Source organism: Scardinius erythrophthalmus (genome assembly GCF_964197995.2).
Source record: "Scardinius erythrophthalmus genome assembly, chromosome: 24".
NCBI classification, from domain to species: Eukaryota; Metazoa; Chordata; class Actinopteri; order Cypriniformes; family Leuciscidae; genus Scardinius; species Scardinius erythrophthalmus.
Genome location: NC_138244.1, coordinates 32,123,719 through 32,194,821, shown reverse-complemented (window position 1 = coordinate 32,194,821; position 71,103 = coordinate 32,123,719). Strand labels below are relative to the sequence as shown.

Below are 71,103 nucleotides of genomic sequence, written 5' to 3'. Positions count from 1 at the left end.
GCAATAACACAGCACCAGATATCGACTCAGAGTAGAGTAATAGCGCAGAGTAAAGCCCAGCGGACCGCGGGCTGGACCGGAGCCGCTCTCAGACACTTGTCCCGGTCGCCCTCAGTGTGTGGTGAGTGTCAGAAGGACATTACTGTGTTTATTTATTAATAACAGCTCGACAACACTTCTGCCGTGCAGATATTACCGTGTCTCTGCTCTACAGTTCAGTACAGTGACGGATCAGATGATAACACTGCGCACTGGATGACTGACATACTCATAATAAACAGTTACTTACTGAACAAGTCTAAGAAAACATAAGATTTTAATCTTCTGTCAAATATGTTGCCAAAACAAATCACTGATTTGATCTTACATTAACGAGTGTCATGATTTGATGCACTTGTTATTGTTATTATGGCTAATAGAAATGTGCAGAGCTGAGATTGATCTGCCGTCACGTGATCAACACAGGTCACATGGGCTGCAAGTTTAATATATGCATATTCTCTTATTCAAATTCAAATGCAGAGATTGTAAACATTCTGGCAATCATTTCAAATCACAGATAATAATAATAATAATTTCAGTGTAGAAAATCATTGTAGTTTATTTGTGCAGTGTGTGTGTGTGTGTCCGGGATTCGCTCTCCTGTAGTGATGAGCACACACACACAGCATTAATATCTCGGCTCATCTGATCATCTGATCATGTCCTGAGGTTTAATCATTAATCAGATGATTGTGACATTGATCAATATTTGCTGTTGCAGAAGTGTGTGATCGCTCTCTCTGGGCCGTCACACTTATAATGTCATTTTGGAAGTTTTTGATGCCCTTTTTCACGATAATGTTGATCCGAATCCACCGTAAAACAGGAAGCAGAACACGTGTGGCTCAGGTAAAGCCGGCCGTGTGGAGAACAGATCTCCTTCATGATCATGTGCTTCATGCCTCATAACTGATGTGCGGATGGACATTCTCATTAATCTCATTAAAAACTTAAAACTACTTCATTTATATTTACTATACATTTTAAACACTCGGTCACTGATCGGTCCATTCGTGAAGTTTCCTCAAGTCACCTTTATTATACAGCACAGACTCACAGCAGCTTTACAGAGATAACAGGAACATAGTGAACGTGTGTTTGCAGAAGAAACTAGCGTCACAGTCCAGCTTGAGAGAGATGCTAATGGTCCTGTCCGGTTCAATTCATTATGCTAAGCTATGCTAAAAGTGAGACCCCCAGACCCGGAGATCGGCTGAATGGATTCAAAAACGGTACAACTCAGCTGTGTAACTCTGGGGGAGCTGTAAAATGAGCCTATTTCCAAAAAAAGTGGAGTATCCCTTTAAGTCCGTTCAGTGATGCTTCATTTCTGTTGTAAAAAAAAAAGATATATATATATATATCTGGAGAAAACCGTGATGTCATCGTCCAGCTCAGCTCTCATATCTCCTCTTTGATGAATGTTTCACCGGCGAGCCTCTGGTTGTGATGTGATGTTGTGTTGATGTGTGTGTTGTGTGTGTCCAGCAGGGGTCTGTTGTGTTGATGTGTGTGTTGTGTTGTGTGTGTCCAGCAGGGGTCTGTTGTGTTGATGTGTGTGTTGTGTTGTGTGTGTCCAGCAGGGGTCTGTTGTGTTGATGTGTGTGTCCAGCAGGGGTCTGTTGTGTTGATGTGTGTGTTCTGTTGTGTGTGTCCAGCAGGGGTCTGTTGTGTTGATGTGTGTGTTGTGTTGATGTGTGTGTCCAGCAGGGGTCTGTTGTGTTGATGTGTGTGTTGTGTTGTGTGTGTCCAGCAGGGGTCTGTTGTGTTGATGTGTGTGTTGTGTTGTGTGTGTCCAGCAGGGGTCTGTTGTGTTGATGTGTGTGTTCTGTTGTGTGTGTCCAGCAGGGGTCTGTTGTGTTGATGTGTGTGTTGTGTTGTGTGTGTCCAGCAGGGGTCTGTTGTGTTGATGTGTGTGTTGTGTTGTGTGTGTCCAGCAGGGGTCTGTTGTGTTGATGTGTGTGTCCAGCAGGGGTCTGTTGTGTTGATGTGTGTGTTCTGTTGTGTGTGTCCAGCAGGGGTCTGTTGTGTTGATGTGTGTGTTGTGTTGATGTGTGTGTCCAGCAGGGGTCTGTTGTGTTGATGTGTGTGTTGTGTTGTGTGTGTCCAGCAGGGGTCTGTTGTGTTGATGTGTGTGTTGTGTTGTGTGTGTCCAGCAGGGGTCTGTTGTGTTGATGTGTGTCTTCTGTTGTGTGTGTCCAGCAGGGGTCTGTTGTGTTGATGTGTGTGTTGTGTTGTGTGTGTCCAGCAGGGGTCTGTTGTGTTGATGTGTGTGTTGTGTTGTGTGTGTCCAGCAGGGGTCTGTTGTGTTGATGTGTGTGTCCAGCAGGGGTCTGTTGTGTTGATGTGTGTGTTCTGTTGTGTGTGTCCAGCAGGGGTCTGTTGTGTTGATGTGTGTGTTGTGTTGATGTGTGTGTCCAGCAGGGGTCTGTTGTGTTGATGTGTGTGTTGTGTTGTGTGTGTCCAGCAGGGGTCTGTTGTGTTGATGTGTGTGTTGTGTTGTGTGTGTCCAGCAGGGGTCTGTTGTGTTGATGTGTGTGTTCTGTTGTGTGTGTCCAGCAGGGGTCTGTTGTGTTGATGTGTGTGTTGTGTTGTGTGTGTCCAGCAGGGGTCTGTTGTGTTGATGTGTGTGTTGTGTTGTGTGTGTCCAGCAGGGGTCTGTTGTGTTGATGTGTGTGTTGTGTTGTGTGTGTCCAGCAGGGGTCTGTTGAGTTGATGTGTGTGTTGTGTGCGTCCAGCAGGGGTCTGTTGAGTTGATGTGTGTGTTGTGTTGTGTGTGTCCAGCAGGGGTCTGTTGTGTTGATGTGTGTGTTGTGTTGTGTGTGTCCAGCAGGGGTCTGTTGTGTTGATGTGTGTGTTGTGTGCGTCCAGCAGGGGTCTGTTGAGTTGATGTGTGTGTTGTGTTGTGTGTGTCCAGCAGGGGTCTGTTGTGTTGATGTGTGTGTTGTGTTGTGTGTGTCCAGCAGGGGTCTGTTGTGTTGATGTGTGTGTTGTGTGCGTCCAGCAGGGGTCTGTTGAGTTGATGTGTGTGTTGTGTTGTGTGTGTCCAGCAGGGGTCTGTTGTGTTGATGTGTGTGTTGTGTTGTGTGTGTCCAGCAGGGGTCTGTTGAGTTGATGTGTGTGTTGTGTTGTGTGTGTCCAGCAGGGGTCTGTTGTGTTGATGTGTGTGTTGTGTTGTGTGTGTCCAGCAGGGGTCTGTTGAGTTGATGTGTGTGTTGTGTGCGTCCAGCAGGGGTCTGTTGTGTTGATGTGTGTGTTGTGTGTGTCCAGCAGGGGTCTGTTGTGTTGATGTGTGTGTTGTGTTGTGTGTGTCCAGCAGGGGTCTGTTGTGTTGATGTGTGTGTTGTGTGTGTCCAGCAGGGGTCTGTTGTGTTGATGTGTGTGTTGTGTGTGTCCAGCAGGGGTCTGTTGTGTTGATGTGTGTGTTGTGTTGTGTGTGTCCAGCAGGGGTCTGTTGTGTTGATGTGTGTGTTGTGTTGTGTGTGTCCAGCAGGGGTCTGTTGTGTTGATGTGTGTGTTGTGTTGTGTGTGTCCAGCAGGGGTCTGTTGTGTTGATGTGTGTGTTGTGTGTGTCCAGCAGGGGTCTGTTGTGTTGATGTGTGTGTTGTGTGTGTCCAGCAGGGGTCTGTTGTGTTGATGTGTGTGTTGTGTTGTGTGTGTCCAGCAGGGGTCTGTTGTGTTGATGTGTGTGTTGTGTGTGTCCAGCAGGGGTCTGTTGTGTTGATGTGTGTGTTGTGTGTGTCCAGCAGGGGTCTGTTGTGTTGATGTGTGTGTTGTGTTGTGTGTGTCCAGCAGGGGTCTGTTGTGTTGATGTGTGTGTGTGTCCAGCAGGGGTCTGTTGAGTTGATGTGTGTGTTGTGTTGTGTGTGTCCAGCAGGGGTCTGTTGTGTTGATGTGTGTGTTGTGTTGTGTGTGTCCAGCAGGGGTCTGTTGAGTTGATGTGTGTGTTGTGTTGTGTGTGTCCAGCAGGGGTCTGTTGTGTTGATGTGTGTGTGTGTCCAGCAGGGGTCTGTTGTGTTGATGTGTGTGTTGTGTTGTGTGTGTCCAGCAGGGGTCTGTTGTGTTGATGTGTGTGTTGTGTTGTGTGTGTCCAGCAGGGGTCTGTTGTGTTGATGTGTGTGTGTGTCCAGCAGGGGTCTGTTGTGTTGATGTGTGTGTTGTGTTGTGTGTGTCCAGCAGGGGTCTGTTGTGTTGATGTGTGTGTCCAGCAGGGGTCTGTTGTGTTGATGTGTGTGTTGTGTTGTGTGTGTCCAGCAGGGGTCTGTTGTGTTGATGTGTGTGTTGTGTTGTGTGTGTCCAGCAGGGGTCTGTTGTGTTGATGTGTGTGTTGATGTGTGTGTGTGTCCAGCAGGGGTCTGTTGTGTTGATGTGTGTGTTGATGTGTGTGTGTGTCCAGCAGAACACACACTGATTTACAGAACACACACACTGATTTACAGAACACACACACACACACTGATTTACAGAACACACACACTGATTTACAGAACACACACACTGATTTACAGAACACACACACTGATTTACAGAACACACACACACACACTGATTTACAGAACACACACAAAAATTCCATACTGTACGTTTAAAACACTAAAGTGTGTATGCAGTCCATAAAATCAGTCCTCATGACATCACAGAACACACACGCCCATGCAGAGTCAGCTGGTGTTGGTGATGACATCACCGACGAGCACGCACTCTCAGCCAATCAGCAATCAGCGGGCAGACGCGAAGTAACACCATAAGTTGTAGCTGTGTGTTCAAGTGAGCGCTAATGCCAGAGTGACGTACTGTACAGCTGAATCTACAGTGAAGAGTGAGATAGTGAGCAACTCTACAAACGTGGAGGGAGACGACCCGATGGTGACCTCTGAGAGGAGAGCACAGTGTGGACGACTCCTGTCCATGGTCATGTGCACACACACCGTCCAGACTGCGCTCGACCCTGAGGGCTGAACCCACGAGGAGTCCGTTTCGACGGCTAAACTCTGCTGTGTGTGCTTCCGACGGTGAGTAGTGCACACCTGTGGGTGGCCTCAGCTTGTGTCCTTACATTACTTTTACTTTTATACTTTAAAGCTGCACTGTGTAGGATTTTCTCCCATCTAGTGGTGAAATTGTTTATGACAACTGAATATTACTCTCTAGCCCCTCCCCTTCCCAGGGCGGTTACCTCCTGCGGTGGCCGTATGACTTCAGCCGTGAGTAATCTCCCTCTCGCATTCGTCTCGGTGCCGCTGAGTGTAAAACGCTAAAGGCGAAGCTTGAATTTCCAGGTTTGTCCCTCTTTGGCTACTGTATTTTCAAGATGGAGGCGCAACATGGCTGCCACCACTCGAGCGACTCGCGCGTATGTATTCTGAATGGCAGATTCTACGCTTACGAGAATACTTTATTAGTTGGTAGAAGTAATTACACATTAATGAGCACATATCATTTTGAAAGAACAAAGTGTTTTTTGCTAAGAATCAACTTTAAAAAAATAACACAGTGTAGCTTTAAGTAGTTTTGAAACCAGTACTTTTACACTTTTACTCCAGTAAAAGCTTGAGGTGATGCTTCAGAAGTCTTTTTAAACCCTAGTATCTAGACTTCTACCTGAGTAATGAGTGTGAATACTTTTGACACATCTGGTAATGACATGCACGCGGCTGTCGATGATGTCACATATCCCCCCCCCCCCCACCCCCGTGACGTCACGCCTCCCCCCGTGATGTCACGCCTCGTACCTTCTTGACTTTGGCTTGCTCGGTCTTCGAGTCTTTCTCCGCCTTCTTCGCCAGTCGCTCCAGCTGTTTAGAGGTGAACTGATGAAGATGAAGATCAGACATGAGCCTTCATCACTGAGAGAGAGAGAGAGACACACACACACACACACACACACACACACACACACACACACACTCACTCACTCACTCACTCACCTTCAGCTGGAAGAGTGTGTCTGTGTGGGAGAAACACAATCATCATCATCAGAACAACATGAAACGCCCTACAGCTTTACACCAGTGATAAACAAGTCACACAACTTCACTATGAACAATCATCTAGTCACACATTAATCACTGTCACACCGCATATCTGCTCATGTTTATTATTAGACAGTATAATACAGAATCATGATTCATTCGAGAGTTTAAAAGATTCCGTAATAACACGATGTGTGTGACAGCCTTCGAGCGAGAGTCTTCCTACCGTCCATGTTGATGTTGACTGGGCTTTAATGAAGATCGATAGATTATTAGATGTTTCTCCGCTCGATGAGTTTGTTTATGAGTCTGCGCTCGAGCTCTCTCTCTCTTCCGGGTTCAGCTGCGCGGCGTCATCGTGACGTCATGCGCTTCCTCTTCTTCTGGGGTTTATCGGCGGCCTGGACGTCGCGTTACCGCCATCTTCTGGAGTGACTGAGTCACTACTGCCACATCGCAGTACATTCTTTACTCATTTCCCTGTTATTTCTAATCTGTCCTTTTCTTTCACCGAGTCATTTCTCTCGGCTTCACAGCTTCTCATAGACTCATTAAAGCTAAAATGCTGAATGTATCCAGGAAACACGTCATTATAGAGGAGAGATGGGAGGAAGGGGAAGTTATTTTGATTAACGTGAATTTAAATCAATTCTCTATGGTGTAGTGCTGAAAGAGCAAGCGCAGTGATGTGAATTCAGTGTTTCTGTGTGGTGTCGTTGTTGATCCTCCAGTCCAGCAGGGAGCGCGCATGCGCATGTGCTGCACCGCTCCACGCATGCGCAGCTCGAGAGAGACGCACTGACAGTCGGTCTGAGGAAGAAGGGCACAGGGAAGATGGCGGCGTCCATGAGACTCGGGCGCAGGGGCGTCTTCATGGCTCTCAGAGCAATAACACAGCACCAGATATCGACTCAGAGTAGAGTAATAGCGCAGAGTAAAGCCCAGCGGACCGCGGGCTGGACCGGAGCCGCTCTCAGACACTTGTCCCGGTCGCCCTCAGTGTGTGGTGAGTGTCAGAAGGACATTACTGTGTTTATTTATTAATAACAGCTCGACAACACTTCTGCCGTGCAGATATTACCGTGTCTCTGCTCTACAGTTCAGTACAGTGACGGATCAGATGATAACACTGCGCACTGGATGACTGACATACTCATAATAAACAGTTACTTACTGAACAAGTCTAAGAAAACATAAGATTTTAATCTTCTGTCAAATATGTTGCCAAAACAAATCACTGATTTGATCTTACATTAACGAGTGTCATGATTTGATGCACTTGTTATTGTTATTATGGCTAATAGAAATGTGCAGAGCTGAGATTGATCTGCCGTCACGTGATCAACACAGGTCACATGGGCTGCAAGTTTAATATATGCATATTCTCTTATTCAAATTCAAATGCAGAGATTGTAAACATTCTGGCAATCATTTCAAATCACAGATAATAATAATAATAATTTCAGTGTAGAAAATCATTGTAGTTTATTTGTGCAGTGTGTGTGTGTGTGTGTCCGGGATTCGCTCTCCTGTAGTGATGAGCACACACACACAGCATTAATATCTCGGCTCATCTGATCATCTGATCATGTCCTGAGGTTTAATCATTAATCAGATGATTGTGACATTGATCAATATTTGCTGTTGCAGAAGTGTGTGATCGCTCTCTCTGGGCCGTCACACTTATAATGTCATTTTGGAAGTTTTTGATGCCCTTTTTCACGATAATGTTGATCCGAATCCACCGTAAAACAGGAAGCAGAACACGTGTGGCTCAGGTAAAGCCGGCCGTGTGGAGAACAGATCTCCTTCATGATCATGTGCTTCATGCCTCATAACTGATGTGCGGATGGACATTCTCATTAATCTCATTAAAAACTTAAAACTACTTCATTTATATTTACTATACATTTTAAACACTCGGTCACTGATCGGTCCATTCGTGAAGTTTCCTCAAGTCACCTTTATTATACAGCACAGACTCACAGCAGCTTTACAGAGATAACAGGAACATAGTGAACGTGTGTTTGCAGAAGAAACTAGCGTCACAGTCCAGCTTGAGAGAGATGCTAATGGTCCTGTCCGGTTCAATTCATTATGCTAAGCTATGCTAAAAGTGAGACCCCCAGACCCGGAGATCGGCTGAATGGATTCAAAAACGGTACAACTCAGCTGTGTAACTCTGGGGGAGCTGTAAAATGAGCCTATTTCCAAAAAAAGTGGAGTATCCCTTTAAGTCCGTTCAGTGATGCTTCATTTCTGTTGTAAAAAAAAAAGATATATATATATATATCTGGAGAAAACCGTGATGTCATCGTCCAGCTCAGCTCTCATATCTCCTCTTTGATGAATGTTTCACCGGCGAGCCTCTGGTTGTGATGTGATGTTGTGTTGATGTGTGTGTTGTGTGTGTCCAGCAGGGGTCTGTTGTGTTGATGTGTGTGTTGTGTTGTGTGTGTCCAGCAGGGGTCTGTTGTGTTGATGTGTGTGTTGTGTTGTGTGTGTCCAGCAGGGGTCTGTTGTGTTGATGTGTGTGTCCAGCAGGGGTCTGTTGTGTTGATGTGTGTGTTCTGTTGTGTGTGTCCAGCAGGGGTCTGTTGTGTTGATGTGTGTGTTGTGTTGATGTGTGTGTCCAGCAGGGGTCTGTTGTGTTGATGTGTGTGTTGTGTTGTGTGTGTCCAGCAGGGGTCTGTTGTGTTGATGTGTGTGTTGTGTTGTGTGTGTCCAGCAGGGGTCTGTTGTGTTGATGTGTGTGTTCTGTTGTGTGTGTCCAGCAGGGGTCTGTTGTGTTGATGTGTGTGTTGTGTTGTGTGTGTCCAGCAGGGGTCTGTTGTGTTGATGTGTGTGTTGTGTTGTGTGTGTCCAGCAGGGGTCTGTTGTGTTGATGTGTGTGTCCAGCAGGGGTCTGTTGTGTTGATGTGTGTGTTCTGTTGTGTGTGTCCAGCAGGGGTCTGTTGTGTTGATGTGTGTGTTGTGTTGATGTGTGTGTCCAGCAGGGGTCTGTTGTGTTGATGTGTGTGTTGTGTTGTGTGTGTCCAGCAGGGGTCTGTTGTGTTGATGTGTGTGTTCTGTTGTGTGTGTCCAGCAGGGGTCTGTTGTGTTGATGTGTGTGTTGTGTTGATGTGTGTGTCCAGCAGGGGTCTGTTGTGTTGATGTGTGTGTTGTGTTGTGTGTGTCCAGCAGGGGTCTGTTGTGTTGATGTGTGTGTTGTGTTGTGTGTGTCCAGCAGGGGTCTGTTGTGTTGATGTGTGTGTTCTGTTGTGTGTGTCCAGCAGGGGTCTGTTGTGTTGATGTGTGTGTTGTGTTGTGTGTGTCCAGCAGGGGTCTGTTGTGTTGATGTGTGTGTTGTGTTGTGTGTGTCCAGCAGGGGTCTGTTGTGTTGATGTGTGTGTTGTGTTGTGTGTGTCCAGCAGGGGTCTGTTGAGTTGATGTGTGTGTTGTGTGCGTCCAGCAGGGGTCTGTTGAGTTGATGTGTGTGTTGTGTTGTGTGTGTCCAGCAGGGGTCTGTTGTGTTGATGTGTGTGTTGTGTTGTGTGTGTCCAGCAGGGGTCTGTTGTGTTGATGTGTGTGTTGTGTGCGTCCAGCAGGGGTCTGTTGAGTTGATGTGTGTGTTGTGTTGTGTGTGTCCAGCAGGGGTCTGTTGTGTTGATGTGTGTGTTGTGTTGTGTGTGTCCAGCAGGGGTCTGTTGTGTTGATGTGTGTGTTGTGTGCGTCCAGCAGGGGTCTGTTGAGTTGATGTGTGTGTTGTGTTGTGTGTGTCCAGCAGGGGTCTGTTGTGTTGATGTGTGTGTTGTGTTGTGTGTGTCCAGCAGGGGTCTGTTGAGTTGATGTGTGTGTTGTGTTGTGTGTGTCCAGCAGGGGTCTGTTGTGTTGATGTGTGTGTTGTGTTGTGTGTGTCCAGCAGGGGTCTGTTGAGTTGATGTGTGTGTTGTGTGCGTCCAGCAGGGGTCTGTTGTGTTGATGTGTGTGTTGTGTGTGTCCAGCAGGGGTCTGTTGTGTTGATGTGTGTGTTGTGTTGTGTGTGTCCAGCAGGGGTCTGTTGTGTTGATGTGTGTGTTGTGTGTGTCCAGCAGGGGTCTGTTGTGTTGATGTGTGTGTTGTGTGTGTCCAGCAGGGGTCTGTTGTGTTGATGTGTGTGTTGTGTTGTGTGTGTCCAGCAGGGGTCTGTTGTGTTGATGTGTGTGTTGTGTTGTGTGTGTCCAGCAGGGGTCTGTTGTGTTGATGTGTGTGTTGTGTTGTGTGTGTCCAGCAGGGGTCTGTTGTGTTGATGTGTGTGTTGTGTGTGTCCAGCAGGGGTCTGTTGTGTTGATGTGTGTGTTGTGTGTGTCCAGCAGGGGTCTGTTGTGTTGATGTGTGTGTTGTGTTGTGTGTGTCCAGCAGGGGTCTGTTGTGTTGATGTGTGTGTTGTGTGTGTCCAGCAGGGGTCTGTTGTGTTGATGTGTGTGTTGTGTGTGTCCAGCAGGGGTCTGTTGTGTTGATGTGTGTGTTGTGTTGTGTGTGTCCAGCAGGGGTCTGTTGTGTTGATGTGTGTGTGTGTCCAGCAGGGGTCTGTTGAGTTGATGTGTGTGTTGTGTTGTGTGTGTCCAGCAGGGGTCTGTTGTGTTGATGTGTGTGTTGTGTTGTGTGTGTCCAGCAGGGGTCTGTTGAGTTGATGTGTGTGTTGTGTTGTGTGTGTCCAGCAGGGGTCTGTTGTGTTGATGTGTGTGTGTGTCCAGCAGGGGTCTGTTGTGTTGATGTGTGTGTTGTGTTGTGTGTGTCCAGCAGGGGTCTGTTGTGTTGATGTGTGTGTTGTGTTGTGTGTGTCCAGCAGGGGTCTGTTGTGTTGATGTGTGTGTGTGTCCAGCAGGGGTCTGTTGTGTTGATGTGTGTGTTGTGTTGTGTGTGTCCAGCAGGGGTCTGTTGTGTTGATGTGTGTGTCCAGCAGGGGTCTGTTGTGTTGATGTGTGTGTTGTGTTGTGTGTGTCCAGCAGGGGTCTGTTGTGTTGATGTGTGTGTTGTGTTGTGTGTGTCCAGCAGGGGTCTGTTGTGTTGATGTGTGTGTTGATGTGTGTGTGTGTCCAGCAGGGGTCTGTTGTGTTGATGTGTGTGTTGATGTGTGTGTGTGTCCAGCAGGGGTCTGTTGTGTTGATGTGTGTGTTGTGTTGTGTGTGTCCAGCAGGGGTCTGTTGTGTTGATGTGTGTGTTGTGTTGTGTGTGTCCAGCAGGGGTCTGTTGTGTTGATGTGTGTGTGTGTGTTGTGTGTGTCCAGCAGGGGTCTGTTGTGTTGATGTGTGTGTTGATGTGTGTGTGTGTCCAGCAGGGGTCTGTTGTGTTGATGTGTGTGTTGTGTTGTGTGTGTCCAGCAGGGGTCTGTTGTGTTGATGTGTGTGTTGTGTTGTGTGTGTCCAGCAGGGGTCTGTTGTGTTGATGTGTGTGTGTGTGTTGTGTGTGTCCAGCAGGGGTCTGTTGTGTTGATGTGTGTGTTGATGTGTGTGTGTGTCCAGCAGGGGTCTGTTGTGTTGATGTGTGTGTTGTGTTGTGTGTGTCCAGCAGGGGTCTGTTGTGTTGATGTGTGTGTTGTGTTGTGTGTGTCCAGCAGGGGTCTGTTGTGTTGATGTGTGTGTGTGTGTTGTGTGTGTCCAGCAGGGGTCGCTCCGCTGAAGGTGCAGATGCCAGCGCTCTCGCCCACTATGGAGGAGGGAAACATTGTCAAGTGGCTGAAGAAAGAAGGTGAGTGCTTGACCTGTGTGTGTGTGTGTGTGTGTGTGTGTGTGTGTGCAGAGCAGGGATGGAAATTAGCACCCGCCACCAGCCAAATGCGGGTGATTTTGTGTTGTGGCGGGTAAACTCGCTTCACCTGCCGGCCACCGTGGCGGGTAAATAAAAATATACTGTTTCACACAGACGGCGGACACTTTTAGAGGACATAAGTGTACGCTGAAATAAAGTCTTTCACCTCAGAAAAACGGACTCTCTTGTCCTGTCACGTCAGCCGTTATCCTGTGCTCGGAGCGCACACTCTTCAATTGCACGCGCATCCGGCGGCGCGCGCTGTGTATCGCCTCACTGTATATAAAGTGCAAAATAAACTACGAGCATGCAACGCCGTTACGTTGTAAATTACACAAAATAAAAGTAATGCAGGGATGATTTTCATTCTGTTCACCAGGAGCAGTTTCCATGGTTCATTAACAGTTATTGTTAATATTGTGTATTCACCATGGTAACTGTCGTTTCCATATTAACCCCAAAATGCCACTTTATTTTTCTTTGTGTTATTTTTTATATTTTTAAATGACTCTAGTGGCTCATACCAACATTGTATTAACAAAAACTAGTTTGGGACTGCTATTTAATAGCTTTAGCATAGGCCTAATGTTTATTTATTAGTACTAGTCTTTACTATATTCTTACAATTTATGTTAAGTAAAGGGGGACAGTACTTGTGTGTGTGGAAATAGCCGGTTTCAATAAAACTACTTGTGACATGTCATATTTGGCTTTGACTTTGACTGAACATTTGCTCTCACTTTACGGAAAAAATATCGGGATATATATCGTATATCGATATTCAGCCTAAATAATCGGGATATGACTTTTGGTCCATATCGCCCAGCCCTAGTTTCATTGTTGGGACTAAAAACCTAAAACTGGAAGCCATAAAAGACCACGAATCATTCAAATGCCACATCCAGGTAAAAAAGAGAAATATATATAAGAGAGAAAGAGAAAATGTCAGTATTTCATTGAGAGTATGTATTGTAGATCTTGTAGTATTAATTTTCACATGCAGTTACACATTGTCGGTTAAAAACAAGAAAGTGGCTGGTAAAAACATTGAGTGGCTGGTAGATTTTGAAATCCGTCAGCCACAGTGGCCGGTGGACAAAAAAGTAAATTTCCATCCCTGGTGCAGAGGTACACACACTGATAGGGACTGACGTTCTCTGGAGTGACGAATCACGCGTCTCTGTCTGGCAATCCGATGGACGAGTCTGGGTTTGGTGGTTGCCAGGAGAACGGTTCTTGCCGGACTGCATTGTGCCGAGCGTAAAGTTTGGTGGAGTCGTGGAGTCGTGGAGTCACTCTACAAGTGTGTGTTGGGGAGCTGACAGGTGTGTGCACACTGCTGTAGTGAGTTATAAGTAACACAACTGTGTTTGAGCAGGTGATGATGTGGCCGTCGGTGACGCTCTCTGCGAGATCGAGACCGATAAAGCTGTGGTGGTCATGGAGTCCAGCGAGGACGGAGTCCTGGCAAAAATACTGGTGAGAGTGTGTGTGTGTGTGTGTGTGTGTGTGTGTGTGTGTGTGTGTGTGTGAGAGAGTGTGTGTGTCTGAGGTGTGTGTGTCTGAGTGTGTGTCTGAGGTGTGTGTGTCTGAGTGTGTGTCTGAGTGTGTGTCTGAGTGTGTGTGTGTGTGTGTGTGTGTGTGTGTGTGTGTCTGAGGTGTGTGTGTCTGAGGTGTGTGTGTCTGAGGTGTGTGTGTCTGAGGTGTGTGTGTCTGAGGTGTGTGTGTCTGAGGTGTGTGTGTCTGAGTGTGTGTGTGTGTGTGTGTGTGTGTGTCTGAGTGTGTGTGTGTGTGTCTGAGTGTGTGTGTCTGAGGTGTGTGTGTCTGAGGTGTGTGTGTCTGAGGTGTGTGTGTCTGAGGTGTGTGTGTCTGAGGTGTGTGTGTCTGAGTGTGTGTCTGAGTGTGTGTGTGTGTGTGTGTGTGTGTGTGTGTGTCTGAGGTGTGTGTGTCTGAGGTGTGTGTGTCTGAGGTGTGTGTGTGTCTGAGTGTGTGTCTGAGTGTGTGTCTGAGTGTGTGTGTGTGTGTGTGTGTCTGAGTGTGTGTGTGTGTGTCTGAGGTGTGTGTGTCTGAGGTGTGTGTGTCTGAGGTGTGTGTGTCTGAGGTGTGTGTGTGTGTGTCTGAGTGTGTGTGTGTGTGTGTGTGTGTGTGTGTGTGTGTGTGTGTGTCTGAGTGTGTGTGTGTCTGAGTGTGTGTGTGTCTGAGTGTGTGTGTGTCTGAGGTGTGTGTGTCTGAGGTGTGTGTGTCTGAGGTGTGTGTGTCTGAGGTGTGTGTGTGTGTGTGTCTGAGTGTGTGTGTGTGTGTGTCTGAGTGTGTGTGTGTGTGTCTGAGGTGTGTGTCTGAGTGTGTGTGTGTGTGTGTGTGTGTGTGTGTGTGTGTGTCTGAGGTGTGTGTGTCTGAGGTGTGTGTGTCTGAGGTGTGTGTGTCTGAGGTGTGTGTGTCTGAGTGTGTGTCTGAGTGTGTGTGTGTGTGTGTCTGAGTGTGTGTGTGTCTGAGGTGTGTGTGTCTGAGGTGTGTGTGTCTGAGGTGTGTGTGTCTGAGTGTGTGTGTGTGTGTGTCTGAGGTGTGTGTGTCTGAGGTGTGTGTGTCTGAGGTGTGTGTGTCTGAGGTGTGTGTCTGAGTGTGTGTGTGTGTGTCTGAGTGTGTGTGTGTGTGTGTGTCTGAGTGTGTGTGGGTGTGTGTGTCTGAGTGTGTGTGTGTGTGTGTGTGTCTGAGTGTGTGTGTGTCTGAGGTGTGTGTGTCTGAGGTGTGTGTGTCTGAGGTGTGTGTGTCTGAGGTGTGTGTGTCTGAGGTGTGTGTGTCTGAGTGTGTGTGTGTGTGTGTGTGTGTGTGTGTGTCTGAGTGTGTGTGTGTGTGTCTGAGTGTGTGTGTGTGTGTGTGTGTCTGAGGTGTGTGTCTGAGTGTGTGTGTGTGTGTGTGTCTGAGGTGTGTGTGTCTGAGGTGTGTGTGTCTGAGTGTGTGTCTGAGTGTGTGTGTGTGTGTGTCTGAGTGTGTGTGTGTCTGATGTGTGTGTGCCTGAGGTGTGTGTGTCTGAGTGTGTGTGTGTGTGTGTCTGAGGTGTGTGTGTCTGAGGTGTGTGTGTCTGAGGTGTGTGTGTCTGAGTGTGTGTCTGAGTGTGTGTGTGTGTGTGTGTGTGTGTCTGAGTGTGTGTGTGTGTGTGTGTGTGTGTGTGTGTGTGTGTGTGTGTGTCTGAGTGTGTGTGTGTCTGAGTGTGTGTGTGTGTGTGTGTGTGTCTGAGTGTGTGTGTGTGTGTGTGTGTGTGTGTGTGTGTGTCTGAGTGTGTGTGTGTCTGAGTGTGTGTGTGTGTGTGTGTCTGAGTGTGTGTGTGTGTGTGTGTGTGTGTGTGTCTGAGTGTGTGTGTGTGTGTGTGTGTGTGTGTGTGTGTGTCTGAGTGTGTGTGTGTCTGAGTGTGTGTGTGTGTGTGTGTGTGTCTGAGTGTGTGTGTGTGTCTGAGTGTGTGTGTGTGTGTCTGAGTGTGTGTGTGTGTGAGGGAAATGTAATCCATACTGCAGCTTCAGAATGAAACACAGAAACGCTGTATGAATAGTGAGACTGAACTCTATAAATCTGCCTCAGTAACTCTGTATGTTGAGTGATATGGAAATAAAACAGTAATTTGACCTTTGACCTTTGACCAGGGCTTTACTGGATTGCCACACTAATACAGACGATCCCAGTTTAAGAACTTCAGTGACCGTTTCATGTTCGGGAACCCTGTTTGTCAGCCATGTGGCGATGCTTACACACCTCGGTTTTAACATTGCACTATTTGCATATGAATGTTCCTCCTATAGGAGCTTATGCTACCTGTGAGCGAATGAAAATGCAGTGTGCTGATGCGTGTGCTGATGCGTGTGCTGATGCGTGTGCTGGTCTCAGGTGCAGGAGGGCAGTCGAGGCGTGCGCTTGGGGACGCTCATCGCTCTGATGGCCGCTGAAGGAGAGGACTGGAGACAGGTGGAGGTTCCAGCGCCTGAGCCCGTCACACCTGCTGTAGCTCCGCCCACTGCTGTAGCTCCACCCACTGCAGCCCCGCCCACTGCGGCTGGCTCCGCCCCTCGTCTGGCTCCGGTCGCGTCAGCGCTCACACAGTCAGTAACTGCATGCTTTCTGTCACGCCAGGTCTGGTGTTCGTGAGTGTTTATATGCAGAACACGGCATACACACACACACACACACACACACACACACACACATCCTCTGAACAAGACAGAGATATTTCTGATACTGAACCTCTGTTGCAATTAATGGGAAGATGACACTATTTAAATGTATTAAACATATACTTAATGATCATGAATATTGATGTTTCACACCCGGGAAGACCCTCCGCTTATTTAGCTCATTATAAACTCTACGTTTGAGCAGATATCCATGAATACAGTATCTCATAGATAACACTGGTCTAAACATTGTAACGTTCATCATCTTACTGTGTACACACTCACATTACTTGTATATCGTACTGTTTATCATAGAGCATAAAATCATCCTTGTGTTGCCTAGCCAATCAGAAGAGCGTGTGGGCGGAGTCTATCTGCAGGCGCACCACTCACAACCAAATGGATAAGCACATAATTAATAAATATTACACAATGTTAACTTGACTCAACTCGCAAACAACCTATATTTACATATATATAAACCAGTTATGTCCGGTCGAGCGATGTGTTAATTAGCTTCAGATTGATTGTGTTGGTAATGGGCACTAAGGCTAAAAGATGTTTCGTGCCTCTAGCGAGTGCTGTCGCTCTTCTGTCTGATCTGATGGTGTGTGTGAAACACCTGAGTTCTGCCACAGACTCGTCCCAGCGTCTACAACACACTGAATGCTTCTTCAAGCGTCTCCATACTTGGGAAAACCGTGGAAAACTACTTTTAAACAGGAAATGACGAAATATTTACGTACACATTTACAGCGGGTCTATTAGTGTTACCCTGAGGTCATCATTACTGAGATGGACTCGAGTGTTTCTAAGATAGAAGCGTCACGTAACACTGTATCACAAACACTGATGAACAGAGTTCAGAAGCCAGTAAAAGAGTAATCCTAGAGTCATGTGACAGTAAAGTGATGTGTTTGTGTGTGTGTGTTTGTGCTGTTTGTGTGACCAGGTTACGCTTGAGTCCTGCTGCACGACACATTTTGGACACTCATGGTTTGGACCCTCATCTGGCCAAAGCTACAGGACCACGCGGCCTCATCACTAAAGAGTGAGTCTCACACACACACTCACACACACACTGAACGGTCTCATTAGTAACACACATTACCATGGCAACCCATTCTCCCTTCTCTGGGTGTCCTTAGAAACGAAGAAACTGAAACCTATTAATACCTCAGATCCACTGAAGATGACCGTTCAGCTGCAATATATATATGATGATAATATCGTCATTATGATGTTATATATATATATATATTCTCCATGACAATATGATTGGTCCATCAGCCTAGGTTCGAGAAAAAAAACGAGATTCGAGATCTCTGTGATACTGATCAGCTGATTGGTGGATCTGCTCAGTCTGGAGATCTCTGTGATCTTGATCAGCTGATTGGTGGATCTGCTCAGTCTGGAGATCTCTGTGACACTGATCAGGTGATTGGTGGATCTGCTCAGTCTGGAGATCTCTGTGATCTTGATCAGGTGATTGGTGGATCTGCTCAGTTTTGAGATCTCTGTGATATTGAGCAGGTGATTGGTGGATCTGCTCAGTTTTGAGATCTCTGTGATCTTGATCAGGTGATTGGTGGATCTGCTCAGTTTTGAGATCTCTGTGATATTGAGCAGGTGATTGGTGGATCTGCTCAGTTTTGAGATCTCTGTGATCTTGATCAGGTGATTGGTGGATCTGCTCAGTTTTGAGATCTCTGTGATATTGAGCAGGTGATTGGTGGATCTGCTCAGTCTGGAGATCTCTGTGATCTTGATCAGGTGATTGGTGGATCTGCTCAGTTTTGAGATCTCTGTGATATTGAGCAGGTGATTGGTGGATCTGCTCAGTTTTGAGATCTCTGTGATCTTGATCAGGTGATTGGTGGATCTGCTCAGTTTTGAGATCTCTGTGATATTGAGCAGGTGATTGGTGGATCTGCTCAGTTTTGAGATCTCTGTGATCTTGATCAGGTGATTGGTGGATCTGCTCAGTTTTGAGATCTCTGTGATATTGAGCAGGTGATTGGTGGATCTGCTCAGTCTGGAGATCTCTGTGATCTTGATCAGGTGATTGGTGGATCTGCTCAGTTTTGAGATCTCTGTGATCTTGATCAGGTGATTGGTGGATCTGCTCAGTTTTGAGATCTCTGTGATATTGAGCAGGTGATTGGTGGATCTGCTCAGTCTGGAGATCTCTGTGATCTTGATCAGGTGATTGGTGGATCTGCTCAGTTTGGAGATCTCTGTGATCTTGAGCAGGTGATTGGTGGATCTGCTCAGTTTTGAGATCTCTGTGATCTTGATCAGGTGATTGGTGGATCTGCTCAGTTTTGAGATCTCTGTGATATTGAGCAGGTGATTGGTGGATCTGCTCAGTTTTGAGATCTCTGTGATCTTGAGCAGGTGATTGGTGGATCTGCTCAGTTTGGAGATCTCTGTGATCTTGATCAGCTGATTGGTGGATCTGCTCAGTTCGGAGATCTCTGTGATCTTGATCAGGTGATTGGTGGATCTGCTCAGTCAGTGGGTTGCTCCAGTGATGATCTGTGCTGTTCTTCTTTCAGAGACGCAGTGAAGCTGTTGAGTCAGTCTGATAAAGGGCGTCCAGCAGCTGTTCCTCCTCCTGTCCCGCTCACAGCGTCTCCTCCCTCCTCTCCGGCCACGGGACGGCCCACACACACACCCGTCTCTGTGCCCGGGAGACCTGCGGCGCCGGTGAGCCCAGATCCTCTCTGTACACACACACACCCGTCTCTGTGCCCGGGAGACCTGCAGCGCCGGTGAGCCCAGATCCTCTCTGTACACACACACACACACACACACACACACACACACACACACACACACACCCGTCTCTGTGCCCGGGAGACCTGCAGCGCCGGTGAGCCCAGATCCTCTCTGTCCACACACACACACACACACCCGTCTCTGTGCCCGGGAGACCTGCAGCGCCGGTGAGCCCAGATCCTCTCTGTCCACACACACACACACACACACACACACACCCGTCTCTGTGCCCGGGAGACCTGCAGCGCCGGTGAGCCCAGATCCTCTCTGTCCACACACACACACACACACACACACACACACACACACCCGTCTCTGTGCCCGGGAGACCTGCAGCACCGGTGAGCCCAGATCCTCTCTGTCCACACACACACACACACACACACACACACACACACCCGTCTCTGTGCCCGGGAGACCTGCAGCGCCGGTGAGCCCAGATCCTCTCTGTCCACACACACACACACACACACACACACCCGTCTCTGTGCCCGGGAGACCTGCAGCGCCGGTGAGCCCAGATCCTCTCTGTCCACACACACACACACACACACACACACACACACACACCCGTCTCTGTGCCCGGGAGACCTGCAGCGCCGGTGAGCCCAGATCCTCTCTGTCCACACACACACACACACACACACACACACACACACACACACACACACACACACCCGTCTCTGTGCCCGGGAGACCTGCAGCGCCGGTGAGCCCAGATCCTCTCTGTCCACACACACACACACACACACACACACACACCCCCATCTCTGTGCCCGGGAGACCTGCAGCGCCGGTGAGCCCAGATCCTCTCTGTCCACACACACACACACACACACACACACACACACACACACACACACACACACACACACCTGTCTCTGTGCCCGGGAGACCTGCGGTGCCGGTGAGCCCAGATCCTCTCTGTCCACACACACACACACACACTTTCTAGAGGCCTTCCGCCTGCTACATTAAGAGCTGTCATGAGAGCTAAATATCCACAGGCTCCGGGGGTTAATGAAGTCCTTCTGAAGCCATGTGTTTGTGTGAGAACAATATCCATATTTAAAACTTGATCACCTATAATAACTAGCTTCCCCTCTAACATGCCGCGTCGACGAACGCTGAAGCGCAGAGGATAGAGTTACTCTTCATGTAAGTCGACTTGCGTTCGGCCGTCTGCTGGAAGCTAGTTATTTTAGTTAGTAAAGTTTTAAATATGGATATTGTTCTTACACAAACGCATGGCTTGTCTTCAGAAGGACTTCATTAACCCCTGGAGATAGATGGGTTACTTTTCTGATGGACTGATGAACTTTCTTTGGGATTCATAATCTCGTCCTCCATTCACTGCCATTATAAAGCTTGGAAGAGCCAGGGTATTTTTTTATATAACTCTGATTATATTCGTCTGAAAGAAGAGAGTCATACACACCTAGGGTGGCTTCAGGGTGAGTAAATCATGGGCTGATTTACATTTTTTGGGTGAACTATCCCTTTAATGTGAAATGATCAATGGACAGCATATATCCTCCAGTCTCGTGAACTTCCCGAACTCTTCTCTTGCTGAACGTGTGAAGCTGTTGTGTGTGTTGAGACCCGTCAGAGACGAGTGTGTTGTGTCTTCAGGGCGCGTTCACAGACGTGGCGGCTTCTAACGTGAGGAGAGTCATCGCTCAGAGACTGACTCAGTCCAAGAGCAGTATCCCACACGCCTACGCCTCAGTGGACTGTGACCTCGGTGCCGTCCTCGAGCTCAGGAGACAGCTGGCCACAGGTGACACACACACACACACACACACACCATCATGGATTAACAACACTAAACAAACCATAGTTTGGACTACATTGGTGGAACTTACCAGTAAAACATGATTCCTGTGTGAATTAGCACATTCTTTACACACACATGCATGTATATCAAAGACCCAGTGTGTGTTGTTTGTCATGTTCACATCTCGTGTGTGTGTGTGTGTGTGTGTGTTTAGAGAACATCAAGGTGTCGGTCAATGACTTCATCATCAAAGCCGTGGCCGTCTCACTCAGGGTAAGTCAGCACATATTCAGTCACTTTATTTGTGGGGTCACAGTACTATATCAAATCATGCATTCAGAATGTTGTTATATTATTAATATAATTAATTTCATTGGCCATTCAACTTAAAGGGCCCCTATTATGGATTTTAAAAAGGACCTTTCATATAGTGTGTGTAACAGCTCTGAGTGAATGAAAACATCCTGCAAAGTTTCAAATCTGAAAGTGCCCCGTATATAAAGTTATTGTCTTTCAAAAGTAAGAGTCGACTCTGAGGCAACAAAATGAATAGTTTTTCAAACGAATCATAAGCCGTTTCGTTGCAACGTCAGACTGAGCTGTCTGGCCAATCAGAGCAGAGTAGACCAATCACAGCAGACTGAGCCGTCTGGCCAATCAGAGCAGAGTAGACCAATCACACCAGACTGAGCTGTCTGGCCAATCAGAGCAGAGTAGACCAATCACACCAGACTGAGCTGTCTGGCCAATCAGAGCAGAGTAGACCAATCACACCAGACTGAGCTGTCTGGCCAATCAGAGCAGAGTAGACCAATCACAGCAGACTGAGCTGTCTGGCCAATCAGAGCGGAGTAGACCAATCACACCAGACTGAGACGTCTGGCCAATCAGAGCAGAGTAGACCAATCACACCAGACTGAGACGTCTGGCCAATCAGAGCAGAGTAGACCAATCACAGCAGACTGAGACGTCTGGCCAATCAGAGCAGAGTAGACCAATCACACCAGACTGAGACGTCTGGCCAATCAGAGCAGAGTAGACCAATCACAGCAGACTGAGTCGTCTGGCCAATCAGAGCAGAGTAGACCAATCACAACAGACTGAGTCGTCTGGCCAATCAGAGCAGAGTAGCTCGTGGAAAGGAGGGGTTTAGAGAGATTGATTCATCTGACGAGTCGTTTGAGAATCATTGTAAATGTGGTGATGTGCAAATGTATAATATGAGGAAATGAAACCTCTGACCTTTGACACATGTACACCTGTTGTAGGAGACTCCACACCAACATTAGGAAACTTTAAAATATCATAATAGAGGCACTTTAAATGATTTGTTCCCTCCTGTTCCCCATTAGACGACTCATTGGGGATAAATGCACATAAATCATCTGATCTCCTCTTCAGGAAGCTTGCTCTCGTTAGGTGTTCTGGTACCAGACCCACTTTAGCTGCCCAAGTGTGCCATGATGTCATGATGCACACAATATTTACATGCACATTTTCATAAACCTGCGGGTTCATATATTTAGAATATTTGAATGTAGTGAAAGAGAAATCAGACTCTTGTATTTGCATGATTAGTTTGCATACAGACCCCAGAGTGTCCAGCATGTTGTGTTCTGATGACGTGTGTGTTGTGTTCTGATGACGAGTGTGTGTCAGTGATGCTGTGTGTGTGCTGCTGTCCTGCAGGAGATGCCCGAGGTGAACGTGGTGTGGTCTTCTGAGGGCCCTCAGCCTCTCGGCTCCATCCACATCTGCGTCGCCGTGGCAACAGCGCGGGGCCTCATGACCCCCATCATCAGAGACGCTGCTGATAAAGGGCTGACGGAGATCGCTCACACCGCTAAGGTCATCGCTAGCCTTCACAGTTCAAACACCCGCTCAGATAGCTAATGCTCCAGCTGATCATGTGACCATAGCAGACACACCTGAAGGCCCAGATATACTCACGCAGAAGTGCTTCGTTTAGGGAGCTGGTAGTGTTAGTGAACATCTCGACGGCGCGCACATTAAAGTGAGTGTGTAAATGTGTGCTGCACATTCCTCTAAATAACACAACCAACTGACAGAAAACAGCGGTTCAGAAAGCATCCAATCACAGTGATGAGATTCAGTATTAAACATGAACACTGTCAGTGTGTGTTTCAGCTTCAGCTTCTGCTGTTCGTGTCTTCACTCGCGTCTGACTCGACACACTGAACATTTACACCTCAAAGAGGGCGGAGCCTCAGAGCCACACCCACCTGCCACATCATCACCTCGCTGACCAATGGCAGCTCAGAGGCGTTGACCAGCGCGGTTCTGTTCCGCCCTCCTCAGACAACTCCCAGCAAACAAAAGGACGGATTATTGTTCGGTTTAGTTTGAATATTTGGGCCTTGAGATGTTGTTGTTTATAGAGGTTATGCATTGACGTCACTATCCCGCGGGAACACACTCCCTCAGCCGGACTGAGTGGCAGAAGAGCTGCTGAGTGACTGGATTTAACAGGGGAAACTGCACACTATTATCAGTTTAAACTAAAGGTTGGACTCGATATAGTGTTATTAAGATCCGGTGATCATGGATGTTGACATGCAGCAGGAATCGTGTTTCCTGACGTTTATATGAGCCTGATTTCCACGCCGGGGACACAAATGTACCTGTGAACGCTTTATATAAACACAATACAGGTCTAAATCCGGATGATCACTCATATCAATGTTATATATATCAGCATATCGTCCAACCCTAAAACTTGTGAAGTTTTTTGTCAGTGTTTGTTTGAAAACATCTAATTATGCAGAATATATGATGGTAAATATTTAATTGACGACTTGTCAATACAATATGTGACAATACAATATATAGGGTGTTATTTTACCCCTAAATTCAGCATATTGACACACAATAACAGCTAATCCAGCTTTCAGCAGTGTGGAAAAATACCTCCGATTTATTATCAAATCTATTTATATAGTCAGTCTCAAAGCTCGTTCCTGTTTTAGATGTGTTTAGTGTGTTTCACGCTGAAAACCAATGCCGATGGTGACGTCTCTCACACACACACACACACACACACACAGCCTCTATAGATCACTCTGCTGAACCCAGCGCTTATTAAACTGGTTTGCTCTCTTCAGGCTCTGGCACAGAAAGCGCGGGATGGGAAGCTGTTACCAGAGGAGTATCAGGGAGGATCGTTCAGGTGAGTATGTCCTGATCACGGCTTTGACTCGTAGAAGAGGAATAGTTTACTCTTGAAATGTCATTTAATTGTAGTGGTCAATGTTGTCCATGCAAGTGCAATTAAAGGGTTAGTTCACCCAAAAATGAAAGCTCTGTCAGTAATGACTCGCCCTCATGTTGTCCCCCCCCCCCGCCCGTAAGACCTTCGTTCATCTTCGAAACACAAATGAAGATATTTCTGATGAAATCTGAGAGCTGTCTGTCCCTCCACTGACTGCAACGTCATTGTAACTTTCAAGGCCCAGAAAGGTAGTAAAGACATCGTTAAAATAGTCCATGTGACTCCAGTGGCTCAACCTTATTATGAAGCGACGAGAATACTTTTTGTGTGCAAAAAAACCCTAAAATAACGACTTTATTCAACAATCTCTTCTCTTCCATGTCAGTCTCCTACGCTGTTGTCGTAGTGTAACAGTGCAGCGTTCCTGGGTTGTACGTCAGAACGCCGGCTCACTATTGGCCGACGCTGGTCATGTGTGGTGACCCAGGACCTAGCTGTAGTATTCTCGTCGCTTGATAAACTTAAGGTTGAGCCACTGTAGTCACTTGGACTATATTAACGATCTCTTTACTAACTTTTCTGGGCCGGCAGAATGAAGTTGCCTAGAAGCCTATGGAGGAGTGAGACAGCTCTCAGATTTAATCAAAAATATCTTCTTTTGTGTTCTGAAGATGAACGAAAGTCTTACGGGGTTGAACAACATGAGGGAGAGTCATTACTGACAGAGTTTTTCATTTTTGGCTGAACTAACCCTTTAATGTGGCTTTACAACTCTGTATTCTAGCTCATTTAAAGCCTACAGTAGTTGGGTGTGAGGATCAGACTCTAAACTTTAAGCAGATATGCCAAACACGAGACCAGAATGCTTTGCGATCCGATCACTGAAAGCACACACCATCCAAAGGTTTCATTGGTCATGTCAATCACAGCGCTGAAACAAACACTATAGCAATGGCAGCACATCTTAATAGATCCTCGCTGTGTGTCGTGAATCTCGTGATCTCCAGAGCTCGTGTTATTGAGCCTCTACAGGACGGGGGAAGACTTACACTAAATCTTTCAAGTTCAACAAAAAAATGTTTCAGTCCTCACAGATCATTTTACATAGTAAAGAAAAAATATGCATAATAACCGAAAAAGGTGTAGGCTGAAGCCTTTGCTTATTATGCTTATTATTATTCATTAACTCATTATTAATCCTAATTTTAGCTTTGTTATTACTTTGCCGATTGCTAAATATTATGAACTTTGTTTTACTCAAATTCAATGAAAGTCGATTATCATTAAACCTTGAATCTTTTTAAGACCATCAATTCAATTTCCACTGCAATCAGAAGCTGTTCCAATTTTGTGATCATCAGCAAACCATACCATTTTTTATAGTTTAGATGCTTTACAAATATCATCTATATACAATACAAACAGTTTGGGGCCTAACACCGAGCCTTGTGGAACACCACAGCTAACTTTCATTAGATTCTTAACTTTCATCACTCTATAACAAGGGTTTAAACGATGTGTTGTAAAAGAAGAAGAATTATCTTGTTAATCTTATTAATAAACAGCGCATAAAGACAATGTTCTCTCAAAGTTAAAATGAAAACATGTTTTTGTCTGTTTGTGAATTGCTAGTGTTAATTCCAAACATTGAGAAAATTCACTTTCAGAAGATAAATGCATTTAAAATCTCTCTCTTCGAGTAACACAAACCCAGAAAACAAAGATTTTTTCTTAATTTTTTGTGTGATTCCACATGAACTGAAGTTTTGCCAGTGTGAGTTCCTGAAGTGTGTGTTGTGTTTCAGCAGTTTTGCCAGTGTGTGAGTGAGTTCCTGAAGTGTGTGTTGTGTTTCAGCATCTCTAACCTGGGCATGTTCGGCATCAGTGAGTTCAGCGCGGTCATCAATCCTCCTCAAGCCTGTATCCTAGCGGTGGGCACCTCGCGGGCTGAGCTCCGGCTGAGCGACGGGCTAACGCTACACACACACCAGCTCATGACCGTCACGCTGTCCAGCGACGCACGCCTGGTGGACGACGAGCTGGCGTCGCGGTTCCTGGAGAGGTTTCGCTCGCACCTCGAGAGCCCTCGGCGCGCCGGTCTGCAGTAGAAGAGGACTCCTCTCGGAGAAGATACACTATTTATTCAGTGAGACGTACAGACACATGTACAGAGAAACACTTCTAGGTCAATTAATAATGTCGTCTGTTCTGCGTCTCCTGCCATACACACACTGGATCCTTCTGGTTATTGTGACATGCTGTGCCTCAGTAGAGAGAAGTATTCAGTAAATCCACTGATGATCTAATCCCAATGTTTAACAACTTACAGGAAGTATTAAATCATCAAAGCCATTAAATCATGTCAGGAACCCGTCTGTGTTTGGGGATTATTCAATAAACTCCTGTCTTCTGCTGTGGTTTGTGTTTTCCTCATTCACACACTTCTCGCCGGGTTTTCCAGATAGAGTCGCGTCAGCTTTATACAGGACAGGTCGTGTCTCCGCAGCTTCAGTGATAAACAGGAGAAGAACAGAACCAGTGATCACACTTCATCACGTATGAGACTGTGAAGCAGAAGCAGCTCTACTGAAGACAACAGAGTCAGTGATCAGATCTAGTCTGATCAATAATAGCACTGAATATGAAGCGTGTTTTAAACCCCATCTGATCAGGCCAGAGGCGACAGTTCAGGAGGAACCAGTTCAGGAGGAGCCAAATGTGAGAGTGAGACAGAGAGTGTGAGTGAGATTGTGAGAGTGAGACACAGTGAGTGAGACAGAGTGAGAGAGTGAGTGAGACAGAGTGAGAGTGAGACAGAGAGTGAGAGTGAGTGAGACAGAGTGAGAGTGAGTGAGACAGAGTGAGAGTGAGTGAGACTGAGTGAGTGAGAGTGAGACAGAGAGAGAGTGAGAGTGAGTGAGACAGAGAGTGAGTGAGTGAGACTGAGAGTGAGTGAGACTGAGTGAGTGAGAGTGAGACAGAGAGTGAGTGAGTGAGACAGAGTGAGTGAGTGAGAGTGAGACAGAGAGAGAGTGAGAGTGAGTGAGACAGTGAGTGAGTGAGAGTGAGACAGAGAGTGAGTGAGACAGAGTGAGTGAGTGAGAGTGAGACAGAGAGAGAGTGAGAGTGAGTGAGACAGAGAGTGAGTGAGTGAGAGTGAGACAGAGTGAGTGAGTGAGTGAGTGAGAGTGAGACAGTGAGAGTGAGAGACAGAGAGTGAGACAGAGAGTGTGAGACAGAGAGTGAGAGTGAGACAGAGTGAGTGAGTGAGACAGAGTGTGAGTGAGACAGAGTGTGTGTGAGTGAGACAGAGAGTGAGAGTGAGTGAGAGTGAGAGTGGTTTAAGAACAGGGCCTGTATGTATAAAACTTCTCAGAAAGGCTCTTAAGAATAGTCCTAAGCTTTTTCTTAAGTGTCAAAAAATTCTTAGTAAAAAGTAGGACTTTTCTAAGAGTAGGAGACTTTTATAAAGAAGCTAAAAGCAACGTTCAGTAAAGTATAAGACTGATTCTTCAGTGCTGCAAACTAAGGACTACAGTGATGTCAACCCAAAATGGCCGTCCTCAACCTCTGAATCAGCCAATAGTGAGCCTGCAAGGGTGAGGTCACTGCAGCATGACACCAATGTAATTATAATAAAATCATCTAATTAAGACACTGACACATTTATTTCAATACTTACATTTATTTTGAAAAGTAAAATAAATAAAACAATTAAAAAGTGCTACAGAATCATTTTCTATTGATATAGTATGTCATTTACAGTGTGAGTGATGATGCAAACATGAGTTCCAGCAACTCCAGGGAAATGTGCAATCCTCATGAAAGTGGCTTTTGCCGGTTTGAAGATCAGTTGGAGAGTCAATGAACTGCCGTACAGTAGTGGCCTAAAGTGTTGAGCAGCCTAGGACAACAACATCTTCACTCTTTATCCAAAGATTATTCAAAATGTAAAAAAAAGATTTTGTAAGCATATTGCATAGTACTTTTAGTCAACTGTTTTATTTGTGATGACACATTGAAACATACCAAATCATGCAAAGAACACATGCAAACACAAGAGAGAACCAGTGAAATATTAATAACTGATGTTGTTGTCATTGTATTCTTTCTCCTGGAGCTTTTTTGTTTTTCTAAACAAAACTAGTTTTGTAGTCTGTAGTTTTTTTGTTTGTTTTTTTGCCAAATAATTTTGTCAAATAAAAACTTTCACTAAGGTAAGTTTTTGTTCTTCCTTCATATAAAAAAAAAATATATATATATAAATAAATTTCACTTTTTGATGAACTTGTAAGGTCATAAAAAAAATAATAATAAAAAAAAAAAAAAACCTTTGCACTCTCATGACTTTGGGCCACTATATGTTTGGTGTGGTCAGTGCCACAACAGTGCCGTGTCAGACATGCGTACTGTGGACTGAGTCGTCACCGGCGCTCTGCTGCTGTTCTCCAGTCCCAAACATGTCATTATTACTTCTCATCACTGCAGTCAGAGCACTAATCTCAGAGTGGGAGGAGTTATTACATCTCTTACAAGGTCAGTTACAAACAGCCTACCTTTACGATCAAGCCTGTATGGTTTATTTAACTGCCTGCAATATACCATAAAATACATAACATCATATACATGTAGGCTACATAACTCCAATACATTATATGTTCATCTCCTCCTCTATGCTGCCATCGTGTTACTCCTAACTAGGTTAGGATACCTCTCCAGCACATCATTCAGGACCTGAGACCTAGTCTTAACACTTAGGAACCTTTATGAATCACACTTATTCTTAAGTTTAGGAATACGAGTAAAATTACGTCAATCTAGTATTTTGACACACTTGAGACAAAGGTTTTACTCAGAGTGGCTTCATACATACGGCCCCCTCTCTTGATGGGTGACAGCAGATGTACTGTAGGTGGTTAGTATTCCGGGGAATGGGAACGAGTGGGAGGAGCTGAGGAGTCTGGAGGGAAGGGATTGAGTGGAATCGTGACAATATGAAAAAGTTAATAATTGTATTTTATTAACAAAAGATTTTAGTTTGTCTAATATATATATTTTCTGATTAACCCAGATAACATGTTAAGCTGTCATATGGTTACAGTGTTCCCCACCTATGGGGCATGTTGTCACACGTCACTTCCTTTCTTTCGCAGTAAAAAAGAAAACAGTGAACACTGTATTTATGAAACAAGAACACATAATTGCACTAGACATTTGTGAAATGAATGTGGAAAGAAATAAATACTCTGAACCCCGAGTGCATTTAAACAGATATCGAAATCGAGAGAGGCAAAACGTGCTCGGCTCTTCATGTAATGTGCAAGGACACCGCAAAATAAAGTGGCACCAAGTTTTGTGAAGAAACTCATATGTAGCCAGTTTATATTTGTCTATATATTTGTTTATATATAGTCTTCATTCTGAAGTGTGACACATGGCAGGTTAGGTGGAATATTGAAACTTTGATGAACTGTGATGAATCTAAATACTGGAGACCTCGTGTTACTCTCTGAGATGCATTTTATCAGCACTTTCTTCTGAATTAGTACTTATTTTTGTGTTACCATAGGGCACATTGCAAAACTGAAACCACTGCAACCACTTCTTGTTTTTTTTTCCAGTTCAGTGTGACTTTGTAAAAATACACTTCTTCAGAATCCTTAGTAAGATGTTTGAGTAAGGGATGATCCGGATCGGGAACTGCATCAGAGGAGAGCTAGCCCACGAGCGTGTCCTCCATCATCGCGTATAGGGGTGTGCGATATTGACAAACAGTTATACCTCGATATTTTCTGGGATTTTGCCGATAACGATTATCAGACGATATTTTGCTTCATTAAAAAAAAAAAAAAGTGTTTGTAAATGTCTTGTATTGTACTATCTCCGTTTTACAATGTCAGTAGGATATTGATTCATATTACGTGAAACAACATTTAAGGAAGAGGTATTTATTATTTAAAACTGAAGCATTCGAGTAACAATGATGAACTGTGCAGAATACAAACAACAAGCAAAAATATGACTGTAATAAAAGTAAAGCAAACTTCTGTCAATCTATCAATTCTAATCTATTATTATTAATCCATTATTCTTCTATAAAATGTTCCATAGTCAAAAAAAAAAAAAAAAAAACAGCCTATAGTATTTTTAATTAAATGACTAACTTCAAGTTCTGTCCAATATTGCACAAAAGTAAACAGCTGTAAAATTTGAAACACTTCAGATTGTGTCAGAAATATTGCACTCAGGAAAAAATAGCATATGTAAACGAATGATATACTGCTGTCAACAAAGTCTACAATTTAAAGACTAAAAGGTAAAATATAATTTAAAGTAGCCTTTATAATATAAGAGTCACTAGAACAGAGGAAACATGCTTTAAACGGCTTGAACATTTTTTGCCGTCAGCTGGTTTTCTCTGGATCTACATGCGTTTTCCTCCAGTCAAGTGGATTTACATCACTGTCCACCTGAGGTATCATTAAGTTGCACTGGATCTCCTTTTCAATGGCAGCGTGCAGAGACTCACCTCAGAATTCCTGTGGTTTCTTGAAATACCTTTTGTCTCCTTTGCTGGCTCAGTGGTGTCCTCCTCACCGGCTCCTGCTCACCGGCTCCTGCTCACCGGCTCCTGCTCAGTGTGTCCTCCTCACCGGCTCCTGCTCAGTGGTGTCCTCCTCACCGGCTCCTGCTCAGTGGTGTCCTCCTCACCGGCTCCTGCTCAGTGGTGTCCTCCTCACCGGCTCCTGCTCAGTGGTGTCCTCCTCACCGGCTCCTGCTCAGTGTGTCCTCCTCACCGGCTCCTGCTCAGTGTGTCCTCCTCACCGGCTCCTGCTCAGTGGTGTCCTCCTCACCGGCTCCTGCTCAGTGGTGTCCTCCTCACCGGCTCCTGCTCAGTGGTGTCCTCCTCACCGGCTCCTGCTCACCGGCTCCTGCTCAGTGGTGTCCTCCTCACCGGCTCCTGCTCAGTGGTGTCCTCCTCACCGGCTCCTGCTCAGTGGTGTCCTCCTCACCGGCTCCTGCTCAGTGGTGTCCTCCTCACCGGCTCCTGCTCAGTGGTGTCCTCCTCACCGGCTCCTGCTCAGTGGTGTCCTCCACACCGGCTCCTGCTCAGTGGTGTCCTCCTCACCGGCTCCTGCTCAGTGGTGTCCTCCTCACCGGCTCCTGCTCACCGGCTCCTGCTCAGTGGTGTCCTCCTCACCGGCTCCTGCTCACCGGCTCCTGCTCAGTGGTGTTGTTAGGGGGTTAACAGTTTAGGACCCAAGGACCAGATGTTTGAAAAGAAGACCCGGAGTCAGAATTATAAAAAATTGAAGAAAAGTTTTACTGAAGATAGTTTGCAGTTTCATCAGCAGAAGTCAGCTTCAAGACTCACACAGGAGTTCGTAGGCCGCCCCTCTTACAGTTACAAAGATCACAGCAGTTATACCATTTCCAAGGTCTAAGCTACGTCATTGCTTACAGGCTGAATGATTCTTATTGGCCAAGAAATTGATAAACATAGTAATTTTCCACACATATACAGATAGACAGAAGCATATCTCCATAGATTATGCCGCTGACACTCGGACCCTGAAGTTAGGCACGTCATGACCTTCCAGGTCGCAAATTTGGGTTGCTGGGTGCCAGCATGTCTCGAACAACAACTCAGTTAATCTCCAACAATGCCAGTGGTTCCTTAACCTGTAAGCAAGAAGACTAACACACACACCCGACACACATCTTTTCCAAGGTTGGATTTGGCCAGGCTCTAACTATAAACAGGAGAGTCTTCTCAAAAGTTCTTTCTCTCAGGATAGGACACTTTATCCTAAATGGAAATTATAGGCTTTAACTGACAAATGGTACCTTAAACTATAGACTTAAATGACCCCTATGTGTTTTAACATGTTGAAGACCTTTCTCAAACACAAAACCAGTCCCTATTTAATTTCTGGAAGCTGGGATAAATAGGCAAGCAACGTTACTGCATTCAAATATCAAATACTGACATTAATGAATACATGAAAAGAACATTTCAGTTATCACACTGGTAACTTCTATAACAAAGTAAAATCTCCAGAGAAGTCATTCAACTCATTTGATATTTAGAAGGAAAAGTGTTGATTAATACCTTGATTATAATCACTCATTACATATACATTGAAGCAGCAGTGGATTCCAATCCACTCCCTTCAGTGTCCTCCTCACCGGCTCCTGCTCAGTGGTGTCCTCCTCACCGGCTCCTGCTCAGTGCTGTCGTCCTCACCGGCTCCTGCTCAGTGCTGTCTTCCTCACCGGCTCCTTCTCAGTGGTGTCTTCCTCAGCTGCTCCTGCTCAGTGTGTCCTCCTCACCGGCTCCTGCTCAGTGCTGTCGTCCTCACCGGCTCCCGCTCAGTGCTGTCCTCCTCAGCGGCTCCTGCTCAGTGTGTCCTCCTCACCAGCTCCTGCTCAGTGTGTCCTCCTCACCAGCTCCTGCTCAGTGCTGTCCTCCTCACCGGCTCCTGCTCAGTGGTGTCCTGCTCACCGGATCCTGCTCAGTGCTGTCGTTCTCACCGGCTACTGCTCAGTGGTGTCCTCCTCACTGGCTCCTGCTCAGTGCTGTCATCCTCACCGGCTCCTGCTCAGTGCTGTCTTCCTCACCGGCTCCTTCTCAGTGGTGTCTTCCTCAGCTGCTCCTGCTCAGTGCTGTCGTCCTCACCGGCTCCCGCTCAGTGCTGTCCTCCTCAGCGGCTCCTGCTCAGTGTGTCCTCCTCACCGGCTCCTGCTCAGTGCTGTCGTCCTCACCGGCTCCCGCTCAGTGCTGTCCTCCTCAGCGGCTCCTGCTCAGTGTGTCCTCCTCACCGGCTCCTGCTCAGTGCTGTCCTCCTCACCGGCTCCTGCTCATTGTGTCCTCCTCACCGGCTCCTGCTCAGTGCTGTCGTCCTCACCGGCTCCCGCTCAGTGCTGTCCTCCTCAGCGGCTCCTGCTCAGTGTGTCCTCCTCACCGGCTCCTGCTCAGTGCTGTCGTCCTCACCGGCTCCCGCTCAGTGCTGTCCTCCTCAGCGGCTCTTGCTCAGTGTGTCCTCCTCACCGGCTCCTGCTCAGTGCTGTCCTCCTCACCGGCTCCTGCTCAGTGTGTCCTCCTCACCGGCTCCTGCTCAGTGCTGTCCTCCTCAGCGGCTCCTGCTCAGTGTGTCCTCCTCACCGGCTCCTGCTCAGTGGTGTCCTCCTCACCGGCTCCTGCTCAGTGCTGTCGTTCTCACCGGCTCCTGCTCAGTGTGTCCTCCTCAGCGGCTCCTGCTTAGTGCTGTCCTCCTCAGCGGCTCCTGCTCAGTGTGTCCTCCTCACCGGCTCCTGCTCAGTGGTGTCCTCCTCACCGGCTCCTGCTCAGTGGTGTCCTCCTCAGCGGCTCCTGCTCAGTGTGTCCTCCTCACCGGCTCCTGCTCAGTGGTGTCCTCCTCACCGGATCCTGCTCAGTGCTGTCGTTCTCACCGGCTCCTACTCAGTGTGTCCTCCTCACCGGCTCCTGCTCAGTGGTGTCCTCCTCACCGGCTCCTGCTCAGTGGTGTCCTCCTCAGCGGCTCCTGCTCAGTGTGTCCTCCTCACCGGCTCCTGCTCAGTGGTGTCCTCCTCACCGGCTCCTGCTCAGTGGTGTCCTCCTCACCGGCTCCTGCTCAGTGGTGTACTCCTCAGCGGCTCCTGCTCAGTGTGTCCTGCTCAGTGGTGTCCTCCTCAGCGGCTCCTGCTCAGTGTGTCCTCCTCAGCGGCTCCTGCTCAGTGTGTCCTCCTCAGCGGCTCCTGCTCAGTGTGTCCTCCTCACTGTGTCCTCCTCAGCGGCTCCTGCTCAGTGTGTCCTCCTCAGCGGCTCCTGCTCAGTGCTGTCGTCCTCACCGGCTCCTGCTCAGTGCTGTCCTCCTCACTGGCTCCTGCTCAGTGTGTCGTCCTCACCGGCTCCTGCTCAGTGGTGTCCTCCTCACCGGCTCCTGCTCAGTGGTGTCCTCCTCACCGGCTCCTGCTCAGTGGTGTCCTCCTCACCGGCTCCTGCTCAGTGCTGTCTTCCTCACCGGCTCCTTCTCAGTGGTGTCTTCCTCAGCTGCTCCTGCTCAGTGTGTCCTCCTCACCGGCTCCTGCTCAGTGCTGTCGTCCTCACCGGCTCCCGCTCAGTGCTGTCGTCCTCACCGGCTCCCGCTCAGTGCTGTCCTCCTCACCGGCTCCCGCTCAGTGCTGTCGTCCTCACCGGCTCCTGCTCAGTGTGTCCTCCTCACCGGCTCCTGCTCAGTGGTGTCCTCCTCACCGGCTCCTGCTCAGTGGTGTCCTCCTCAGCGGCTCCTGCTCAGTGCTGTCCTCCTCAGCGGCTCCTGCTCAGTGGTGTCCTCCTCACCGGCTCCTGCTCAGTGGTGTCCTCCTCACCGGTTCCTGCTCAGTGCTGTCCTCCTCACCGGCTCCTGCTCAGTGGTGTCCTGTTCACCGGATCCTGCTCAGTGCTGTCGTCCTCACCAGCTCCTGCTCAGTGTGTCCTCCTCACCGGCTCCTGCTCAGTGCTGTCCTCCTCACCGGCTCCTGCTCAGTGTGTCGTCCTCACCGGCTCCTGCTCAGTGGTGTCCTCCTCACCGGCTCCTGCTCAGTGCTGTCCTCCTCACCGGCTCCTTCTCAGTGGTGTCTTCCTCAGCTGCTCCTGCTCAGTGTGTCCTCCTCACCGGCTCCTGCTCAGTGCTGTCGTCCTCACCGGCTCCCGCTCAGTGCTGTCGTCCTCACCGGCTCCTGCTCAGTGCTGTCCTCCTCACCGGCTCCTGCTCAGTGTGTCTTCCTCACCGGCTCCTTCTCAGTGGTGTCTTCCTCAGCTGCTCCTGCTCAGTGTGTCCTCCTCACCGGCTCCTGCTCAGTGCTGTCGTCCTCACCGGCTCCCGCTCAGTGCTGTCGTCCTCACCGGCTCCTGCTCAGTGCTGTCCTCCTCAGCGGCTCCTGCTCAGTGTGTCCTCCTCACCGGCTCCTGCTCAGTGCTGTCCTCCTCACCGGCTCCTGCTCAGTGGTGTCCTGCTCACCGGATCCTGCTCAGTGCTGTCGTCCTCACCGGCTCCTGCTCAGTGCTGTCCTCCTCACCGGCTCCTGCTCAGTGGTGTCCTCTTCACCGGCTCCTGCTCAGTGTGTCCTCCTCACCGGCTCCTGCTCAGTGGTGTCCTCCTCACCGGCTCCTGCTCAGTGGTGTCCTCTTCACCGGCTCCTGCTCAGTGCTGTCGTCCTCACCGGCTCCTGCTCAGTGTGTCCTCCTCACCGGCTCCTGCTCAGTGGTGTCCTCCTCACCGGCTCCTGCTCAGTGGTGTCCTCCTCAGCGGCTCCTTCTCAGTGGTGTCCTCCTCACCGGCTCCTGCTCAGTGGTGTCCTCCTCAGCGGCTCCTGCTCAGTGTGTCCTCCTCACCGGCTCCTGCTCAGTGGTGTCCTCCTCACCGGCTCCTGCTCAGTGGTGTCCTCCTCACCGGCTCCTGCTCAGTGGTGTACTCCTCAGCGGCTCCTGCTCAGTGTGTCCTGCTCAGTGGTGTCCTCCTCAGCGGCTCCTGCTCAGTGTGTCCTCCTCAGCGGCTCCTGCTCAGTGTGTCCTCCTCAGCGGCTCCTGCTCAGTGTGTCCTCCTCACTGTGTCCTCCTCAGCGGCTCCTGCTCAGTGTGTCCTCCTCAGCGGCTCCTGCTCAGTGCTGTCGTCCTCACCGGCTCCTGCTCAGTGCTGTCCTCCTCACTGGCTCCTGCTCAGTGTGTCGTCCTCACCGGCTCCTGCTCAGTGGTGTCCTCCTCACCGGCTCCTGCTCAGTGGTGTCCTCCTCACCGGCTCCTGCTCAGTGGTGTCCTCCTCACCGGCTCCTGCTCAGTGCTGTCTTCCTCACCGGCTCCTTCTCAGTGGTGTCTTCCTCAGCTGCTCCTGCTCAGTGTGTCCTCCTCACCGGCTCCTGCTCAGTGCTGTCGTCCTCACCGGCTCCCGCTCAGTGCTGTCGTCCTCACCGGCTCCCGCTCAGTGCTGTCCTCCTCACCGGCTCCCGCTCAGTGCTGTCGTCCTCACCGGCTCCTGCTCAGTGTGTCCTCCTCACCGGCTCCTGCTCAGTGGTGTCCTCCTCACCGGCTCCTGCTCAGTGGTGTCCTCCTCAGCGGCTCCTGCTCAGTGCTGTCCTCCTCAGCGGCTCCTGCTCAGTGGTGTCCTCCTCACCGGCTCCTGCTCAGTGGTGTCCTCCTCACCGGTTCCTGCTCAGTGCTGTCCTCCTCACCGGCTCCTGCTCAGTGGTGTCCTGTTCACCGGATCCTGCTCAGTGCTGTCGTCCTCACCAGCTCCTGCTCAGTGTGTCCTCCTCACCGGCTCCTGCTCAGTGCTGTCCTCCTCACCGGCTCCTGCTCAGTGTGTCGTCCTCACCGGCTCCTGCTCAGTGGTGTCCTCCTCACCGGCTCCTGCTCAGTGCTGTCCTCCTCACCGGCTCCTTCTCAGTGGTGTCTTCCTCAGCTGCTCCTGCTCAGTGTGTCCTCCTCACCGGCTCCTGCTCAGTGCTGTCGTCCTCACCGGCTCCCGCTCAGTGCTGTCGTCCTCACCGGCTCCTGCTCAGTGCTGTCCTCCTCACCGGCTCCTGCTCAGTGTGTCTTCCTCACCGGCTCCTTCTCAGTGGTGTCTTCCTCAGCTGCTCCTGCTCAGTGTGTCCTCCTCACCGGCTCCTGCTCAGTGCTGTCGTCCTCACCGGCTCCCGCTCAGTGCTGTCGTCCTCACCGGCTCCTGCTCAGTGCTGTCCTCCTCAGCGGCTCCTGCTCAGTGTGTCCTCCTCACCGGCTCCTGCTCAGTGCTGTCCTCCTCACCGGCTCCTGCTCAGTGGTGTCCTGCTCACCGGATCCTGCTCAGTGCTGTCGTCCTCACCGGCTCCTGCTCAGTGCTGTCCTCCTCACCGGCTCCTGCTCAGTGGTGTCCTCTTCACCGGCTCCTGCTCAGTGTGTCCTCCTCACCGGCTCCTGCTCAGTGGTGTCCTCCTCACCGGCTCCTGCTCAGTGGTGTCCTCTTCACCGGCTCCTGCTCAGTGCTGTCGTCCTCACCGGCTCCTGCTCAGTGTGTCCTCCTCACCGGCTCCTGCTCAGTGGTGTCCTCCTCACCGGCTCCTGCTCAGTGGTGTCCTCCTCACCGGCTCCTGCTCAGTGTGTCCTCCTCACCGGCTCCTGCTCAGTGTGTCCTCCTCACCGGCTCCTGCTCAGTGTCACCGGCTCCTGCTCAGTGGTATCCTCCTCACCGGCTCCCGCTCAGTGCTGTTGTCCTCACCGGCTCCTGCTCAGTGGTGTCCTCCTCACCGGCTCCAGCTCAGTGGTGTCCTCCTCACCGGCTCCCGCTCAGTGCTGTTGTCCTCACCGGCTCCTGCTCAGTGGTGTCCTCCTCACCGGCTCCTGCTCAGTGCTGTCGTCCTCACCGGCTCCCGCTCAGTGCTGTTGTCCTCACCGGCTCCTGCTCAGTGGTGTCCTCCTCACCGGCTCCAGCTCAGTAGTGTCCTCCTGCTCAGTGCTGTCCTCCTCACCGGCTCCTGCTCAGTGCTGTCGTCCTCACCGGCTCCTGCTCCGCTGTTGTAGCCTGAGATCTCGGTCACCAAAGCCTTGAGTTCTGCCGTCACTGCTGGCCCAGTGGTTTTGATCCCGTCATTGTTATTGTAGCGGTGTGGATGCCAAACTCAACAGCTCTTCCACAGTCTTCTGTGTACTTGGTGTTCAGGAACTCCAGAGTGTTTTGTTAGGTCTGTGTCATCAGACTTCACTGCCAGAACTTCAGTGTTGAACAAGGACAACACAGGTTTTAAACCAATACACTAAGGAACAGTTTTTACCTTAAAATAATGTTTCCAAAATCGTATCAGTGGTTCATCAAGTCGTAACAGGGTGAACGGCACTGCCTCCGCTTTGCGGCCCTATATCTGCTATAACCACCCTATGCAAGTTTGCCAAACCGGGTCGCATTTCTGTAGTTTTTCTTCGTTTCTGATGTCGCAATACATCATACTTTAATGAAATCTGCAACATACTCTACCTTGTCTGTGGACATCGTTCATTTCAAAGCCGGTGCTGGATAAACAGGAGCGTGCATGCAACGGGAGGCTGCAGGCGGAGAAATTATTTACGACAGTGGTAATGGACAATTCCGCTTCCAACCTGTAGGGGGACCAAAGAGGAAAAGTTCCTTAGTGTTGCTTTAAGTAAGAAACTGTTTCTGACAGAGCGTCTGTAAATTCTAGCAAGTGCTTTGCTCACCGCCTCCAGTGCCTCAACATCTCTCCATGTTGGGACAGGGTGCATGTGCTTTTTGTCTGCAGTTAAAACATGACGAATGGCCTTTTCTTGCTCAAGAAACTCTCAATCATGCGTTGTCTTGAGCCCCATCTGGATGGTGACTCTGATCAGTCTGTGTTGAGGACGCTTCAGCTGCTCTTCTGCATCAGCTCTTCCACGCAAACTCCAGTGGCTCTGTCTGTTCTGGGATCCTGCATGCTCCTCTCTGGGAAATCCCGTATGCTCCTCTCTGGGAAACATTTAAAACACACATAAAAAGATAGACATACAAATATTGTCAATTGAACATTCAAAGTGTAAAGGTTTGACAATTTATATAATTTATATTACTATTTTATATTATAATTATTATATTTTTAATTTATAATTCATGTCATTTATTATATTGTTGTCATTTTATTATATATGAATTATATATATATATATATATATATTATATTATAACAGCTTTGCTTATTATATTAATTTTCTTTGTATTTTTAAACATCTATTTTACTTGAATTTCTTTTCACATAAGCACCAAAATTGCTTACCAATGGCAATATGAATCCTGTGGCCAAAACAAGGAAGACTCTGCCATTTGTTTATCTGTTGTGCATGACTATGTTTGCTCCGCTGTCTGTTGTCATGCAAACCATGCGGTCTTCGGACAATGACCAGAGATCTGAGCAATGATGTCGCCTGAGTGCTCATCTGGAAAGTTAGATGTCTGCACACAGTTCAGGGGTTTTCCTGGGTCAGAAATGGTCTTGGGCGTTGGCCGACAGACACTGTCATACTTTTTTTGCCCTCCTGTATTTCATAGCTTTGTAAGATAAAATCCTTCTTTGCTAGACCTGATAATTATTCTGGTATATATAATCATATCAATATCAAAAAGTAGAATAAAAAAGTAGCATTAAAAAGCTTATTTTGACTAATAGTAATTTTCTACCATATACAATTGAATAAAATTAACAGCTAGCCAACAACAATCTCACTCCAGTCTAAACTAGGATAAATATAGTAATTTTTCTACACATTGTCATATAAAGAACCTGAAAATACTGTAGTTCATTAAGGTTAAATCTTGCTAACCACTCTTACTAAAAATAAATTCTCATTCTCATTTATTATTTGTTTGTAACTGTTGAGAAGTTTTGTGTCCCTAAGCTGCAAGGTGCAAAGCATGTGCCATACCCCTGTTAGCCTGTTCATTTCTCTATTAACCTCTAGCTCCACCCACCTGATCTGGAGCCAATGAGGACTGGATCAGCTTCATTAACTGCACCTGTGCCCACAGTCTTCCCTCTGGTGCTCATAGATATACTGTGCAGAGGACTGAGGTTTTTTTTTTCTTGTGTGTGTGTGTAATTGAACATGTAAGTGCCTTTGTTTGATACTTAAATATTATTCTGCATATCTTAAGTTTGTCTTAAATGTGTTTATTTTTATGCTTGCTGTATTTCCTGCTTAGGCATGTTCTTTAGTTATTTAGATGTGTATTTGATGAGATTATAGTATGAGTAGATGGCCTCATGTATTGTTTAAATGACCTTATTTCCTGTGAATTCAGTGTTTGTTTATTGTGAAGTAAAACACTGTATTTCTGTTCTTTTGCAGAAACCACACACACGTACATACACACACATACAATACCTGATTGGATGTGAAATAAAGACCTTGATACCTGAGTGACTAGACTGGACCTGTTCTTACCGACAGCCCCGATGGCTTCAAGCTAGCTAAGCATCTCCTTACTCCTTTTCAGTAACAATTTACAATATGGTTTGATATGGTAGTTAACTAGAGTTTAATAAATGGAACATTATTGTTAATGTGGCTGGATAAGTGATGTTGCCCTGGTGAAGTGTGGCTTTGACAGACCACTGAGGTGGAAGCAGCCACAATATTTAAGCACCCTTATTTTGATGGGTGTACTGGTCCTTCCCTTCCTGGCATTCTCATTTCTTCTGAGGTATGTTTATCCTCTCTCTGACTGTGTAATGATGTGAATAGCTTTAGTAATATGCTCTATTTATAGTTTAGTCAGAGCGGTGCTGGCATTGTGGCAAGTTTGTGGCGGAGTTGACTTTCAGGTATGTTGATATTTGCACTAAACCTTGATCGCTTGCGTTTGGGGTGTTTATGATGTTCTGTTCAGCAGTAACAACACGTTAGCAGGTGTGTGAACGCTGGCCGGTAGACAGAGCCGCAGCACCTGTTGTGAGTAACCATACAGCTTTGCGTTAGCTGGTTGTTCTACCTAAATCGTAAGCACGTCTTTCCCTTGTTCACATTTGGGGTTCGGTGCATTTACTTTGACTTTTTGTGTGTTTTTTGTTTAAGGTAAATGGGAATGGAACATCACTATCTCTAAGCCCTAGCTGAAGATGCTACATGTGACGCCGCTGCTGTTTTGCTTGCAACATTTTCTTTGTTTTGCACACGTGCATCTGTGCTGCTGGGTTACTTTTGCGGGCCGCTCGCACTGTTAACTTACGAGCATTGCGTCCGCCAGGCTGACCACCAGTTTTATTTCGCTTTGATTACAAGTATAGTTCTGTATGTCTCTTTTTGGTTGCGCTGGGTTGTTTTCTGTCACGGTTCATGGATCCGTGTGTTCATTTTGTGTCTGTTGGTGTGTTTGTGGGTGGGTGTGTGTGTCGGTGCATGTGCGTTGCCTAGTAAGAACAGCTGATCACTCTAATCAGATTTTACAGCTGTTGCTAGTCAGCTGCCGTTATCTAGCTGGCGTGTGAACTGTGTTGTCGGTTCCTTATTCATGTCTTGTTCTCGTTGCCAGTTGCCTTGTCAGAGTTTCCATGCTGAGATTGATTCCTGCATTCTCATCTGAGTTTCCACACTTGTGGCATCGTCTGTCTAGAGTGTCTGACTTCCTGAGTATTCTTTCTCTGTCCTTGCTGTCTCATTAAACTGTCTTTCACTTGCACTTGGATCTAGGCACTCGTTATTGTGACCAGAACGAACCGCCCACGATGGATCCAGCAAGTGCGGCTGAGTTTAGTGAAATCCTGTTGAAAAACAATATTCGCATGTAACAACAGGAGGAACAGACGATGGCCATGGGTCGCACTGTCCAGGCGCTGGTGGCCCAAGTTTCCGAATTAACTAAACAGTTGCAGCAACTAAGGACCGAGGCGATTTCTGCTCAACATCCAGCCACGCTCAGCCCACCTGCTTCTGCGGTTCAGACCAGTCGCGCCACTGAGCCCCGCCTTCCGCCTCCAGCGTTCTACTCCGGTGAGCCCCAGTGATGTCGCTCGTTTTTGGCCAAATGTTCTTTGTACATCTCTCTTCAACCTTCGTCCCACATTTCGCTAGATTTTGTTTCTGGTCTCCCTCCCTCACAGGGTAACACGTGATTTTGACCGTGGTGGACCGGTTCTCGATGGAAACTTTCATCCCTCTGCCCAAATTACCTTCTGCCAGAGAGACAGCGGTTGCTGTCATTGACCACATTTTTCACATACATGGCCTGGTATGTGTATAGATGGTATGGATGGATGGATGGATGTGGTCTCTGACAGGGGGCCTCAGTTTATTTCCAAATTTTGGAGAGAATTTTGTCATTTGTTGGGGGCGACTGTTAGTCTTTCTTCTGGTTTCCATCCCCAGAGTAACGGGCAGACGGAGAGGGCCAACCAAGATTTAGAACGAATGTTGCAATGTTTGGTCCATCAGAATCCCTCCTCTTGGAGCCAACAACTCTCATGGGTTGAGTACGCACAGAACTCATTACCAGTCTCAGCTACGGGCCTATCTCCATTTGAGTGCAGTTTAGGTTACCAGCCACCTGTGTTTCCCAGTATGGAATCCCAAGTTGCGGTTCCCTCTGCTCACGCTTTTGTCCAGAGGGGCCGTTGCACTTGGAGCAGGGCTGGACAGGTCCTGGGTCAGGGGCGCGCACTAAGGCTCAGGCCGATCGCCACCGGTCGAAGTCTACGTCATTGGTCAAAAAGTTTGGCTTTCATCCAAGAATATTCCTCTCCAGTCCGTCAGTAATAAGCTTGCGCCCAAATTTATTGGCCCGTTTACTGTCACCAAGATTCTTAGTCCGGTGGCAGTTTGCTTCAAACTTCCTCCGGCGTACAAGAGAATTCATCCGGTGTTTCATGTATCGAAATTTAAAGCCATTTTTCGTTCAGCTATTAATCTGCCTGCCCCGGTTCCTCCCCCGCCTTGCCTCTTGATGGGGAACCAGCTTATTCGGTAAAACATATTCTGGACTCAAGGCGGAGGGATGAGGATTATAGGTGGACTGGGAAGGGTACGGTCCTGAGGAGAGGAGTTGGGTGCCTGCGAGAGACATACTGGATCACTCCCTTATCAGTGATTACAATCGTCAGGTAAGTTCTCCTGGGAGTGCCAGGAGGCACTCTTAGGGGAGGGTGTACTGTCACGGTTCATGGATCCGTGTGTTCATTTTGCCGTCAGGGGGCCTGAGTATTATAGCCGCCATAACATTGTGTCTGTAAACTTTACTTTGGTCTTTTCCTTTTCATTATTTAGTGTAAGTTTCTTTTTTTTTTTTTATGTGTGTTTCTTTTTCTTTTCTTCTCCAGGAGCCATTGAGGACTCCGTGTGGAACAGGGGAGGCTAGCTGCTTCATTCGGTAGAGTGTGCTTCACCGTGTTTGTTACATATTGCCATCTGTCGCTTTTTCTGTCGTAAGGAACTTCTTGGTAAATGATTCTGCCAAAGTTTGTTGCGTGTGGGTTTTTTTTTATATTTTATTTTACCCTGTCTGCTGAAGATCCTTTAGCTGACTCCCAAAGCTTTTCATAATCCTCATATTCAATTCGGTGGGTAGTTTGAAGATGGTTGTCGAGCTGCTTTTGACTGCAACCCTTTTGACTGCACTCTTTGCAGATCAGCGTCTTTTGACTAACATCTGACCTTTCAAAACCAAACCACCTCAATGCTAGTGATGACGACCCACGTCTATGAATTAAATCTAGCGTGGATTGTGAGGTTGCTGGTGTTTAAATATCTTCTCCTCTTACGGTTTCTAAGCTCATTTTAACTTCTGTCAAACACCACAATCTGTCACGCTACACCACCACGCTCTGAATACGCGTGTGTAGTAGTATACTTGCAGCAGCACGCAGTAAATTCGTGAACACTTCATGCAGCATTTTGATTGGCTTCTGAAAATGAGTGACATACTCGATAATATGATTTCGCATAACGTTAAAACAACAATTACGATTATCACAAACAATATATATCGCACACCCCTATTGTATAACCACGTGCCCTTGCACCCATGATAGTCGAATAAAACAACGTTGAGGGCACAAAGACACATGAATAAGGTTTCCCCCATGAACAAGTTAAGTCGCCATGAAGGTACTTGAAGAAGGGAAGAAAACTCCTCTAAATTTGAACGCTTGCTCTTTCTCCTGTGGCCAGTCTAGCTGTATTCTGGCAATTGCATGAGTGACCACCTCGAGTAACTCATGCGCTTTATCGTGGGAGGAGTGCTCCGAGCTGGTGTTCACCATTTAATTCCTCAGAATTAAATGCAGCCAAATATCAACCAGAAAAGTAAAAATGGTCTGGATGAAAGGCTGAATATATTTAGTTTCAACAAAGAATCATAAAATCATATTTATTTGAATTCTGTGACGTGAGACTGTTCGCAGAAGGTCGGTTTAACTAGTCTGTCTGCTTCCTGACCTTGGCTAAGAATTTATGGTTAGCATTAGCCAGCACTTTTAAATTTGCTTTGATATCAGGCGCTCTGGCTCCCGGCAAACAAGTGACTATGGTGGCTGGTGGCTCTATTTTCACTTTCCGTGTAATAGAATCGCCAATAACTAGGGCACTTTCAACAGGATTCTTATTGGGTGTTTCACTGAGTGGGGAGAATCTGTTTAATGTTGTAATCGGAATGGAACAGCTGTGTTTTGTCCTGTGACTATGCTGCCAAACAGTCACCCAGTTGCCCTGCTGCAGGGGCTCCACTACTGGAACTGAACAATGTACAGGGCTCGCTAAACTAGTCGCATCCAAAGCAGTATCTAAAGCCCTTGCATTCTTTCAGACTATCCTCGGTTGAAGTTTGGATGTGTGTCTCTAATTCTGAAATCTTCTCCATCAGCCTGACTATCTCCCTGCATTTATCACATGTGAAATCCTCACCGCTGACAGAGAAGGCTATACTATACATGTGGCACGCAGTGACCATGACCTATGGCAATGTGTGCATTGGCTACCTTGCTGACCGGCTTAACACTAGTGACTAGTGTTATGATTAGTAAATCACTCCACAAGTCTATAAACATGATGCTGAGTTTTACTGTATTGATTGTTCTTTTAGTGTGACTCAGACACAACGAGCATCTGAATCAAACATACACATTTAGCATCGCTAATGAATTGTTCTTGGAAATGAATGCATCATTATTATACTGCTAAATATGGTTAATGCTGTTTAAAGTTCAAATGCTTATATCACTTTAACGGTTTTCATATCCGTACTATCCGCAACTGTTAGTTTAAAACATTTTTAACATGAAGCCAGTTTAAAACTTGATTGCTCGACTTCGGAATTAATAACCGGAATAATCACACAATATGCACAGAGATCTGGAATAAAAGATCATTCACTTATGTTAGATGTTGATTCCAGATGTGTTCTGAAAGTGCGCTGCAGACTGTTTAAAGCAACACTCATCACTCATTGGCTGCTGATGCATTAGCAACCAATCAGCTGTGCTATGTAGATAATTATACCAAATGAGTTAAAGACCTATCAGCCTGCACCATCTAGAGTTTCATGCCTGAAATGGGAGCTCTAGCGCAAGTTCGACCAGGAAGACTCAAATGTCACATCATTCATTAACCACAGATCTAGTCAATCATCACTCGACATCTGGAGTATATAAGTCCGGTTCACACCCATTACTACGTTCGCAGATACTGACGCCGGCATTCACTCACTCACATCTCGATTGCAAACCATAATGACACAGAATCCAATCGGTGATTTTTGATCTCACCGACTCTGAAGATGAAATAGTTGCGCCTGCTCCTCTCACTGTACGACGCAGCTCTAGCATTCACTATCGTGACTCTCCATGGGCTCAGTGGTCTTCTGAGAAAATGATTAACTTCTTGTGGCTCCACCCATTCCCTTCAACAGCAATCTGACGAGAGAAGATCTCCTCCTACTGGCTTCCAACACCCTGGGCTGCTCCTCAGGTACACCTGCGGATTCCCTCCCGACAACTCCAACACCGCCAGCTCAGCCAAAGATAGCTGGTAGGAAACGTACAGCCAAGTTGTCTTCTACCAGAGCTGTTAAATGACTTAAGCCTTTGGCGACAATTCCAAAGTCTCATTCAGGTCGTTCAAGGCCTCTCAAAGACAAAGGTCTCGAATCTAGGTTAAAAGATGTTGAAAGCGCATCTGTTAACCACGCTCCTGGATTTCCTATGCCCTCTGGCTCCTCCCCGGCTCTCACTCCTCTATTCGGACCAGGTGGTCTCCGAGATTCACCTTCTACATTTTTTGCTACACCAGCAGCTGTTCTTTCTACAACTAGTACTCCAGTATCAGACGCACATACAACTTCTCAGTGTAAACTCTCTACTGCTGTGCCTGCACGTGTTTTCGGTAGGCACTTTGTTCCACCAGCTGCTGCTACTGTGTCCCCTTTACTAAGATCACACATCATTCAAGGTAAGGACATTTACTTGGCTACTCTGCTGCTCCCTTGACCAGCAGCAGATCAACAAATGGTGAACTGCGACGACGTGGAAGTTTTCTTAAAGGAGAACTCGGCAACTCTAGCGAACTCTAGTCACTTCTTCGCTGATTTTCCCTTTTGTTGTCGCATGTTTTCCCCACGAGCTCCCCCTACAGCTGTGGGGGGGCGTATATTTCACAACACGGTCGTAAAAAACTCACTTGTGGCGGCCTCCTCCCCCTCTCTACCGCTGCTCATGTGCGTTTGTTTTGATCAGAGCAAGCCAACTGTATCGTGTGGAGCTATGTCTACCGAGGTGGGTAATCTGGTAATACATCATACATGCGTGTGTGTTTGTCGAATTGCCGTAAAGCAATTCGTGTTTTGCGCTCGTTCTCATTCTCGTTCTCGCTTCTCACGAGACTTCCAATTTCTATCTTGCCGGGACGGTAGTCCCCAAGTTGCAAGGTTGATTTTCCGCCTGGGAACGCTGGGGGGAGCGGGGAAAGTCACCAATATCACCAGAACAGGTTGTTTAACCATCCAAATGATTTCTAGACAGTTTTATTAAGTTAAAAAAGTTACCAAGTTCTCCTTTAAAAACCGAATTCGTTATTGCCTTCGGCATTTACAGAGATTTGCCAAGCTTTTCCTGATCGCCGGTAAGAACTTGATTTATACATAGCAATGATGGCAGACTTTAATCAACGATATGGGGGCACATTATGTTATGAATATCACAGATCTTTCTCTGTAAAATCGCCCTCTTTCATCACGCTAACTAACACTAAAATACACTTGTCCATTACAGACACTGAACTATTTTGGCGGCCAAAAAACTCTGACCTGTGCAGTAGTAGCTCTCACAGACACTATGCATCTTTCTGCTAAAGCTCTTGTCAGCAGATTTCCGGCCGCTGTCCACGGTGCTGAACCTGTAAGCGCCACTTTTGATGCTAAAGGTCACCCTATTATTGTTTTCAATGGCATTCCTCTCTGCAATAACTTCACTGAATCTGTCTGCTAGAGAAAGAAGTCAATAAAGGTAAAATAATCGGTCCTTTCAAATCTCCTCCTTTTTCTCCCTTCTGCGTTAATTCCCTTGGTGTAGCTACTCCCAAATATTCATTGTACCTATTAACCCATCGGATTGGCTCCATTTCAGTGTGAAATGGGAATCCAAGTTCTATTTCGCCGTCAGGCTCACCTTTGGGTCTGAGAGTCGTCTGCATATATTTAATTGTATTTCCGAAGCTCTGTGTTGGATCCTGTTTAACGTCTGCAAGCTCCCATTCGTTTTGCATTTGCTTGATTGATTTTTTTTTTAATCGACGTCTCCTCAAACCTCTATTTTAGATGCGCATAAACAGACTTTTAGTGACGTAGGCGTTCCTCTTTCAAAAGAGAAAACATTAGGCCCTTCAACCTTCAAATTTAGGTCAACCTCAAAACACGACTGCTCTCTCTTCTCGGCCACCTTATTTTCGCTATGAGTATTATCCCCCAAGGTAGAGCATTTATTTCTTAATTTCAGCATTTATTAAGCAATACTGTTGTCCTAGATAAGGGGTGCCTGTCTGATCTCAGTTTCTGGAGCAACCTGCTTCACAGCTGGAACGGTATTTCTTTTTTCTATAAAAACGTTCCCAAATAGCGCGTAGCTTTGGAACTATTCACTGATGCTGCTCCCTCTATTGGCTTCTGGGGATTTTTCAAGGGCTATGGTTCGCCAAAAAATGGTCAGTTAAATTTCCTACCCTAAATTCAGACTCCATTTCTTCTTTCAGGCTTTCAGACATCTCTGCCCAGCGGCCAACTCAGATCCAACACTATACCCGACGCTATCAGAAACTCTTCTGGATTAAATGCTCATTTTAGTCATCTGATAAATTCAGCCAGACATTATATCAATAAAGCTGTAGCAACATCAACTCCTAATATAAGGCTTACAATTCTGCTTGGTCTTCGTTTATCATGTTTTTTTTGTTTTTTTTGCAGATCATATTTCTTTTCCCCCCATTCTAGTCACAACAGTTTGTGTTGGATACACTTTGTCCACAACTTCCAATCTTGTAATTTGAAAATCTCAACTTTACACAAACTGCTCGCAGGAATTCAATTTCACGGCAGATTTTACGACCCCTATTTTCCTTTTTTTTTTTTTTTTTCTCTCGTCTGTTTTTTAAAGGCTTAACTAAAGCCACGCATAATGTTCCCGACCGATGCCTCCCCATAACAAATGCCTATATTAGAAAGGCTGGTAAACTCCCTGTGTCATGGTCTATTCTCAGATTATATTAACGTTCCCCTGGAAGCCATGTTTCTAGCAGCTTTCTTTCGGCTTCATGCGTCAAGCATTCTAAGACCGATTCCTTAGGCTCAGGCATAACTATCACAATATCTAGAATTAACAATAACTACTGGCCCTTTTTTTCTATGGTACGCTTTCTCAAAGCACATCAGCAGCCATATCACCCTGTAGCCCAAGACTGGTTGCCCACTGAAGCTAAGCAGGGCTGAGCCTGGTTAGTACCTGGATGGGAGACCTCCTGAGAAAACCAGGTTGCTGCTGGAAGAGGTGTTAGTGAGGCCAGCAGGGGGTGCTCACCCTGTGGTCTGTGTGGGTCCTAATGCCCCAGTGTAGTGATGGGGACACTATACTGCCAAAAGAGCACCGTCCTTCGGATGAGACATAAAACCGAGGTCCTGACTCTCTGTGGTCATTAAAAATCCCAGGATGTCTTTCGAAAAAGAGTAGGGGTGTAACCCCGGCATCCTGGCCAAATCTGCCCCTTGGCCTCTTTCCATCATGGCCTCCTAATCATCCCCATACACTGATTGGCTTCATCAATGTCTCCTCTCCACCAGTAAGCTGGTGTGTGGTGGGCGTTCTGGCGCAATATGGCTGCCGTCGCATCATCCAAGTGGATGCTGCACATTGGTGGTGGTTGAGGAGATTCCCCCCTTCCATATGTAAAGCGCTTTGAGGTCTCAGAAAAAGCGCTATATAAATGTAACGAATTATTATTATTATCCTTGCACCCCTAATCACTCTGCCCTATTCATACTCCCCTATGGTTCTCCCAAATCAAGAGAATCATTTAGAACTGATCTAACGACCGTCCTTCAGAACTGCGGGCTATCATCTCATCTTTACACCAGACATTCATTCAGAATCGGTGATGCTACAACAGCATCGTCGTCAATCAAGCTCCTGGGCAGATGGTCTTCTTCAGAAGACTATATAAGATGCAATGCTCAAACCGTCAGGAATGCTAAGCAAGCTCTCTCAAGTAATTTCAAAGGTACATTCTTAATTCAAACTACTGTTGGGGGTGTTTTTCATACGCTTTAATTCCCAATTCTACCCCACTCAGGGCCTAAGCAACCGTTCTAACTCCACGGGTTAAGGGTCTTCATGCTCCCCAGTCTAACGTGACTCTCTATACTGAACCTCAGAACGAAACCACATTATGTATTACTCACATCCTCTTTTGCTAACACTAAAGATAACTTTGTTACTTAACAAGCATCAGGTAAGTTTACAGCATATCATAAACCCCTTATACTAAATCTCCTGCGGTAAGTATACTATCTATACAACATTTACATTCACATTTACATTTAGTCATTTAGCAGATGCTTTTGTCCAAAGCGACTTACAAATTAGGACTAAATTATGCGAGTCATCGTGAAGAGACAAAAACAACACAAGAAGTGCTCAAAATACGAAGTTCAGGCATTGGTCAGTGTAGCATAAGCCCGATAAGCGAGGATATAAAGGAAAAGGAATGTTTTTTTATTTTTTTATGAGGTTAAAGGAGAACTCCGGTCAATTTTAACATTGAGCTAATTTTTTTGTACATTTGGAGTGCTGTCAGTACAGAGAACAACGACAAAAATCGGTGTTGCCTACAACGTGTTATCCTCTTTTTAAAATGTGCACCCTGTTGACTTCAATGGGGAAAGTTTTAAACCTGCTTTTAGGCTCTTAACATCCTTGATGTGTCATTACAAGTGCCCAGGTCATGTGAGTGATTCCTTCTGAGTGAACGCGGGGTTAATCTGACTGCAGTAGATGTGAAAGAAATATATAAAAAATTATGTTTATTCAGCCAGCGCACATACCTGTATTTACATCCTGTTTTCGGTCGAAGTCCACAGTAGTCGATTGTTGAGTTCACGCGCGTAGGTTTAGTACCTATGATCACGCGCGTGAACTCGACAATCTATACAAAAATACATTTCATAGGACTCTATTATTCTTAAACATTTTAATAAATTATTAATGTTAAAAATAAGTTGTTGATCTGATTCATTATCAATTATTGAATTTAGTTGATTAGACAAGTTGTATTGAAATTTTAATAAACAAAACAAACCAAATGGTTTTCGAATTTGTTATAAAAGCATTTGTTCAACCAAAAAAAACCCTGTTTTCATTAATTTAACTGATGATAAACAACCATAATTTAATAATACCGTTTATTTATTTAATAATTGATTAATACTGTAAACCGTGATAATTTCTGAGATGGTTATCATACTGTGAAAATCTACAACCTGGGAGATATTTTTATCTAAAAATACATATTTTGACTTTGAAATACATTTAAACTATTTGTTAGTCATAATTTAAATTATTGACATCAGCAGCTTCATCATAAACATTACTGAAAGGCACAGGCTTAGTTTGTCCTTAATTTCACTGATCCTCCTTATGAAAAATAGAAAATACTAAATAGACTAATAATTTATCTTAAAAGGTCCTAATCTGTTTTGTGATATTTTCTTTCCCATCAAACTAAACCTACTGTGACTTCCAACAGTTCCTGAGGAATCGGTTCCCAAAAAAAAAAAAAAAAAGCCAAACAGGAAACATGAACTAAGGTCAAGGGAACGTTTGCTGGGATCAGTAGTTCACTGTCCATCCAGACACAGGCCGTGATGACACTGCACCTCCCTTCTCGGACCACACAAGACCACTTAACTAGGCTGAATACTAGTTGTAATACATGTGTATATGATAGTAAGTTTATGATAAATCATGAGCTGAAATTAGAAAAGTAGTTAACAGTGAATTAATTATGATGTGCCCCCTCAAGTAAAGTCATGACCATAATGATGCATTAAGTCATTATTTAATGTTAGTGTATGGTTAGTTAATAATGAATTAATTATGATGTGCCTCCTCAAGTAAAGTCATGACACGATGCACTTACAAATCATTAACTGAAATATGAATAAACATATACAATAAGAGTCCATCCTTATTCCTTTACAACCATGGTAAAAAAAAGAAAAGAAAAATATAAAAATTGTGTAGTTCTTTTATTTTTATTTATACAATTAAAAACATATGGACTTAAAAGAAAGCCCAAACATACCTGTAAAGACACACATAAGGCACGGTTACATGCAAACAAGCTATAAGCTAAAGCTAATCGAAGTATATACATTTAAACAACTAAAAATACAGTTAATTACTGTACATAACCTCCTGAAAACTCCCAAATACAACATGCATGCAAACATGTCTTTAATTATTCATTCTGTTTACCAAAGCAGTCCACATTTATGAGATTAAAATGCCAGCATTACCATATGAACACAACTACCGTGCGGCGCGAGCACCGAGTGCGCCACTAATGAGTATCCCACCAGAAAGTGAAACAAACCCTACATACTGTAGTTCCAGGAAGAAAAGTAACTATCACTAAACAGGCCTAAATTAACTATAAAAATCAGAAAACGGTTTAGATCAAATTAAATTAATTAGTGGTAGTTATTAGTTTATTTTCCACGTTTGGTTAGATGGATCTGTGTAATTAATGGCTAAATAATCATGTGCCATTCCAATTATTTGTCACAAAGATGCAGATGGCAGATTGTGATATTACAGTTTAAATTATGGCAGTATTAAATTATATGTTTAATTCAAATTTAGATTCTTATTTATTCTTACGGAGCCTGATTGATTTAGTTTACCCCTAAACGTTAATTAATGCATTAACTATCAAACATGTACTAACATGTTTAAGGCTGCTGTTATACATGCATGAATCATTATGACTCCTGTCGTAGTTAAAGATCGCTCTTCATTGGTTCATTATTAGTTCAATTTAGTATCAATTTCCTTTCTCAGTTCTTGTATGAGCTTGTATGAGCCATATTAATTTAGTTTTCTTTAACTTCTGTTTGTTATTAAAACTGTTATTTCCGTTATTTCCTGATTCCAGCACAACAGTCATTGACCGCGAGAAGAGTGCGGATGAGCGTTTGGAAGCGTGTGTTGGAGTAACACGCTTATTGGACTGAACATTTTGCTTATTTATTTCTCAACAATAAATATGGCTGAGCATCTCATTCTTACAAGTCAAGACGGATCAGCATGACCACAAAGGTACAAGAGCATCGTCAACAAAAACAACAAAGGATGTTTTACCAGTACACAACTGTTAAATAAATCGTATTCATACGTTCTCTTGCCTCCTGAGTCTCTGGTAGAAATAGATAAATATCCCCATTCCAGCACAATTCTAACATATACCAGACTATAAACAGCACTATGTAACTAGCGTAAGTCCTCATTCTGAATTCATACAGTGTGATAGCGTTGTGTTATAAATCTACATTTGCTAATCACCGATAATAATCACTGACGCTCATATCTCATGTTCATATGTAGACATGGCGGAAAGAAACGACTCTCGTTCCTCAGAACTGCCGAAATAGAAATAGCTTGTCATCAAGATGTGCATTTAACATTTACTGCTCAGCTATGTTCTCTGGTACTAGTTTTGCATACATTAGTTCCGGTGAGTCAGTCCCTGTGTGTTAGTTCCTGTGTGTTTGTTAGTTCCTGTGTGTTAGTTCCTGTGTGTTTGTTAGTTCCTGTTTGTTAGTTCCTGTGTAAGTTCCTGTGTGTCAGTTACGGTGTGTTAGTTCCTGTGTGTTCCTAGCTCCATCGTTCAGTTCTCTGTCTGGTGTCTTTAGTGTTTAAAGGCCCCCTGAAATCAACATTTTAGTTTTATTAGCTTTTAGTATGAATATGTTAGGCTTAAGGTTATGAATAAGCTGGTGTGTTAAAAAAACAATGACAAAATTTGCATTTAGGAGATATAAGCACTCAAAACTTATATCACAGATTTTTATGACATCACCGCGGACTTCAGCTTCTCATCAAATCTTCTGTCCAATCAAATACTCTCTAGAATGTAAAGTGTCCCGCCCCCAATGCTATAAAACCACCCGGCCAAAGCGACCGTTGACACGTCACGGGGCAATATGGGTTTTTGCCAGGGTCGATATTGTCCATGCCAACTCGAGGCACGGATGTACCAATACAAATAAATAAAACATCTCCAGTTTGTCAGATACGAGGCGTTCTGTCGCTGAAATGTGTTGTTTTTTAAATCAAGCTGAGATCAGTGGTGCGGATACAGTCTTCACTCGTGGCTCACGCACAGTCTTCACTCGACCGCTTTAATCTATCGCCGTCGCGGACTTTCTATTCGTTCCGGTGAAATCACAAAACAAAATGCACACAAATGTGTCCCTGATTGATATACAACCACTGATTGACACATTCGGTTATGATGAGGAAAAAAAAAACTATACGAGTGTGCGGATTAGAACCTGATCAGAACCCTATTGGCTATTTGAAAAGGGGGAGGAGCCATTCAATATGTCCCGCCTTAGCTTCCTGTTTTAGAGGAAATTACGTCAACGAATCACACAAAGCTGTGCGTTCCAAGGCACTTCAGCGGGCCTTTAAGGTTGGTTCTGTTAGTTCTACAGTGTCCATCTGTTTTGTTTTTCATTTGTTTAGTAAAGTCTGATTGCTGCACACAGATCCTCCACTTTACAGGAACATTCTCAGAACTTCAGTTAACAGGGAACAAGTCAAGGTTCTCTCAAAGTTATGAACAAACGTTCCTCCAGTAACTTTAACAGAACGTTTGTTCAAAGTTATCTGGTCTTTAATAATGTCCTCAAAACATTAGCACAAAAACATTATATGTCATTCATGGAATGTTTGTGTCTATTTTATCTGAAATGTTACTACTAGTTTCAGAACACTCAAAAGTAACATTTCAATAATGTTAGAATGATCAAATTAAATGTTCCCATAACGTTCATAAGCCAAAAAAAGTTTTAAAAAAGTTTTTTTTTTTTTTTTAAATGGAACGTTTTGAACGTTCAGAAAACATTCAGAAATAATGTTTTCATAACTTAATGGTAGCAAAACATTTCAAGAACATATTTTGTTAGCTGGTTAGTGTATTTTTTAAATCAAAAGTTCTACTCACATTAGTCAATGCAATCTGAACAAACATGAACAAGTGTAATTTTATTAATTAACTGAGAAAAACAAACTAAAAGTCCATGAAAATGAAATTGTGACGGTCACATGTTCTCCTTTTGTCGTTCCCGCCACTGGTTTTTTATCCTCGGTTACCGTCATTATGAGTTTCAGCTGTGTTTAATTATCATATCTGTTGTGTTTGCTTCATAAGTTGTACCCTCACAGTCACTCTTGGCTCATCGTCTGTGTCAGAGGTTGTGTTTTGTTTTCCTGCCAGTTTGGAATATTAAAGCCTTTTGACTCTTATCTTCATCTTCATTGTGTTTCCTGCAAACTTGTGTGACCTTTAACAAGTCTTCATAAATGCTGTACTAATATACTGCTCATTGTTAGTTATAGCTAATGCATGAACATATAGGGGGCATTTTAACTAATTAGAATTCAATTAAAGTGCTACATACAATAAATATAAGTAGAATTATCTTTACTGAATCTGATTTTTCTTTTTTAAATTTGTATGAACATTTGTTTGTGTTTATAGCTCTCGTCACCATAGCAACGGTAGTAATCATAGCAGTATGAACAGCAGCAGCTCTGCACAGGAAGTGAGAGGAGAGAAGTCGTGAAGATGCAACAGGTTATGATGAGGCCTTGTTTACTCAGTGTCATAACAACACGACTGACAACACAACCGCAGTAATGTACAATGAAGCATGTGTCCTGTACTCAAAACTCTACATGTACTCTTTCATGATGAAAATAACGTCACAATGCAGCAAATCTTAATCATCACTACACAGGCGTCATTCAAAAAAGAAAAGATTAATGGTATCATTTTGTAAGCAGCTGACACATGTAGTTCTCGGGAAACTTTGACATTCAACTTTCCAAAATTAGTTTTTCCAACTCCAGTCTGACTGTTCTTCTCTAGAGTTGGACTTTGGTGCACTGCTTATTTCACGTGACGGTCCACATACAGTACATGTGATCTGTGACGAGAGAGCCGTAGCATACAGTGGATGAAGTAGATGATGAGGGTGATTTAGAGGAGAGGGATGAATCAGGAATCATGATTCATAAACAGGTTCCCTCTTCTTCTAAACACACTGAAAGTGAGAAAGAGACAGAGAGCGTTTGAGGGAGGCGTAGAAGGGAGTGTTCATATGTGTACCACCCTTTCCTCTCTCTCTATTAGTTCTGCCACTGAAATCTCACCTCACAATACTCCGAACGTACAGCAAGCTCTGTACCAGCTCTATTATACAGCAACCAACCTTCCCTTACAGATTCCCTCGCCGGCGATCAGGATGTGGATGGTGCTGCTCGGACTCTTGTCAGGATTACTGGCCTCATCCAGATCACAGTCTACCACAGGTGAGAAAACTCGTCAGAGTCTCTGTATATTGACTATGAATGGAGCAGCGCTGTCTGAATGCAGATCAACACTGAAGAGAACAGGATATGCTGGGAGCTGCAAACTTCAAGAGCAAACCAGCAGCGATCCAGAAGAGTTTAGGCTGTTTAAAAACTGAGTCAAATAGAAAGATAGGCTAACTAAATGAGAGAGAAATACAATGGTCTAGAATGTGTAATGTTGGTTCCAGATTATTCCTCACATGAAGCCTTTGAGCATCACTTTTTGTGTTGTACCGCATATGCAGGAAGCGAAACCTCACACCCCTCCCTAAAAAAACCTGTTTTCGCAAGACTCGGCGGTTACTGTGGTAACAGTTTGTTCTGAAGTATATCACAACTTCGACAGTTGACTTAAGTTGGATGGATAAATCTGTGCTTTGCTGCTGTGCTGTATTGTTTTATATCATTTATGTCTTTTTCACATCTTAAAGCACCTCTTTTTTTGTGACTGAACTGTTGAAATACCAATAAATACCTAAACGGAGAACCAAATAAAGCTAGTCAATCCCACAGTCACTCCGTTTGACTTTGATCTCTCTCACTTTGTGTGGGGTTTTTTGAGGTGTTTTGTGTAAAGGCTCAGCATGATAGATGTCAAAGTAAGACGTGTGTGTGTGTGTGTGTGTGTGTGTGTGTGTGTGTTTGTGTTGAGGGAAGGCTGAGAAACTCTGTTGGTTGGAGAGGCATGCTACTGGGCAGCTGTAAATTTCAGCACTTCAAAAGAAAACCAGCGAGAGTCAGAGGAGTTTCAACAGTATCAAAAGTCCCATACAGAAAAACATTATATTGAAATATATTTTAGTGTGTGGCATATATTCCCAAATACATTGAAATATATTTGCATTGTTGTTCACTTATCATTTTGAAATATATTCTGAAATATAACAAAAATATATGATGTTAAGTGTGAAATATATTTACATTTATAACATGTAATGTAAAATATATGACAAAATATATGGTCATAAAATGTTTAGCTTGCTAAAGAAGGGTCGAAAATGTATTTTGATCACAGTAATTCCTCTACCTTTTCCCCTATACACAACAGTAGGCTACCATACTTCACTACTGTATTATGACACACAGCTATAATAAATACTGTACTTACATTTAAATGACTGCAATGTAAAATAACAGATAGTTGCTTTCCTAGGACTATTAGGCCATATTAGGTGGCACGTATCTAACACTAAGTGCAATTACTAGATTTATTGTTGTTTTATTGACATCTTTCCTGAAGTCATTTAAATATTGAAAATATGCACAATATTTATGATGCAATTATGACAGTGACACTCCAACAGTGAGGTACACTTAAACAATAGACAGATCTCAGTGTCTAACACTGCACACACACACTATTAAATATCTGTATTTAATTCTGTAAAAATAGGGAAAAAAACTCTGCATTCTGTCTGTTATTTCCTACATAAAATTGTCATTTTAGGCCAATAAAGTCAGTAAAGGGGCAGCCGTGGCCTATTGGTTAGGGCTTTGGGCTTGTAACCAAAGGGTTGCTGGTTTGATCCCCAACCAGTAGGAAAATTGTGGGTGGGGGAAGTGGTAGAGCACTGTTCTCCCATGCCCATATCCACGGCTGAAGTGGTCTATCTAAAAAATAAATTGAAAATGTGTTGTTTGTTTGTGAAAATGTTAACTTTTTAAATTTCTAAATATGTTTCAAATTAAACAATTTGCAAAAGTTAAAACATATATGAACATATATTTTAGTTAAATATATGAATGTTTACATATATTTATTGGGCCAATTTCAAATATTTGCATATATTCCAAAAATATATTTTGAAAATATATTTTGGGGTGAATGAAAATGACTGTCCAGATTTTTCCCGATGTAAATATCCTCCTGTTAACACAATGTATAATCCCGTTGTAGTCCTTGCGTCACCCCTCACGTCACTTACTTGCTTTAGAGTGAGTCTTATACTCTCCTGAAATCCTACTCCTACAAAAGTCTTACTTTTTACAAAGAATTTTTGACACTCCAGTCAAAGTTTAAGACTATTCATAAGAGTATTTCTGAGAAGTTTTATGCAAATGGACCATGTTATTTTTTGTCTTGGAAACCTATACTTTTGCTAAATAATCCCTGTTTTTGTTTGTGTTTTTTTTGGGAAATCAACAAAAGTTGTGCAGGAAGATTCTTTGGCGTTCATGGGTTAATCAAAATATTAAAAAAGCCCAGCAGCTGATTATTAGGCTGAAAATAATTCTGAATGACTGACCCTGGTAAATTTATTTAGGGTGTTGACAATTTTCTGAGAATCGGCCACAAGGTGACACTTTATCAAGATAATTGTTTGTGCTAAAAACCTGCTAACAAGGACTAGAATAAAATGTTTTCTTCTAAGTCATTCTTCCCTAATTAACCATATTTTGAATTATGCTTAAAAGGTACTGTCGAAAAATTATATAAAATTTTATTTGAATCTAAAGTGACTTTCAGTGCATTTAAGGTGTATATATTTAGCATTTTTTGACCATCTCAGCGGCAATTCAGAGTTGTGGGAGGAGGGAACAAAGGGTACAATAGTTACCGAGACGTTCCCTTTCTGTTGGTCAGTTTCTACGTTGTGTCGAAAACCACCACTAGGGGTCCCTATACTAAAGCCACAACTACTGAGCTGCATTACGGGCTCTAGGAAAGGTCACTTCAGCTTTCTTGTTAATTAATTTAGAGTCTAATTACAGCTGAGCTCACCTTGTTGTTAATGCTGGGAAGTGTTCACCTTCTCTACAGAGAATGGAACACTACAGAGACCACATCCTACCTAAAGAGGAGGTTATTATGTGGAAAATACATCCTATGGACTTACCAATGGAAAGTAAGACTTAGGGAATAGTCTCTGTGGAGACACCTTCTAGGGGGAGAGACTATCAACCACACGGTAAACCCTCAGGTTGGTAGGCCAAGAAAATGGCATCCACAATCCAGTGGGCTATCCTTTGCTTGGAGAGAGCCTTCCCCTTCTGCTGTCCTCCAAAACAGACAAAGAGCTGATCTGACCTTCTAAAGCTCTGTGTGTGATCCAGGTAAATGTGCAAAGCCTGCCCTGAGCACAACAGAGATGCACGCCCCTGGAGACTTTTCCTAAGGGAACTCCTGCACATAGAAATGATAGGTCCATCCAAGGGCTGAATGTGATGTGTGACGCGGCACCATGCCCATCTCAGACCTCGGCCATGAAGCCAATGCTGAAGCATATGCATCAACCCTGGCGCCGTTATTCCGGCCAAGGATGCCATATGCCCCAGAAGCCTCTGAAAATATTTGAAACAGGCCGAACGAGGAGGGAACAAATTCAAGCAGTTCACCACTGACCAAGCACGATCTTCTGAAAGACGTGTTGTCATTTAGACCGAGTTCAACTCAACATCGAGAAAAGAGATACCCTTCACAGGGGGGAGAGCTTGCTCTTCTTCCAATTGATCTGAAGTCTTTGTCAGCCTAGGTACTCGAGGACCATGTCCCTGTGTGCTCACAACAACTCTCGAGAGTGAACTAGAATAAGCTAGTGGTCAAGGTAGTTGAGGATGCGAATGCCCAGGGCAGCCTATGCGACTTCGTTCTGCTGGTTACTGCTATGCCTGTCCATTGAAAGCAAACTGTAGAAATTATGTTTTATTAACAAAGTTCAGGAGGAACACGTTCTAATTATCTATCCCATCATCACGCCATTCCCATCATCACGTCATTCCAACCAGCTGTCAACAATCAGTAATCATCATGTCTACCCAATCAGCTAAATGAGTGGAGGCCTATATTATTATATACACACAGTCGACTCACCTATGTTTGTTCCTCGACAGTTTTCAGCATCCCTCCACCACCCCGTCTCCTCACACTCGTCTGGTTACTTTCCCAACCAGAAATACGGGGGGAGTACTCTGGGTTCAGGCCAAAATACCGATCTCGGATCCCTTTCCTCGGACAGAATGCCAAATACTTTACTTTATCTGATTATTTGTAAGTGTGGACTTGTGAAACAGCCTATGCCGAGGACAGATCGAGACATGAAAGTAAGCGCCCTTCAGGTCTATTTCTGTGAAGTGTACCTGAGGCGGGGTTTCTGTGGCGTTGTGGAACAAGGCTTTCCACGCCGGGAGACTTTGTGTCCATTGATGTTCATGGTGCAAAATTTGTGCTGAAGCGCTTACATTGTTCTGGGGGTCCACTGTGGAAGAGGTCGTTGACGGTCGAGGACGCTGGGGCTCGTCGTGGCTCGTCACGCCTATCTGATCCTGAGAGCGGACCTGGTGCAAGAGAACGTGAGGAGGCTAAGCGTCTGTGTCCATACAGGCTCTGTTGCCAGTGTTCGATGCCTGGCCGTTGTGACAACAAGGGCCATGAGCATAGTGTGTGTGTGACCCAGGGAAAGAAGAAATTGCTCTTTTTCTGACATTGTGGTAGCCGTCTGCCTGGGAGCGTCTGGCCATAGTAAATAAATGCTCTTTTTCCGTCCCTCCAGCGAGAGAAAGGCTTGTCCCAAATCCTGGGGCGATCAGCAGATCAGATACGTATGGGTGCTCCATGTGACGTCATAGGACCAGCATCAGCCAGTGGGATTGGTGGGATTTCACACGTGCTTCAGACACCGGGTTCTCCACAGCATCAACATCTGATGGGGGAAGAGAGTTGATGTCAGGTTTCTCAACAAGAAATCCTTCCCCCTAGGATACACCTGTGCATCTTTGCTCATCGCTCCTCTGGAAGCTTCCTTACTCCTCGTTCCTCGCCTCCTCGCAGTGCAATTAGAGAAGAGAGATGTCCTTTAAAATGGCTTTGTTTGATTGGTTTCTGGGACACAGGCTGGAGAACGGAGGATCAAGGAAACAAGGAAGCATCATTTTGAGTTTTGAGAAGCCCCCTACATCTTTGCATTTCGTATGTTTATTTTCTGGTTTGATCTGTTCCCATGGTTATACACTATGGTCAACTCAGTGTCTAGTTTAGTTCCTCATTATTCTGTGCAATTATCACCCTGTGTTTAATGTGTGTCATGTGTTGGTTTTTGTTTTAACATTTAAACTGTTGTGCCTTATTTGTTTTTCTGGAATGTCTTCATCTTGTATTGTTGGAATAAATCAGCCTGTGATTAGATCCATGACTCCATTACTCCATCCACCGTAACATCTAGACTGAACAGATAAATGTGAAGTGTTATTAACTGGTCCCAAAGCTCTTGACCATTCTCTAGGTCTCAGTGTTGTCAGCTCCATTCCCTCTTTAGACTGATTCAAGCTCAAATCTGCTCTTTTGAGAGCGTTTCCTTTCTCTACCTTTGTCTGTTATTCTTTTCAGAAATTCTTGTGTTCTAGAATGGCACTATGTAAATATAATTCGTTTATTTCTATAATTTCTACTCTGTCTTTCAGTGGTGCGCTCACGGAGCTGCAGCTATGTTGGAGTGTTTCACGTAGAGGGGAGAGAACGCTATAGTCTGACGTTTGAGATGGCCAAGAGCTTGTGTGAGGAATTATCGTCTTCATTAGCCAATATGAAGCAGGTGGAGGAAGCCCATGCAGCAGGACTACAGACATGCAGGTCAGACATCACCTGAGTTCTTCTATTCAACTGAACATCACCTAATGACTTCCATCAAACTAAATACAGACATGCATTTTCTCTGCAGGTATGGCTGGATAAACAGCACAGAGCTGGTGATTCTCCGTCACAAGGCAAATGATCAATGCGCTGGCAACCAAACAGGCGTCATCAAGATTATTGATGACGGAAATAAATATGACGCCTTCTGTTACGATGCTAAAGGTTAGATTTGTGCAACATGGTGTATGTTTTGGTCAATGCATGATCAACTATCTTTTTAACAAAACCTTATATTTTAAACAGATTTGTCAGTGAAGAACTGTACAGCTCAGATTATCCCTGACAGTTCAAAGAAAGCAGATGCCAACCCCGTCACAGCATTTACAGGTATCAGCACAGCTTATGCAAGCCTTCAAATCTATGCATTTAGAACGAAGACACTTTTATCTGAAAGATCTCGCAGTGTAATATCCTGTTAACTGTTTTTAGCTTTTCCCCCCATCACATGTTTTGTAAATCATCATAAGTTAGGTAATATTAGTAAGCTTTAACACTTAAAATTCATCCTGCGAAAACCATTTTGTTAGTTGACATGTAGTTACAAAGTTACTTATAGTTAGTAGAATACGTTGAAATAAAGTGTTACTGTTGTTTTGTTCGGCATCATTTTAATAAAGTGATAAGCTGCAGCGTATTCAAAAAAATCTTAACATTGATAAAAGCACGAGTAACATTAAATATACATACACAAAATAATATGAAAATAATATCAAAGTAAATGTTAGAACAAGTATGACATTTGTTTGTGAGGTTGTGTATTGTTTATTGTGCACTGGATGGTGCTGTCCCGCTTCTTAACATGTGCTGAATGGTCAGTCGAGCAACAAGATCACATCTCATATCTCTGCAGTTAATTACACTAGTTGTCTAATTTAATGTTTATAAATATCTTTAAGATTACTTACTGACAGCAGGTTGAAAATTTGTCAAAAAAGGACCACTCAATGTTTGGTGTGCATTTAACAAAGTTCTGCATAATCGTCATTTCACAGAAGCCACATCACCCCAATACAATACTGGGGCAGAAGAGACTGAAACTTCAACATCTGAGGCTTTGGGAGATACATCAGTGTCTACTCCAGTTCACTGGACACAGACCAGTGACATGCCGAGCCCAGAGGAACACAAGGAGCCCGACCAGGCTCACGATACAGACGATACAGAGAACACAGAGGAGTCCACAACCGTACAACCTAATGCAGACGCCACAGGAACGGCAATGGGTGAGAGAACGTCCACTCGTGAAACAACAACAGCTCATAAAACAGGTGATATTTCATTATTAAAATGGTTCTTCTGTGGCATCACTGTGAAACCTCTCTTTTTGAACCTCTTTATAAGAATAGTTCTGACTGAACTCATTTGAACTGTGCCGTATGTGTGCTTCTGTCTTCGTTACTCCAGGAGACGACAGCCCTAACGACAGTTCCTCATCAGATGCGACCGGATCATCAGGTTAGAAAGCCTCTTTATAATATTATCATGCCCAAATCATTTGTATTTGTTTTGAGACTGCTATTTCCATTTCCATTGTCCGGCAGAATTTAGTACCAATGCCAATTTGCAAGCAGTTCTGAAGGCCCGGGTCAGCTTGTCTCAGTGTGTTCAGTTAGAGAGTTAGATCTGGGCTCAGCAGGACTGGAGCTGAAGCTGATCTACGGTGGCTGAGAGAGCTCAACACACTGCAAATGAGGAAAACACACGCAAATAGAAAAACACCCGCAAATTAAGAAAACATCTTCATCAGATTCACAACAACATGTGCTCCAAATACTCACAACACAACCAGGTACAGAAACTCGCTGCAAATAGCACTGACCACAAAGGAAATGTTTCCAGGGGACCCAATAAGTGACGAACCCGGGTGGGGCACACTTATAGCTCAAAGACTACTTTTTTTTTAAACGTTTTTTTTTACTTTTTTTACTTTTACTTTTACCAAACAAACAGAGATGACATGTTTATGACACATAACTTTGTATACAATATATATAAAATGTATTAATAATATGTTCAATATCATCAGAAGAATACAAATTAGAAAATAAGTTAACAATGAGCTGAAAAAAAAAATAATAGAGGAAAAGAACATGAGGGTGAGATATTAATCTGTACATCAGTTATGTTGTACACATTATGTCATGTCATGTTTAAATAAGTTTCATAAGAAATGTTAGGTAATGCAGGGTCCAAAGATGAGATGGCAAGGTTTAACATTGAGATATATAACGCATATTCGAAAAACTTTTTTGTATAAAACGTATATTTAATTGCAACAGTTATGTTTACAGTAATAATAAGATATTTCCGTCGTAAGAACAGCGATTCAGTTGATGGACGCCATGCTGCGTTGTCATGGGAACATCCCAGGTGACAATAATGAAGAAATTACGTTGTCTTTCGTTGATCCCTTCATCAAGTGCGTTCCAAACTAGTGCTCTGCTCACTCCACAGTGCCCCCTACAGGGCTCAGCCATCTGTCCTGCTCACTCCACAGTGCCCCCTACAGGGCTAAGGCATCTGCCCTGCTCACTCCACAGTGCCCCCTACAGGGCTCAGGCATCTGCCCTGCTCACTCCACAGTGCCCCCTACAGGGCTAAGGCATCTGCCCTGCTCACTCCACAGTGCCCCCTACAGGGCTCAGGCATCTGCCCTGCTCACTCCACAGTGCCCCCTACAGGGCTAAGGCATCTGCCCTGCTCACTCCACAGTGCCCCCTACAGGGCTCAGGCATCTGCCCCGCTCACTCCACAGTGCCCCCTACAGGGCTCAGGCATCTGCCCTGCTCACTCCACAGTGCCCCCTACAGGGCTAAGGCATCTGCCCTGCTCACTCCACAGTGCCCCCTACAGGGCTCAGGCATCTGCCCTGCTCACTCCACAGTGCCCCCTACAGGGCTAAGGCATCTGCCCTGCTCACTCCACAGTGCCCCCTACAGGGCTCAGGCATCTGCCCTGCTCACTCCACAGTGCCCCCTACAGGGCTAAGGCATCTGCCCTGCTCACTCCACAGTGCCCCCTACAGGGCTCAGCCGTCTGCCCTGCTCACTCCACAGTGCCCCCTACAGGGCTAAGGCATCTGCCCTGCTCACTCCACAGTGCCCCCTACAGGGCTCAGCCGTCTGCCCTGCTCACTCCACAGTGCCCCCTACAGGGCTAAGGCATCTGCCCTGCTCACTCCACAGTGCCCCCTACAGGGCTAAGGCATCTGCCCTGCTCACTCCACAGTGCCCCCTACAGGGCTAAGGCATCTGCCCTGCTCACTCCACAGTGCCCCCTACAGGGCTCAGCCGTCTGCCCTGCTCACTCCACAGTGCCCCCTACAGGGCTAAGGCATCTGCCCTGCTCACTCCACAGTGCCCCCTACAGGGCTCAGCCGTCTGCCCTGCTCACTCCACAGTGCCCCCTACAGGGCTAAGGCATCTGCCCTGCTCACTCCACAGTGCCCCCTACAGGGCTCAGCCGTCTGCCCTGCTCACTCCACAGTGCCCCCTACAGGGCTAAGGCATCTGCCCTGCTCACTCCACAGTGCCCCCTACAGGGCTAAGGCATCTGCCCTGCTCACTCCACAGTGCCCCCTACAGGGCTAAGGCATCTGCCCTGCTCACTCCACAGTGCCCCCTACAGGGCTCAGCCGTCTGCCCTGCGAAGGGAGCAGGGCACAAGGATGTTCACGAGCAGTAAACACGTCCCACCCGGGTTCGTCACTTACTGGGTCGCCTGGAAACATTTCCGTTGTGGTCAGTGCTATTTGAAGCACATTTCTGTACCTGGTTGTGTTGTGAGTATTTGGAGCACATGTTGTTGTGAATCTGATGAAGATGTTTTCTTAATTTGTAGGTGTTTTGTCTATTTGCATGTGTTTTCTTCAGTTGCAGCGTGTTGAGCTCTCTCGCCTAAGACTTGCCTAAGACTTTTGCACAGTACTATATATTTTGTCATGTGAGGTCTCATCACTCGAAGCTCCTGCCAAAGTCATTATATCATGACCGAAATGATTTAAACAGTTTGTTTGAAATAACATGTAACGTGTTATAATCCTTTTACAGACTGGCTGATCATTTTACTGACGATTTTGGCAGTTCTCCTCATTCTGCTTTTCTGTATCATTGTAGCAACCAGAAAAAGGTATGTCTTTTTTAATGGAGATAATTTATATTAAAATACATATCTGTCACAACACCCACACCTGTGGTTTTTGAACTATTTGTGTTACGCGTTTCTGGGAGTTTTGGCCGCCGTGTGCAAGTGTGTACTTTGAGTGTGTGTAGAACATTTGAGCGCTCATAAAACCTTAACAGCAACTGATTTGCCAACTTTGTCTTTAAGTCATACTGGTTAAGAAACCATACTCGGACACAGTGTGCACATTAACACTGAAGTAATATCAGTGTTGTCATCTTGGTGAAGATCCGCTTCATCCCTCTGGAACGTCATGCACTGTGGAGTACACTAAACCGCTCTGATGTTGTATTAGGGTTAGTGTGGATATTTTCAGTCCTGGGGCGTGCGCTCTCTAGTGGGGGCAGGTGTGGGTATTTGACAGGCCTGAAATGTCTTTAAATCAAGTGCACTTAAAGATCTGTGTTCCAAAAGAATAAATGGACAGTAGTGTCACGAACTAAAGAAATAGAAAAATAAACTAGAAAATGTTTGGCTTTATAACTTTCAAACTATTGTATTTCTTAAAAAAAAAAATTACTAGCAGCTATTTTCATAAGTTAGCAGTGTTATTGTGTTTAACTGAATGTGCATATTGTATTTACCCACAGATGTTGTGGCAAGAAAAAGACTCTGATTATCACAAAGAGCAGCAGTAAAGACAACGGTGCAGGAGCGGCATTCACTCAGGAGCCGGAGATGGTCACACTCGTCAACTGAGGAACAGAGAAAACCCAGAAAACATTATAAACATACATGACCAGAGAAAGCCATCTGGGAATGAGAACGAAAATAAGAGGCCTTGAGACTGAGGTTTGAAATAAATCAAGAGGAGGCGAAGGATTTACGGATCAAATCTGAGTGCTCAAGAACACCTGCTGTGTGTGTGTGTGCGCGTGTGTATTCATTTTAGATTTCAGTATTAATCGATTTTTAATTTTACACTAGTATATTTGTGATGAAGTCATTTTCTTCAGTGGCTTTGCTTGGTGTAATTACACTGGTGAAATCAGCGCTGGTCCGATGAAAGACATTTCAGTTTACATTCATCACTTGGTCTCCTGCTTTCTGCTCTTCCCTTCTGCAAACCCAAGATCAGCCAGAGTTAACATGACAATGAGTGGACTTTGAACGACAGATATTGGCAAAATCTGATTTTTTTTTCAGAGAGAGAGAGAGAGAGACACAGAGAGAGACAGAGAGAGAGAGAGAGAGAGAGAGAGAGAGACAGAGAGAGACAGAGAGAGAGAGAGAGAGAGAGGTCTTGTAAAGACCTCCAGGTGTGACGATTGTCTGAAGCCTGTAGAGTAGAGCTGGTCTCTCTGGCCCTTGAGGGCCGCTGTCCTGCAGAGTTCAGATCCAGCCCTGATCACACACTCCTGAACACACACACCTGATCACACACACCTGATCACACACTCCTGAACAAGCTGATCGAGCTCTTCAGGGTCACTAGAAAGACACAGGCAGGGGAGTGTGTTCAGGGTTGGAGCTAAACTCTGCACCAAAGTGGATCTCAAGGGCCAGAGTCGCCCAGACCTCAGGCAATGAATTGTCTGATTCACATCACTGGAGCCTCTTCTTCAGGAAGACTGTATCTGCTCGTCATTTCTTTGGAGTTTTATTTCTTGCACACAGCACTGGTGCTACAGACGGTGAAATATCTGGAGCACAGACCACACAAAATACAGTTTCTGTCACCATCTCTAAAAAACAACCAAAAGTAGTGCAGGTCATCACTTAAACAGGCATCTGCTGAAAAATCCAGCAATGGTGTGAAAAAATAGATCCTAGCATGAGATTTTGACACATATGACTTTCCAAATGAGCATGAAAGTCTTTAAAAACAGCTTTAGATTTTGGACTTTCATTATCAAGTGGTTATTGACTGGAAGAGCTCTTCTCTTAACCTCTGTAAGTGAACAAACTGTCTGCCCTAGTGAAAAATAAATATACTAAAATGCATTTGAAATACATTTATTTTATGCTAAGTGTTCTACAAATACATTTACATATTCATGTACTTAATATGAATACCCTGCAATTGTGCTGTTGGTATCCTAAACTGGTATACTTAAAGTCTGCTAAATTGGAAGAACTAATTTTGTACTAAATGCACTTTATCCATAAATAGGTCCAACTAAAGATATACACTTTAAATCACTTTCATTTAAAGACTGATATTATACAGAGATTATACTACACACATTTTAGCTGAATGGGTATGTGTGGGTAGGTTTTAGTTGTGTGTGTGTTTCAGATTTTCATTGGATCCACAGCCTGTCAGTCTTCATTAAGGAAGATGACGTACCGGTTCACACTGTCAATCACATTACGCCGCCTTCTTCAGAGACCCGTATCTCCTCCACGTCCACAGCTTCTCGCTCACTTTGCTGGTGCTTGTTCACTTGTGCTTGTTGTTGCTGTTGTACATGGCTGTTGCTAGAGTCCTTCTTTACTGCGTGTGTTTAATCTTTGATTGAAACGTTTGTCACATTGTGGTTGTAAAGTGTATTGTCTTCATCCTGTGCTATCTTCTTCAGTCATCACGTGGTGTGTGAGGTGTGAGAGTGCTACACCCTGTAGTTCTGTTATCTGGTTAGTCAGCGTAGTTTAGTTTAGGCGTCTTGACACTGAAGAATTTTCTTTTCTACATTTTTCTTTTCGTAGTTAGCCTAGCTGATTAAACCTAGTTAGCTTTGTTTTGTTTTATTTATTTATTTGATTTGGCATCTCTCGAGCTTGCCTTCCCACCTTGTTTTTGAATTGTTATTTGTGTTATTTGTTCCTGCGTAAATATCATTTTCTGTTCACCTTTTCACTTTTGGCACTGTAGAATAAACACTTTTGAGTGGAGTTTTGATTTGATCCTTTTCTTGTATCGCCCTGACCTTGATATTGATTAATTACACATCTTTATTTAATCGATAACACTTTATAATAACGTTCAGTTGTAAGTCATTTATAAGTGGTTAGTTAATGATGAACTAATCATTTACAAGACATTCATAAATGATTAGCAAGTGATATACTAACATTTTATGTATGTTTTGTAAATTCCGTTACAAGTCATTTACAAGTGATTAGTAAATGATTAACTAATTATTTACGAAACATGACTATGCGTTCATAAATGATTAATAAGCGATATGTTAATTATTGTATGTATGTTTTGTAGATTCAGTTATGTAATTTACAATTGAATAGGTAATGATTAACTAATCATTTACAAAACATGACTATGCATTTCATAAATGTTTAATAAATTATATATATATTTTTGTATGTATGTAGCAATTAGAGGGTGCAGAAAGTGTTGTAAATGCCTTGAATACACGTACAGGTCATTTGTAACGGGTCAGTAACAGTGTTCAACACAATGATGTGTAAACGCATGAATAAATCATTTACAACACTTTCTGCATCCCCTAATCTAAAGTGTACACTATTCATCACTTGTAAATGTGTTACACATCATCCGTAGATTACCACTTCAAGAATCAATAAGGCATAAGAGCTACGAATGTTATCTATGAATGATGTGTAACACATTTACAAGTGATGAATAGTGTACACTTTAGATTAGGGGATGCAGAAAGTGTTGGAAATGATTTATTCGTGCGTTTACACATCTATAACAGGTGTTGAACACTGCAGTGTGTAGTGTAGTGTAGTGTGTAGTGCAGTGTGTAGTGTAGTGTAGTGTGTAGTGTGTAGTGCAGTGTGTAGTGTAGTGCAGTGTGTAGTGTGTAGTGTAGTTTAAGTGCTGACTGGTGAGGGTATAGGCAGCTGTCTTCTGTAGTGTGTAGTGTAGTGTAGTGTAGTGTGTAGTGTAGTGTTGTGTAGTGTAGTGTAGTGTAGTGTGTAGTGTAGTGTGTAGTGTAGTTTAAGTGCTGACTGGTGAGGGTATAGACAGCTGTCTTCTGTAGTGTGTAGTGTGTAGTGTAGTGTGTAGTGTAGTTTAAGTGCTGACTGGTGAGGGTATAGGCAGCTGTCTTCTGTAGTGTGTAGTGTAGTGTAGTGTGTAGTGTAGTGTGTAGTGTAGTGTGTAGTTTAAGTGCTGACTGGTGAGGGTATAGACAGCTGTCTTCTGTAGTGTGTTGTGTAGTGTAGTGTGTAGTGTAGTGTTGTGTTGTGTTGTGTTGTGTAGTGTAGTGTAGTGTGTAGTGTAGTGTGTAGTGTAGTTTAAGTGCTGACTGGTGAGGGTATAGACAGCTGTCTTCTGTAGTGTGTAGTGTGTAGTGTAGTGTAGTGTGTAGTGTGTAGTGTAGTTTAAGTGCTGACTGGTGAGGGTATAGGCAGCTGTCTTCTGTAGTGTGTAGTTTAGTGTGTAGTGTAGTTTAAGTGCTGACTGGTGAGGGTATAGGCCGCTGTCTTCTGTAGTGTGTAGTGTAGTGTAGTGTAGTGTAGTGTGTAGTGTAGTGTGTAGTGTAGTTTAAGTGCTGACTGGTGAGGGTATAGGCAGCTGTCTTCTGTAGTGTGTAGTGTGTAGTGTAGTGTGTAGTGTAGTGTAGTGTAGTGTGTAGTGTAGTGTGTACTGCAGTGTAAGTGCTGACTGGTTAGGGAATAGACAGCTGTCTTCTCTGAAACACATAGAGTCTTTAACCACTGTGCTCCTGATATGAGCAGAACATACAAAAAAAATGAACAATTTATTAAACATTTATGAAACGCATATTCATGTTTTGTAAATGATTAGTTAATCATTAACCAATCAAATGTAAATGACTTATAACTGAATCTACAAAACATACATAAAATAATGAACATATCACTTATTAATAATTTATGAATGCAGTCATGTTTCATAAATGATTAGTTCATCATTAACTAACCACTTATAAATGACTTACAACTGAACGTTTTACCGTTACGGGTAGAAATTTCCCCAAAACACTGCTTGCATACAGACAGCTGGCCTGTACTCACACTCAACACTGCAAGACCAGCTTCAACGGCTCCGGTTTGCTTGAGAACAGCATGACTGTGCTGGTTCTCCAGCTATATCAGCACTAGATCAGCACTAACCAGCATAAACCAGCCTGGACCAGCATGGAATTCATGCTGCACATTTCAGTAGGAATGTGACTGACAAAGGACATTAATGTTCCACACGGGGCCCACAAAATCCAAAACCTAACAAGAAATATCTTCAGACAAACATTTTCTTTATTTGCCAAAAATGGCAGACTGCAGGAATACAAAACTTCTTGCTTAAAGGTAGGGTAGCAATTTCGAAGCGGTTTGCAATAGCAAGCTTCTCAATATCCTCAATGGTGGGCCAAGGGGTAAGCAGAGAATCCTCAGGTGAAGTGTGCAATTGCGGTGCAGTTATTTCTGGCTGAACCTGGCTGAGATGAAGGATGCTGGGAAAGTTCGGTTTCCCTGCGGCCCCATCTCCCAGGCCGGCCTCTTCGGCGACACTGTCGAAGACTTTACCCATCAGTTCTCGGCAGAACAGAAGCAGACAGAGGCGACCCAGAGATGGAGGGAACCACTCTTACCCAGAAGGTGGTGAAAGCACTGCTCCTTCCCCCGGAGGAGGGCCGGGAGGAGAATCTTTTGTTTCTGAAAGAGCTTGGACCAGCGGTACCCATTCTCAATAAAAGTCGTCTTCTCACGCATCTCCAGCCGAACCCTTGAAGGTTCCATTGAGCCAGGTAAGAGTCACACCACACTCACTGCCTGTATTTCAGGGCGCTACGCCTCCTGGGTTGGGCCTCGTTGCCCCTCCATGGGTACATCTGTAGATCTGCTACTTTCACAGAGTTTGGGGGCCTGGCTAGTGCTTCCAAACCCGTCTCGTTGACTCATGGCAATCAGAGGCATCTTATTTACCTCGGTGGCAAGCAAGACACCCCTGTCCTGCATGCGAAGATCGCGGTCTTGCTGGTGAAGATGAAATCAGGGTTTTC

The 71,103-nt window shown here is 45.1% G+C and overlaps 2 protein-coding genes across 7 annotated transcripts in view; both read left to right on the top strand.

The window, feature by feature from the left end:
* The window catches only part of pdhx (pyruvate dehydrogenase complex component X), a 26,235-nt gene extending 88 nt beyond the window's left edge, over positions 1-26,147 (top strand). The window contains exons 1-13 of one of the 6 annotated variants that reach the window (XM_081356036.1): positions 1-121; positions 4,844-5,054; positions 6,746-7,020; positions 11,637-11,723; positions 13,162-13,262; positions 15,660-15,871; positions 16,896-16,994; positions 18,502-18,652; positions 20,357-20,504; positions 20,716-20,774; positions 22,191-22,349; positions 23,624-23,688; positions 25,586-26,147. The exon at positions 1-121 is cut by the window's left edge and continues 88 nt beyond it. In XM_081356036.1, the coding sequence (XP_081212162.1) occupies positions 6,849-7,020; positions 11,637-11,723; positions 13,162-13,262; positions 15,660-15,871; positions 16,896-16,994; positions 18,502-18,652; positions 20,357-20,504; positions 20,716-20,774; positions 22,191-22,349; positions 23,624-23,688; positions 25,586-25,838 (1,506 nt within the window). In that variant the 5' untranslated portion in view covers positions 1-121; positions 4,844-5,054; positions 6,746-6,848 and the 3' untranslated portion in view covers positions 25,839-26,147. Of the gene's footprint in view, positions 122-4,843; positions 5,055-6,745; positions 7,021-11,636; positions 11,724-13,161; positions 13,263-15,659; positions 15,914-16,895; positions 16,995-18,501; positions 18,653-20,356; positions 20,505-20,715; positions 20,775-22,190; positions 23,014-23,406; positions 23,689-25,585 lie in introns of those variants that run through there. The other 5 variants (XM_081356037.1, XM_081356035.1, XM_081356034.1 and 2 more) reach the window with 5 other exon arrangements.
* Positions 26,148-43,324: 17,177 nt separating this feature from the next.
* cd44b (CD44 molecule (IN blood group) b) lies at positions 43,325-68,043 on the top strand (the record flags this gene model as incomplete). Its single annotated transcript, XM_081355907.1, has 10 exons — positions 43,325-43,330; positions 45,129-45,247; positions 55,178-55,356; positions 60,796-60,964; positions 61,053-61,189; positions 61,271-61,354; positions 62,020-62,295; positions 62,432-62,482; positions 65,077-65,155; positions 65,800-68,043. 10 exons carry the CDS (start codon positions 43,325-43,327, stop codon positions 65,906-65,908), a joined length of 1,209 nt encoding a protein of 402 aa, XP_081212033.1. The 3' UTR covers positions 65,909-68,043.
* Positions 68,044-71,103: the final 3,060 nt, after the last annotated feature.